Below are 72,089 nucleotides of genomic sequence, written 5' to 3' on the forward strand. Positions count from 1 at the left end.
CCAAGAGGGATCAAATCTCTTGAGGTGCAAACTACTTTTCGAGTGAACAAAGATTTGATCCCTCTCATTTCTTGGTAGATCCAGAGTTAAGAAGAATCTATGTATTTTCCATTTTAATTTTATTAAAACCTTGATTTAATCTCTGTGGAATCTTCACAAAATGTTTTTAGTAGGGAGTAGTCTAATTTATAGACGAAGTGACCTTTTTTTAAGAAGAATCTATGTATTTTCTATTTTAATTTTATTAAAACCTTGATTTAATCTCTATATGAAATCTTCACAAAATGTTTTTAGTAGAGAGTAGTCTAATTTATAGAAGAAATGATCTTTTTTTTAAGAAGAATCTATGTATTTTCCATTTTAATGTTATTAAAACCTTGATTTAATCTATATGGAATCTTCACAAAATGTTTTTAGTAGGGCTTAGTCTAATTTATAAACCAAATGACATTTTTTGTAGAGTATTTAATTTTAATTAAAATCCATAGAAAATTTTAAAACCTGAGTTTAAGTTGTTTAATATTAAAATTCCACTACGTCTTTTTAGTAGTAGTGAGGGTAGAGGGTTTAGATATATCTCAAAAGAATAACCTTATTAGCCCCCTCACTCTAGCAATTGATTTTTGTTGACCATTATTAGTTTAACATTGACCAATGTGACTTATAACGTCTAACTTTGAAATATAAATATTTATTGAAAACTATTTTTCAAACATTTGAATGGACCATGGTTTTATTGTAGCTTTTGTATAATATAATGTTATGTGGATAATTGCATCACATATTTTATGCCATAATTTATGGATATGGTTCCAATATTCATGCATAATTTTTAGATATTTGTGTAGTGAATTTTTAATCCAAAAACAAAATCCTTGAAAATAGCCTCATGTAAATCACATGTTTAACATAAGTTGCTACCCACCATGGTTTAAGGAGTCCTGGCAAGAAATAAGATGTAAATAAATATACTTATCAGGTTTCACTTCTTACCATTATGTATCTTCTTCTCAACACTTTTGTAGCGTGTAGTCTAAGGAGAAATGTTTTTGCTCAGAAAACAATGAAATTTCCGACACGACTTTATTCAAACATTTCCATAGTCAAAGTTTTTGAAAAAAAAATTGTCCATTGTGTGGGTGAAATTGTACCCACCAAAATTTATGGAAGTCCGCAATTAATTAATTTATCCACTTCACATCTCAATTTATTAGCTCATTCCAAAATAAATTGAATTTTATTATTTTAATTAGTTTCAACTTTTTATTATTAATTGAGATAATATTAAAATTCAAACATTTCCATAGTCAAAGTTTTTGAAAAAAAAATTGTCCATTGTGTGGGTGAAATTGTACCCACCAAAATTTACGGAAGTCCGCAATTAATTAATTTATCCACTTCACATCTCAATTTATTAGCTCATTCCAAAATAAATTGAATTTTATTATTTTAATTAGTTTTAACTTTTTATTATTAATTGAGCTAATATTAAAATGGTTATGATGTAACATCTGTACGAAATTGGACTTTATATTACTTTTAACTTTTCTTTTTTTTTCAACCTACATGTAAATGTTAAATGTTTACAAGCATTTAAACCACAATAACATCACAGCAAATAAAATTTTTTTTTCCAACATTTAAAAGATATTGACATACATACTCTCTCATACTGGACTTAGAAAGCGTACAATAATGAACAAATTTTTTTATTTAAAATTTTTTTATTATTATTTTAAAAGGCAAATATATACAAAGTGATTTTTTAATGTTATATAAGGTCTATTTTTATAACAATATCTTTCTATAAAAATCACATAAGAGATATTCAAGCGTTTCGAACCATTGCTAACTAGCCGTTAGGGAGTAATTTGACTAAAGGCAGAAATTAGTAATTAGATTTTGACCAAGAAGGGTAAAGGAATCTAACTAAAGAATTTCAATTTATAAAAATATTATTGAATTAAATTCTTATTAATATTATAAATCTTTTTATGTAATAATATTATTAATAATTAATATTTTAAAAAAATAATTTTATAAACCAAGTAGTTATAATATATTAACTTGAGGGAAAATTTGAGGGGTTAATATTGGCAAGTGGGCTAATTTTCCATATTTTTTTCCAAATACAGATTCGTAAATTTCTAGTTTTTTTGAAAAGTTATTTGCCCAAATTTTATAGTATAAAATTATTTTACCTAAAAAAACACCAAAAATTCATATAGAATATTATAAAAAGGTTACATATCTAACTATTTTTACAAAATTCTCAAACATTTTATAATTTGCATATTAGGGACTAGTAAAATTAGCTAATGTTTCTAAACTTTAAGATAATTTTTCATCCTTCCTTAGTTAACTTAATCTTTATTAATAAAATAATTATTTTTATTAAAACTTTTTATAACCCCTTATAATTATAACTGTATTATTAAATATTATTATATACAATATTCTAAAAATACTAATATTAATATATTTAAGCCTATTCATATCTCTAAATATTAACTAATATATAATTTTTATTTTTATTTAATTTTATGTAAAATTTGATTAAATTTTCCAAAATAAATATATATTTTTAAATTCTTAAATTTATATAAATTAAACTTTGGTAAATTTCACAAAAACTTTTTTATATTAAAAATTCAATTTAAATAATAAAATTTTATCATCTTACCTCGAAAAAAAAATATTAAAAATTCAATTTAAATAATAAAATTTTATCATCTTACCTCAAAAAAAAAATTATCTCCTTTTAAATGCGAGTATCTTACTTTTGATGAGCCTTATCCACCCTGTTGAACAGTGTATAATGCTGCAACCAGTCATATAGAGTTCACCAATTTAAATTCATTTAAAATCTGATGGCCTATCTGCTACCCACCCAGTATTAAATTATTAGCTGGATGTATAAATGTGAATATGAACAACACCTTATTTTGCGGTAATGAAGGATGACTGATATCATGATAATAAAGCTACTTTCTGCGTCAAATTTAATTTATATAAAAATGTTTAGTTTAAAGGGGTCACAATTTTGTTGGGAAAACAATAGAATTAAGGTTTGATAGTGAAAGTATGGAAAATAATGGAATTCAAAGTTTGATATTGAGAATCTATAAGAATTTTTGAAAATTTTAATTGCAGTTGTCAAGTTTTATGATGATTTTAAGTGTTTTTAGAAAAATTGCAGTTGTCAAGTTTTATGATGATTTTAAGTGTTTTAGAAATTTTTAATAGTATTGAATTTATTTCTATCTTAAAAAACCAATTTGAACACTACTACATTAAAATTAAAATTTGTTGAAAATGTTTTTCCCAGTTTCCAGGCAGAAATTCTCCCTTTCAAATTCTCCCTTTCAGCCAAATTGTGGCCTCTGTAAACAACGCCATATAAAAATCACTTCACGGCTTTCCATTCGACAAATCTACCATTTTCTTCGTGTGGCCCCGTTCCTTCCTCGCTTTCTTACAAGGGCCCGAACGTTTTCAAAAGTGTAATCATGCTTGGTGGGGTGAGGTGGTGTGGGGTACACACTCATCAGTTGTATGGCACACAGCGAATACAAATTATTAGTGCACACAGGATGGCCTACTGTACCGGAATTAGGCATACTCAAACCGGCTGCTGCTTCTTGCAATTCATATTTGCTGTATGAACAGCGGCCGCCGACTATATGTAAGATACTGTATCTTCTGAATGCGCTGTCCATTTACTGCTTTTTTCTATCAATTCCATCAGCCTGCAGATATAGAAAACGTTACATCAATGAAAACTGTGCAGCACGTAAAGTTTATCAAATTGCAACCAATAATCAAGTTACAAACTTGAAACAAGTACCACTGAAGAATTTCTATTTAAACTGGCTTTCTCCTCTTGCTATTCCAGCTCCTTGCAGTGTTACTACTGCAATTAGATGTGGGGAACCAGCTTAGATGAGTTACTGCAATTGCCAACCTTGCTGGTTGGTGTGCCATTCTTTCAGCCCTCAGTGTTGCCTAGCCACTGTAGAGCTTGATGACTATTGCTATAAAAGTTAAGGCCTCATCATTCTCTTAAGTTTTCTAGTAATGGTCATCAAGCTCTTACAACGGCCAGACAACGTTGCAGACTCAAAGAATGGCAGGCTAACAAAAAAAACCCGGCTGATTACCGAAGCCCATCTAAGCCTGTTCTCCAGATCTTTATATTTAGAAGGGTTTTTGAGCTATTCATCTGCAACTGGAAACAGAAATCAGAGGGCAGGAATGGTAGCAATCAGGTTATTGTTGAGGTTTGTATTGAGCACAGTGAACAAATTATATTGATTCTGATTCTAGTTCTTGGTGCTAAATTATTACTAATTACTCTTCACATTTTCAGTGCAGATTCAATGTCGGGATAGTGGTTGTCAACGTCATACTGTGCCACGTAGCTGAAGTATATGAAATCGAAATTGAAAATGGAGGATCAAGAATATCGTTTGCTAAAAGCCAGAAGTAGCCCAAATTCCAATCTGGAAAGTCAAAATGTACACTCGGCTTCTGAGATTCCAATATAGGATACAGGTTTTGATATCTGAATTTCAAAATATTATATTTTCTCATATTTCTCATCAATTTAATGATGAAGCCGAACATATCCACGAATGTATTTGAATAGAGGAACGAATATTATGTTCTGTGAAGAATATCAGAATCAAGATATAACAACTGAAAGATCATTAGAGATTTACTAATTTTTATTAATTTTTAAAAATTAACAAGTTTAAGAGTTTTTGGTACGAAGTTAACTCTTATGAATAACTGTTTTTTTGAAGGAAACCGTTGAGAGTTAATTTTTCTTTGTTACATTGTAATGGCTATTTTTGGAATGGTAAAAATTATGCCTTTGACATATGATCGGTTATAGTTTACAGCGGGTATAGCGTTTATATCTGATGTGCAGATAATTATTTGCATGTGTAAAAAATCATTTTGATTCAATATCAATATTGAATAATAATAAGGAGCTAGAATTTTTTTGGCGGAAAAAAGAAGATTGCACTTTCAAATGAGAAGAGATTTCGAGTTTGGTTGTATCTGAGTTGGGATCAATTTCAATATTAAATGGCAGATAATTTAACTGCTTATTTAAGTACTACAACCAAAATTGTACGAGGATTTAATGTTGAGCAGAATATTAATCTGCTTATTTAGAATACAATTCTCTAACCAAAATTGTATTGTATGAGGTTGCCAAAGAAACATTATAAAAAAATAATTTATAAACTTTCTGTTTGTTTCCAGAAACAAAGCCTGTTTCTTCATTTTTTTACTTTTTTTTTTAAATTCAATGGCTCTGTCGCTTTTTCCATAGTATATTCTTGACGGTTGTTCAGGTTCTCTACCACTGAAAGTACAGGAGAATCTAAGCACATGGATGTCAATAAAATAATAATGGTTTTATATTTCTTAAGCTTTTATTTTCGTTTTGAGTACAATATTAATTTTCATGTGTATTCGCTTTGTATTATTTCAGTTTTATTCGTGAGAATACTTCAGTTCCTTTCTTTCGTCTTAGGTCTAATTGTCATTTCATATTAAAGTGTATTGATTTTGTATAATTGTCATTTCATATTAAAGTCTTTTGATTTTGTATTATTTTATAGTGTATTGATTTTGTATTATTTTAATTTTATTAGAAATTTTAGTAAAAATATATATATTTTTAAATAATTTTATAAAATTAAAATTAAAATTTGTAATGATAATATAGCAACACATGTAGTTGTTGTTTACGATGATTTTTAACTTTTGAAGTTTTGCAAATTTTATTTTGAGAAATTGAATTGTTTAAACTAAAATAAATAATAAAATGTTTAAACCATTTAAAAAGGATTGGAATTTGGTCATTTTTTCCCTTACAATAACTTTCACAAAGTATATTTATTGGTTATTTATTATTAAGTATATTTTATATTTTATTAAATATATTCGTTATCCTAAATAAAAAGGTTAGGTAACATCATAATATTTGATTAGCGTTAATTTTTTTAAAGCTTTGAATTTTTATTTATTTAATGGTATATTGTGAATCATTCTACACAAGTTTAAGTTCATCACAAATGTTTTTCAGCGTTGTATTTTTAGCAGGCTATATATATGTTGTTGGCATTGTAAAGGGACAATCGATGGATCTGAAGGCTTTGCTTATCGACATGGATTTGTTTGTAGGCCTCACACAAGGTCTCATAACTTCAACGTGTGGAAGGCGAGGTTGGATCCTCCCTAGAGTCTACGCCAAGCCCATGGTAGGTAATCCATGCAGGAGCGCCTACGCTTCCCAGGGGGGCATTTCCTCCTCATGGAGTGGGTAGACTAGCAACCCAAGAAATCGCTAGAGAACCAATCACAAAATCTCAAGAGGGACAACGTTAAAAATCACCTTAGGAAACTAAGAGCATCAAAGTTAACCCATAAGTCTCATCTCGAGGTCTACTAGACTAATGAGGGAAAGTCACAGCCTGCAAGGCTAGTTCAGGGAATCCCACACAACAACGGAGTTGGCCCTCCTTCTAATGCACCACGTTGTGTGGATTTGGAAGCCTTCAATTTAGTAATTATGGGAAGGAGTAGGAAATCCTTGTTGCATATTAAGAGTAGGAGGCCATGAACTTAGGGGAAAAGTTGGGCTAACCTTTTCCTCATAATGGTCAAAACCTTAGTCAAAGGACACTCCTAATTGGTGGAAGGAGATTCCGTTCACGGGGGTGTTTTGAATGATAGCGCAGAAGCCAGAAGGTAAATTGAATTACAAACCGGGGACCCAACAACGGGAGAGCACCATGGTTATATCAAGAGACGATGATGGAATTTCTTCTCATACTTGGACCATTGGGTGAGGGAAGGCTTCCATGAGGAGGGGCCACCCCGGGAACCCGGAAGGTCAGAACCCTAGGGAGCTACGTAAACAATTCCTTATTGTATCCCAAGTTTGAGGTTCCGACCACTCATGGGGACCCAGTATGAAATCAATTGCCAATGGATTCCTTTTTCCTTTCACGTGGAGACCATACTGGCACAATGTCTTGGGTGCACGTGGTCAGCAGAGGGGCATCTCGAGTGTCCATTGGGCATGGTTGACGTCATATGGGTAAGGTCAGACCCTGGAGGTCAGAACCCTATAACGACGGAAAGTTCTGAGGAAGTACCCGCAGACTGCAGTGGATAACGCGAAGAAATAATTTGGAAGTTGTCGTCAAGGTGGCGATCCATCATCTGACAGGTCAAGTTTCGGTGAGGAGGCCCAACTCGGTAACGTGACGTACCATGAGGTCCCGGAGACGTGACACGTCATTCGAGTGGATCGTTTCCCGAGGGGGCATACATTGGGAGTTGGGGCGTCGAGGGGCCCTAGAGCCTCTGCAATATATATATATATATGCATGCAAAAATGTATATACATATATGCATAAAAGAAAAAATATTTATATAATAATATCATATGACATAATCAAAGAAAAGAAATTTCGCCTAAAATCTTTACCCCATTACATTGAAGGGGTTATGTTATGTTACATTAATCCTTAATATATATATATAGACACTATGTGTAAATTTCTATTGCTTAAATTTTATTTTTAATACATAAATGGATTGAAGGCCTTGAAAAGCCGTGCATTTGGATTTTGTAGATTATCTAGTTTAAATATTTGTTGGATTTAAACAAAATTCACTAAAAATATATACCTAGAAAAGAGTCAATATGTGGAATAGTAAGATGACTTGAAAGGTTCTAACCATAAGAATTCATTTGTTTTACTCACTTTATATCACATATACATTTGTCTTAACTATATATATATATATATATATATATATATATATATGACATTGAAATATTTTATATATAGACAACACTATCCATTTAAAATGTTTCTTGGTTATTATGCCATGAGGTGCTCTACAACCTAGCATAGAAGAAATGTGTAAGCAGAATGTAAGAAAGTGTGTATGTCAATGATTTTTAAATGTCAGGAATATATATATATATATATATATATATATATATATATATATATATATATATATCAATTGTTAGCTTCATATGTTTTAATTAATATATATATATATATATATATATATATATATATATATCAATTGTTAGCTTCATATGTTTTAATTAATACTCAAATTAAAACATATATAAACGTAAAATGTAAAATACAAAATATGAAATGCAATGTAAAATGTAAGGCACAAGGCTACCAATTTGATCAGAAGAAATTGGTCTTTCTATAATGTAAAGTTAACATACTATTGTTTTTTCTTTATATATTATTATTGGTATAACGAATCTAAATCCATCTTAACCTCGTATCTATCACCCATCAAGAATGATCAAATCTAACCTCTTTTTTGAGTGCAAAATTATAGGAAAGACTCTCTCTCTCTCACATATTCAAATAAGTTGTTTAATTTGTATATTAGAATATTTTTAAAAAGTATAAGAATTATACATCTTCCTCACATTCAAAAATGATTTTTTTTTTTTTTTTACTTTTAATTACTTAATCTCTCTCTAAAGTTGATAAATAGTTATGTTAATATGGACATCAAAATATTTTATTTATGGCTAAAAGTGAGAGTGAAGTATTTTATCATATCTCCTTTATACTGAGTTGTAATATAAACAATGAAGATGAAAGTGGCATTATTGATGTGTTATAATGTTTTTAATTAAAACTAACCAAATATGTATATTCATGCTTGTTTTTTATAACCAACCTAGATCCATCTTAACTTTGGATTTACCAAGCCCCAAGAGAGATCAAATCTCTTGAAGTGCAAACCACTTTTGGAGTGAACAAAGATTTGATCCCTCCCATTTCTTGGTAGATCCAAAGTTAATAAGAATCTAGGTATTTTCCACTTTAATTTTATTAAAACCTTGATTTAATCTCTATGGAATCTTCATAAAATTTAAAAAGAATCTATGTATTTTCCATTTTAATTTTATTAAAACCTTGATTTAATTTCTATGGAATCTTTGTCAAAATGTTTTTAGTAGGGTGTAGTCTAATTTAATGACGAAATGACTTTTTTTAGAGTATTTAATTTTAATTAAAATCGGGTAGAAAATTTTAAACCTGAGTTTAAAATTTTAACATTTTATTTTTTTTAATTCAACCTACATGTAAATGTTAAATGTTTTCAAACATTTAAACCACTCTAACATCACTTCATAAGATCAACATTTTTTTCCAACATTTAAAAGATATCCACATACATACTCTCTTACTAGGCTAGAGAAAGGACACAATAACAAACATTTTTTTTATTTAAAATTTTTTATTATTATTTTAAAAGAGAAAAGTGTATACACAGTAATTTTTTAATGCTATATTAATTTATTTTTATTTTTATTTAATTTTATGTAAAGTTTGATTAAATTTTCTAAAATAAATATATATCTTTAAATTATTAAATTTATATAAATTAAACTTTCATAAATTTCACAAAATGAAATTTACTAATATATTAAAAATTCAATCTAAATAATAAAATTTTATCATCTTACCTCCCCCAAAAAAAACTATCAGAAAAAAAGAAAGAAGATTATCTCCTTATAAAAGCAAGTGTCATACTTTGATGAGCGTTACCCACCCTGTTGAACAGTGTGTAATGCTGCAACCAGTGATATCGAGTTCATCCAATTTAAATTCATTTCAAATCTGACGACCTATCTGCTATCCACCCAGCATTAAAGTATTAGCCAACCCAGCATTAAATTATTAGTTGGATGATAAAGGATTAGCTGGATGTTGAATATGAACAACACCTTATTTTGCGGTAATGAAGGATCACTGATACCATGATAATAAAACTACTTTCTGCATCAAATTTAATTTAATTTATATAAAAATGTTTAGTTTAAAGGGGTGAAAACAGTAGAATTAGGGTTTGATATTGAAAGTTCGGAAAACAATGGGAAAACTTGCTAGAGAGAAGAGAGGAGGTGGTAGAAAATCGTAGAGCTAGGGTTTATAATAGAAGTTCATTGGTGGGCACCATGGAGAGGCAAGAGGGGGGGAGTTCCACTCCCTCCTACAGTCAGGTAGTCTCTAATAGATTCAAGAAACCACTGGGGACTGGGGTTCTAGGAGGAGGGAAACAAGAAAACAGAAGCTCAAAGGGGAAGGAAGATACGCAGGAAGAAGTCAGAAGGGAGAAGCAAATAGAAGAAGGAAATTAGAATGCTGACACAAGAAATCGGACTGGACCATGTAAGCCAAGGGCAACCATCACACCCCGAGTGGTGTTAAGTGATCCAGCGCTACAGGCACATAGGGAACACATGGCGACTTATGCAGTCATCTGTAAATTCATGGGGTTATGGCCTATGGAGAAAGCTTTACATGTTTGGATAAAGAATCATTGGAAACCTAAGGGGGATATAGATCTGCACCTTGGATCCAAGGGTTTCTTCACTGTAGTTTTTACAAACATAGAGGATAAAGACAGGGTGTTTGAAGGAGGGCCGTACTTCTATGCTGCTGCAGGCCTCTATATGCGGCCTTGGGTGATGAATTTTGTCTCGGAGCGTGAGACGTTTACTTCGGTCCCGGTTTGGGTAAGGCTCTATTCCCTACCTCTAGATTATTAGCAGCCATAATCATTAAAGGCAATAGGAAATAAACTAGGGCATTTTGTAAAAATATCAGAGGCCACAATGCGGGGAAAGTATACCTCCTTTGCCCGTATATGTGTAGAGATGGACCTCTCTGGAGCTCTACCAGATGAAATAATTCTAGAAGTTTTTTATGAAGAATGGGTGCAAGCAGTAGACTATGAGCACATTCCTTTCAGATGCCGTAAATGTCATGAACGTGGACATCTATTCAGAGACTGCTCCCTAAGCAAAGTGGAAAGCAGAACTAAAGAAACATTAGGAAAGGAAACTGAAAGCTACAACAAAGTGGGGAGCAGAGGTAGAGGAGGGAGAAAGTACCAAAAAAAAGTCAACGAGGTAAAGCAGTTAAGTCAGAATAGGTTCAAGATATTAGAAGAAGAAGAGGAACATGATAAAGAGAACCAGATACTGGAGGAAAGCCCTGTAGAGAAGGAAAAGGAAGAGAGCATGGAGGATATGCCTGAAAACAACCAACAAAAGGAGGATTTGATGAACACTATGGAACTCGATAGGGACCAAGAGATGACCCCGAGCGAGGTGGGAACAGAGGATCATGAACTGCAGGACATTCTTGATAGGGAGCATCTAGATCTGGAAAAGTTCCTGGAGCAAGGAACTACCAAAGGAATGGATTCGCTACCTCAAGAGGAGTTTAATAGAGTGCAATAGTTATTCCTATGGAGAACCCAAGCAAAAGGTTCGGGTTTCAAAAGAAACCATGATAGTCAGGACAACGAAGGGGTGAAAACAATGAAGGCAACATCAGGACTAGCTCCTAGGAACCCAGGCAGGAAAAGAGGTAGGAAAAAACAGAATGAGCTACTGATAGAATGTGGAAAACTCATGATAGATTCAGGTAAGATGAAAGACCTAACTAGTTACTCATTTACAAATCTTTCCTAATGAAGCTCACAACATGGAATATTAGAGGTCTAGGAAGTAAAAGGAAGCAAAGAAATCTTAGCCATAGAATGAAAGAAGAAAAACCAGATATTATTTTCATCCAAGAAACAAAATGTTCAGTAGAAAAAATAAGAGAGATACATAGCAAATGGCTTATCAAATATGAATATCTAGAAGTTAAAGCAGACAAAGTAGCAGGAGGGATTCTCACACTCTGGAACCCTCAGAAACTTGGCATCCTAGATGCTAAAGCATCCAAGAACTATTTATCAGTGGTTATCCAACCTTTGGGGGACAAGGAAGTTTATTTACTCACAAATGTTTATGGTCCACAAAAGCCGGACGATAAACTTAGACTACTAACTTCATTGGAGGAGTTAAAAGCAAGACATCCAGATATCCCCTAGATTCTGGGAGGGGACTTCAATATGATCAAGTCTCTATCGGAAAAAAAAGGGGGAACCAGATCACTAGGTAGAGATTCTATAGCATTTCAGAATTTCATACACAACATGAAACTGGTTGATACAGAGACAAGTAATGGCATTTTCACATGGAATAATAAGAGGGGAGGAGCAGCTCAAGTGGCCTCTAAACTTGATAGATTCATTATCTCGGAGGACCTCATCCTCACAGGCCATAACCTGGTATCTATGATACTTCCTTTTGGAGGCTCAGACCACTGGCCTATTCAACTTGAAGCGTCCTTTATAGGAACTCCAAGAAACAGACCATTCAGATTTGAAAACATTTGGCTTAGCCATCCTGACTTCATCAACAATATTAAAAGATGGTGGACAGAAAATACGCAAGTTCAGGGTACTAAAATGTTCCTTCTGCAACAAAGATTGAAACACGTTAAACAAAGGCTTAAAGATTGGAATAAGAATGTATTTGGTAATATATTCGAAGCCAAAAAAGTAGTAGAACAGAAACTACAGGAAATTAACCAAACCATTATTACAGAGGGATTCACAAAGGAGAGTAAGGAATAGGCTGATCATGTTCAACAAGAATGGGAAGGCTTATGCAAGCAAGAGGAGATTTTCTGGAAACAGAAATCGAGGGTACAATGGTTAAAAGAAGGAGAAAGAAATACAAGGTTTTTTCACAAATCTACCATGGATCATAGGTTGCAAAACAGGATTTTAAAAATCAAAGATACTCACGGAAAACAGCTCACCACACACCAAGAAATAGAAATAGTTCTGGTTCAGCATTTCCAAGACATAGCCAAGGAGCCTCTCATAGACAGATCTCAATTTATCAAGGACTTCTCAAAGCATATTCCTAAGCTAGTGACAAGAGAAGACAATTATAATCTTAACAGGCCAGTGAATGAAGAGGAAATCAGCGAAGTCATCAAAGAAATGCAAAATGGGAAAGCTCCAGGTCCGGATGGTTTCAACGTTGACTTTTTCAAAGCATGCTGGGAAATAGTCAAGCATGATATCCTCGATGTGGTGGAGGACTCAAGGAAGAACAAAACTGTTCTGAAAGCGCTCAACACCTCTTTCATAGCCCTGATTCCAAAGCAGGAGAATGCTATCACTCCAAATAGATTTAGACCCATAGCATTGGTGTATAAAATTATTTCAAAAGTAATTGTGAATAGACTTAAACCCCTGCTCCCAACTCTAGTGTCTGAGGAGCAAACAGGATATGTGGAAGGTAGGCAAATTCTTAATAACATCATTCAGGCGCATGAAGTGGTACACTCACTTAAGAGCAATAAGCAGGCAGGTATGATCATTCAGCTTGACCTAGAAAAGGCTTATGATAAACTGAGTTGGGCTTACATCAAGGAAGTATTGATAGCATATGGCTTTGACCATAACTGGATAAGATGGGTAATGGCCCTTGTAACCACACCAAGTTTTTCAATCCTGCTAAATGGATCACCATCAAAGACCTTTAAGCCCTTGAGAGGACTCAGACAAGGAGATCCACTCTCACCCTTCCTATTTATTCTCATGATGGAAGGGTTAGGCAATGCGATTAAACATGCCAAAGGAGAGGGCAAAATCCAGGGTCTTAAACTCACTTTAAATGGGGATGCCCTGACCCATCAACAATTTGTGGACGACACCATGCTGCAGGGCATACCCACAGTCAAGGAAGCTCAAGCCTTCAAACAAATCCTAAACGACTTTGCTATGGCTGCGGGGACAGAGGTAAGCCTAAGCAAATCTAAGATTTTCTTTTTTAATACTAACATTGCTATTCAGAGAAACCTCACCAGAATTCTAGGCTTCCAACGAGATATGCTACCCTCCAGATATTTGGGAGTACCTCTAACAGACAAACCTCTGAGCAAGGCAGTTTGGGAGCCGGTCACTAATAAGCTTCAGGACAAAATCAGGAAATGGACTATCAAGTCTTTGAATATAGCAAGACGGCTAGTACTTACAAAAGCTATCCTTCAAACTGTCCCCATCTTCATGCTCTCAGTCCTTCCAGCTCCTAAAGGAGTAATGCAACACATCAGAAATATCCAAAGGGATTTTCTTTGGGGCAAGGGGGAAGAGAAGAAGAAATGGGCTTTGGTAGCCTGGGATAAATTATGTAAGCCAAATATACATGGTGGTTTGAGACTTGATGATCCTGAAACCCTAAATAAAGTCTCAGGGGCAAAACTATGGTGGAGATGGCTAAAAGAATCGGTTTCCCCTTAGGCCAAAATATGGAAACAAAAATATGCAGGAAATTGACATGAAAGGGATTGCATTAGGATGACGAGACTCATCAATGGCTCCCACATTTGGAACAAAGCCTGGGAAAACAAAGCCATAGTTCAGAAACACAGTTTTTGGGAGATCAGAGATGGAAACCTTGCTTGGTTTTGGGAGGATAATTGGCAACAGAAACCTAAACTGTTAAAAAAAGAATTTGTCAATCTCAAGAATGAAACTGATGATAAAGGGTTATGCAAAGTAAATGAATTTTGGGATTAGGAAAGAAGTGACGGAAAATGGAGAAAATGGAAGAACCTAGTTTACGGTGATGATTCAGCATTGAAAGCCCAGGCAGAAGCTCTTTCAGTCATCTTGGAACAGAAAAAGATTCTAATATCAACATCCTCAGATCAACTAAGATGACGTAAAAACAATGAAGGCAACTTTAACCTCAAAGAGGCCAATCGAATAGCCCTGGGGCTTGACTTCCCAAACCCTGATAAGGTATGGAAGGACCTATGGCAAAGCCAAAACTGGATGAAAATTAAACTATTCATGTGGTTTGTGCAACATAAAAAATTTCTGACTTGGGAAAATATGAGGGAAAGAGGGGTAGCTGGACCATTCAGATGTAAGCTATGTGAATTATAGGAGGAAACTATAGAACACCTTTTTAACCTATGCCCATTCACCTCCACCTTATGGAATTGGGTGGCTTCAATCTTTAAACAAACAGATAAGGACATTGGCAGCATTACTAGTACTTTGAGGAACTGGAGGAAAAATTTCTCAGCAAATGAAGTAATCAACAAGGCATGGGCTTTGGCTCCAGGCTTTATAATCTGGGATGTCTGGAAAGAACGCAACAATAGAATCTTCAAGAACAAGATTGGATCACCTCAAAGCATCATGACTCAGATTATAAGACAGCTCAGAGAGACTATAGGAACCCTTTTAAAAAACCTCCCTGATAACCAACCTCAGGTTCAGGATGAGCAGATACTACTAAATTTGGGACTGCAGGGGCTCTCCCCCAAGGGCACAAACAAGACAGTAAGTTATATATCAGCTGATAAGGAATTTTGGCAACCTCCACCTCAGGGTTTTATGAAATGCAATATAGATGGAGCCTCAAAAGGAAACCCTGGTATGGCCAGGTATGGAGGGGTCATAAGAGATGAAAAAGGTTTCATAAAAACCATCTTTCACTGTCATTTGGGGAAGGCCACCAATAATATGGCAGAGCTCATGGCCATGGAACATTGTCTAGAGATCCTAAGGGACTCTAATCTACATAACATCATAATTGAAGCAGATTCTGAATTGATAATTAATTTGGTCAAGAAAATTGGTAATGGATCAGCACCAGACAGAGTATCGAGACACTGGAGGTTACTGCAAGTCTATCAACGCATTCAATCACACCTGCAAAACATGAGAACCCTTAGTTTTATCCATGTGCGCAGATCAGCCAACAGATTAGCGGATATTTTGGCAAACGAAGGTGTGCTCTGTTCAAAAACCAATATTAGATATGACTGGATAGGGATTCCCCAAGGACATTTGAGGGAAGAGTGTGCCAGACAGGCGACCTTAGACAAAGAGCTCTATCAGAGCAAGGGGAATAAGTAGGATGAAGATTGTGGGAGACAAAGAAATTTTGGTCCACAGGGGAAAGCAATAGATGGAAAAGCGAGAGCAGGAGGTTAGGTATCCCTCTAAAGTCTACATTTGACCTTCAGGTGGGAATTGCTTCTGGTACTGTACACATTTATGGTACTCAGGCCAGAGAATACAAATAGGTTTAGATGGGCCAAAGATACACTTAGGACCATAATTCCAGCAAAATTAGGACAGGGACCCTGAGTCATTGGAACATGGTTGCCGATAATAAGGAAGCAGGTCGGCGAAATCGCAGCAATCCCATGCATTTCGCGTGGAGAACAGCAAGAAAGATAACGAGGAACCGGACCCGAAATTGTTTAGGCGGGAGGTTAAGTACCGGGCTAGTTGCACGACCTCATCGGGATCGCGCGCAAATGGTAGATTTCGGGCGGGTAAAGTGATCGGAAGTTAATGCCCAAATCGGACCCGATATGCTTATTAAACATGGTCTATTGGGCTCATCGGGTCTGATTTGAAGGTTAAAGGGTGTGCTTGTTAGCCACCCGATATGATTCTCGACCGCTTGATCTTTGGCGGAGGATCGAACGGTCATTGATGGACTATTCGTTCGGTTTGGTGGGCCCTCGGCCCATGGTGTGAAATGATGTCTCGGGACCATAGGCGGTGGTGGGCCTCACCTCCTTGGTCTCCTTTGTACACTATGTCTCTTTTTTTTTTAAATTAATGAATAGAAAGACCCGCTCTTGCCTTAGCAAAAAAAAAATCTGGAAAACAATAAAATTTGGCAAGAGCTAACCAGCCTGCCATAGGGCATTAAATGCCTCTACGATGGCTGGTTAAATGCATACTCTTTATTTGATCACAATACCATGCGCTATGGAAGTATGGGCATGCCATTTCCTTTACGTCAAATCGCAATATCGAGTATGCACATAACCAGCCACCGTAGAAGCATTTAATGCCCTATGGCAGGCTGGTTAGCTCTTGCCATAAAATTTAGGCTTGATATTGAGAATTGAAAAGAATTTTTGAAAATTTTAAATACAATTTTCGGTATTTTTAACTGTTGCTGAATCTAATTCTGTCATAAAAAGCAATTTAAACATTACCACATTAAAATTTCTTGAAAACAATTTTTCCGAATTCCAAACAGAAATTCCCCCTCCCCACCAAATTGTGGGCTATGTAAACAACGCCGTATAAAAATCACTTCACGGCTTTCCATTCGACAATCCTACCATTTTCTTCGTGTGGCCCCGTTCCTTCCTCGCTTTGTTTCAAGGGCCCGAACTTTTTCAAAAGAATAGGCATCCTTGGTGGCGTGATGTGAGGGCGACGCCTATTTCCAACATTATAGAAAATTTATTGTGCCTGGCATGCGTCGGAGATAGCCCCTTATAACGTGTCGTTTTTTTTCCTATAGTCATCCGCGCGCATGTTATATCTGTTTATCTCCGGCGCATATCAAGGCGTAATAAATTTTCTATAGTGTTGGAAATAGGCATCGCCGTGAGGTGAGGTGGGGTACACACTCATCAGTTGTGTGGCACACAGGATATATACATAATAGAAGTGTCATATTCTGGTATGGCACACTGGAAATACAAATTATTAGTGCACACAGGATCGCCTAGTGTACCGGAATTAGGCATACTCAAACCAGCTGCTGCAATTCATATTTACTGTATGAACAGCGGCCGCCGACTATATGTAAGATGCTGTATCTTCTGAATGCGCTGTCCATTTACTGCTTTTTCCTATCAATTCCATCACCCTGCAGATATAAAAAACGTTACATCAACGAAAACTGTGCAGCACGTAAAGTTTATCAAATTGCAAACAATAATCGAGTTACAAACTTGAAACAAGTGCCACTGAAGAATTTCTATTTAAACTGGCTTTCTCCTCTTGCTATTCCAGCTCCTTGCAGTGTTACTACTGCAATTAGATGTGGGGAACCAGCGTAGATGAGTTACTGCAATCGCCAACCTTGCTGGTTGGTGTGCCATTCTTTCAGCCCTCAATGTTGCCTAGCCACAGTAGAGCTTGATGACTATTGCTATAAAAGTTAAGGCCTCATCATTGCCTTAAGTTTTCTAGTAGTGGTCATCAAGCTGTTACAATGGCCAGACAACGTTGCAGACTCAAAGAATGGCAGGCTAAAAAAAACCCGGCTGATTACCGAAACGCATCTAAGCCTGTTCTCCAGATCTTTATATTTAGAAGGGTGTTTGAGCTATTCATCTGCAATTGGAAACAGAAATCAGAGGGCAGGAATGGTAGCAATCAGGTTATTGTTGAGGTTTGTATTGAGCACAGTGAACAAATTATATTGATTCTGATTCTAGTTCTTGGTGCTAAATTATTACTAATTACTCTTCACATTTTCAGCGCAGATTCAATGTCGGGATAGTGGTTGTCAACGTCATACTGTGCACTGTGCCAAGTAGCTGAAGTATATGAAATCGAAATTGAAAATGGAGGATCAAGAATATCGTTTGCTAAAAGCCAAAAGTAGCACAAATTCCAATCTGGAAAGTCAAAATGTACACTCGGCTTCTGAGATTCCAATACAGAATACAGGTTTTGATATCTGAATTTCAAAATATTATATTTTCTCATATTTCTCGTCAATTTAATGATGAACGATAACATATCCACAAAGGTATTTGAATTGAGGAAGGAATTATGTTCTATGAAGAATATCAGAAACAAGATATTACAACTAAAAGATCATTACAGATTTACTAATTTTTATTAATTTTTAAAAATTAACGAGTTTAACAGTTTTGATTCAATATCAATTTTGAATAATAATAAATACCTAGAATGTTTTTGTGAAAAAAAAAGATTGCACTTTGAGAAATTATTTCGAGTTTAGTTGTATCTGAATTGGAATCAATTTCAATGTTAAGTGGATGACTAAACTGTTTATTTAGGATACTGCAATCAAAGTTGAGAAGACATTTCGACTTAGACTGAGTCTGAATTGGGATCAATTTCAATGTTAAATGGAAAACTAATAGGATACTGTACAAAATTAGTAAGTTTTTTTGGAATTAAGCTGACTTTGAGTTTGAGCCTGAGTTGGGATCGATTTCAATGTTAAATAGGAAATTTAATTGTTTATTAAGATAAGCAACCAAAATTGTATGAGGATTTAATGTCGAGCAGAATATTAATCTGCCTATTTAGAACACAATTCTCGTAACCAAAATTGTATTGTATGAGGTTGCCAAAAAAACCATTATTCACTTTTTCAATTTTTTGAAAAATCAATGGTTGTGTCGCTTTTTCCCTGGCATATTCTTGACAGTTGTTCAGGTTCTCTACCACTGAAAGTACAGGAGAATGTAAGCACATGGATGTCAATAAAATAATTGATGGTTTTATAGTTCTTTAGCTTTTTATGTTCGTTTTGGGTGCAATATTAATTTTCATGTCGATTGGCTTTGTATTATTAGTCCCTGCCCCTGCGGGGCTGCAGGGAATATAGTAATCGTTTTTTCGAGTGTGGCTACTAATTGACACACAAACTAATCAAAGTTTTAGTTTTATATTTGAATGAATATTCTTTCTTATCCAATGAAAGACTTAATTAGACTTTGCTATCTTATTTGGCCTCATATCCAGGCCAAACTCAAAATAATTTAAGATATATTTCTTAAATGCCCAACAACTCTATAACATAACCCTTCTATGTCAAAACTCAAAATAACTTAAGATATATTTCTTAAATTGCCCAACAATTCTATAACATAACGCTTCTATGTTTTAATGCTAGCATTAGTTTTCTAGCGTTTAATGTTAGAGACTAATATTGTTTTTATCAGTGATTTGAAAAAAAAACAAGTGGCATGGCGATGCATGAGGATACAAGTGGCAAACTGATATGAAAACAAAACAAGTTGCATAGCTATGCACAAAGATACAAGTGGCATGGCGATGCATGAGGATACAAGTGGAAAACTGATATGAAAACAAAACAAGTGGCATGGCGATGCATGAAGATACAAGTGGAAAACTGAGGTCTTTTGGCTTCAGCCAATATTTATCGGAACTGTTCATCAGACCTGTTTCAACTACCTTTACCTCTGAGAGACTTGTTTCCACTGACTATGTCTGAGTCATAATCTAAGGCGTTTATGTATGTCTGTGAGGGAGGACCATGTCATGTCGCACTGTGAGGGAGGAGATTAACCCATGGCGCGCAAGATGCATGTCTGCTCACAGATTAACCCATGGCCCGCAAGATGCAATTCTGCTTCTTAACCACTAGACCAATATGTAGGTCAAAAACCTTCTACCTGTGATATCTCTCTTTTTTTCCGGATATTAATTCACAACATTTTGATTTCTAATTTTCTGTGGAATGATCAATTTCCATTTGTAAGTTTACATAATTGTTCACAGCTTCAAAGCTAACAAGGGTAAGTATTCTAGTTGGCATTAAAAAACTATACTACCACTAGACAGCGAACAAGCCATAAAACCATTACTAAGCCAAGCCAGCTACCCACCGCAGCAATAGTTTAAGTGACATATACAGAGTCAGATCCATACCTTAGTGAGCGAGCTGAAGATAAAGACAAAGCCAGAAAGCCAAAGCCATAATCAAGCCAAAGCCAGAAAGCCAAAGCCATAATCAAGCCAGAAAGCCAGCCATCTAAGCCAAGCCACCTAAGGTAGCACCAGTTTTGATTCTGTTGGGTATTTTTGAATGGGGAAAAATACCAAAAACCAAACAAGCAAACACCACAGAGCCAATGCTCTGTTTTCTTTGTTCCAGGATCTTTGCACAGGGAAGCTTTAAATCAAATATACTCATAACAGCCCATTACACAGCCATAAAAATATTTCTATTGATTAAAATATAAAGCCTGAAATAACATTCATCCTCTTTGCTGAGAGGGATTCACCAAAATTACTTTCATCCATCAAAACTCTGTTTTCACCTGAGAAATTACTGTGCTGGGTTTACTGCAGTAAAACCCATTTTTACATTTGCTGGTGTAAAACTATTTTTACACATACTGCTGTAAAAATATTTTACACATACAGTAATCTTTACATTACATTCACAATCTCAAAAAATACCTGAGCGCTCTTTTCATTTGCATTTCAATGCAAATCCAACCTATAAAAAAAAACTTATTCAAAACACATGCGCTCCACTTCGTTTCTTTTCTTCATGCACTACTGTGCAAAACCACACATGGTTTTTGCTACACCTCTGTTTTTACAATACCACACAAAGACATTACAATCTGTTCCTTGTAATTTCTTCGCACTGCTGTGCATACATTTCTGGTTCTCATTCGCTGCTGCGAACACACTCCTCTTTTTCATTGCCTCCCGTGTGCCATACAAAAACAATGGTCAACACAATAAAAAACAAAAAAATGAGCACATTTCACGTGACTCATTCACATATCAAAAAAAACTTAATACGAAAACACATACGTATTAAATCCTACAACTAACACTTATATGAAAAACTTCACATGCCGTATGTAAACAAATATAAAAAGAAACGTATGGGACGTATGCCCATCACCATATTAAAAGAGCCACACCTAAATCTGCATATCAACATTAAATCTCATGTCCTTTCTTCCACGGCGGTCAACCCATAAGACAAACACTCCACGCAACGCATTGAATTGACGCAGGCCCGTGCACCTTCAAGGATCGACGGCTGACAACACGCGAGGAGATCGGACGGCGGAGGTTGATATCGGAAACCATACAACTGCTGAGGTTTACCTCCCGAGAACGTGACGTTGCGTTACGTCAGTGGTAAACCACGTGTCAGCTCATTATGTTCTCGGGTTCGATCGCCGGTTTATTCCTTTCGCCTGAAATCAACCCGAGAGAATCCGGTGCCGTTTTCTGTTCAATCCACGCCGGAAAACTCACGATCACTGCGCTGCCATTGCTGTCACGGTCCGCCTGTAACCTGTAACCTGCGGCAGTTGGAATTAACATTCCAACAGATTGGTCTAGTCGAAGAAGCAGTTCTGGAAGCATAAGAAGCAAAGGCGTAGAAGGCAGCACCTGAGGCGGAGAGAAAGATCCAGACACAGCATAAGTGAATTCTGTTGATCCAGTAGTAGATTCTTCGTTCGAGCATATCCAGTACCACCTGTACATCCTATAGACCCATATACATTAGTTCCATATCCTTCAGCCTCATATCGAGATCAGGATCATGGGCTATAATGGGTGGAAATAAGTAGGCGAGCAAGCTAAGCTACCTTGAATTTCGTTAGGCCAGCCAGCTACCTTGTTTCTGTATATGAAGCAGTCGGTTAAGCCTTTGATGCCGCAGATGATTTAACTTTGGAGTTCCGCGACCCCCATTGCGATCTCCACGACCGCGAGGGGTGCCTTGACCATCACCACGACCTCGTCCTTCAGAGAATCGTCCTCCAAAGAATCTACCGTCTCCATCCCCAAAGCCTCTGCCACCGCCCCCATCCCAAAAGCCTCTGCCTCCTCTTCTACCTCCATCACGTCCCCCACTTCTTGCCATTGCTTCGACAGACAACTCATCAGTACCCAACTCCAGTGCCTTTGATAGTGAAGCACTATCCTTGAATTCAACATAAGCGAACCCCTTGAAGGTTCTTGACTCAAAATTTCAAAACTAAAAATCAAAATTTCAAAACAGAAAACACAACATCTTAAATTTTTTGGGGGTTATTGGTACTTACTAAATTTTACAGCTCCATCAGGTTAGGCTTAGGCCTATTCTCCACAGAGGCTGGCCCTTTAATCAATCTGAGACTATTCTCAACGAAACCAGCCTAATCATTCTCCAGAAACGTAAGCTTATCTTTTAGTTGATGCTGCGTTCCGCTTCACCCATTTCTTCTTCTGCTTCTTAACAGCACCAAATCAGAACATTTCTTAAGAACGTCATTAACTATTATGATTTCAGTAATCCTACATGTTTTTCAACGTGGATGAATGATATGGCTGGAGAGGATGAATGAGATGACTGGTCTTACTCGCTTATATGGCTATCTGGGCTACACAATCGTGTTTCTTTAGCGAGCAAACAAGAAGCACGTAAGTAATGCAATTTCCAGTCTTTATGCCAGCCCACCGCACGTGTTTACCAGGTTATCCGTCATGCTGTTAAAATTGTAATCAATATTGTGATAGAGCATTTACGAGGAAGGTGTCATCTTATTTGCCCTCATCGGTTTTCCTCCTTTCGACCGTTTACCTTCACAAATTACTCTCCACAATTTAACTGGTAATGATGTCGCCATCTCAGACGGTTGTATCCTTACTACAGGAATTGCAACCGCCACTTTTCCCTCTTAAAGTTGCCTAAATTAACGTATACGATAAGCTGCTGGACATGATAAGTGATCCCAGAAACTATGGTAATATTTCTCTTTCCTTTTGATTCGTCCATGCTTTAATAGCAGAGATGCAGTGGTTGCTAACTCTGGGTAACTTACATATAGTGATATGGGGTTTAACGGTGATGAGGGTTCAAATCTCATTGAATATATATATGACCTGTTGTGTCTCGGCTAGAAGAGTAGGCGACCCCATAGCGGACCTCTCGCTTCCTGCTGAGGCATAAGTTTCCTGCTATTGTGCGGCACCTCTCGCTTCTTGTTGAGGCATAACCTGCTATTGTGCAGCACCTCTCGCCTCTTGTTGAGGCATAACCTGCTATTGTGCGACACCTCCCGCTTCTTGTTGAGGCATAAGTTTTAGGTTTCCTGCTGAGGCATAAGTTCCCTGCTAGCATAAGTTTCCTGCTATTGTGCGGCTTGCAGGCGGTTGCACGTAGCCTAGGTTTATAGTGGCAGCCAATTAGATTTGATCCTAACTCTCACCAGTTACCGATTATCCTAGATTAAAAAAAAAAAACTCTAAGTAACTTACAAATTAACGAACGTGTTACCCTGACTTCCCTCGCCCCTAGTGATCAAATTTGAAGTTTCACTTATTAGCCCTTTCATAATAAAAGGTTGAAAAAAAATCACATTTGAGCTGACAACTCTATATTTTCTCTTCATTTCATTTTCAATCAAATTTTATTTTCACAATTGTTATTAAACCATTTATCTTGAATCTATAGGATGTAATAACTTTGTCCCAAGAACTTAAATGACCACGTAATCAAGACCTTAATCAAGACCACGTAATCAATCACTTGATTTCTACCTTGTCTTTGTTTTTTAATCAAGTTTATAGGACCTTTTTCTCACATAATCAATTGAACATCCAATTTAATTAATAATAATTTTTAGTTCAATTTAATCAATAATAAGTTACTTGAAAGCCCCTAAAACATTATATTAATAAATTCTAAAATTCAATCATTTTTTTAATTAAATTCCATCACAAATATATAAAAATCTTTCCTTTCAACTATAAAATTAAATAAATAAATAAATAAATTTAAAAACAAAAATTACATATATTGAATAGAAAAAACAAAATGATTTCACATTAAAATCAAACTCCATAATCTAATTAATAATATACTCGAGGGCGGATACAAACTCCATAATCTAATTAATAATATACTCGAGGGCGGATACAAATAGAAAAAACAAAAACCTATTGAAATAATTAAACAAAATTATAGATTTCACATTAAAATCAAACTCCATAATCTAAATAATAATATACTCTAGGGCGGATACTCTCGAATCCGCCTCAGCCAACTTTTCACTAACTCTCCTATATTTGTGTGCATGTGTGTTTCAACAAAATTCTCAATAACTCTCCCATATTTGTGTGCATGTGAGTGGAGGGCATTCTCCATGCTCAAGTTGGGGGGCTTCGGCATAATTAGCTAGAATATTTCCCAATTCAAAACTCTCCTCTTTGTCGAGATATAAAGTAAGTCAAAATTTTTATTTTATTAATTTTTTAATCTTTTAAGAAATTAAGGCATCGGAAAATTTAAAAACTTGAATTGATTTAGATTACTAAATTGAGAAAAGAAAATTCACAGCATAAATGGCAATGTTCAAGAGTCACATAGTAGTCCTTGCTCCATTCGTTACTGAGGGCTAGGATCCATGTCGTACTGAATAGTGTATGCACATTGTTGTTGTTTTTTTTTTAACTGTAACGGATATAAGTTTTATTTATTTGAAAAAGATAGGAGGAGTCTTTTGCCGAGGCAGCCCCAATTACAAAGTGAACATCCAACAAATTCAGCTTTTAAGTTGCATCATTTTCAAGCAATTTTATAAGTAAACTAAAGGTTGGTGTTGAGTCTACATGTGTGGCTTGTTTGTTGAACACCAATTCAAAAGATATGACAGGCCCCTCTAGCATATTAAGACTATTCATTGTGGTGATCAATCGTAGGCTACTCTTCCACATTTTTGTGGTGCAATCTAATCCATAAAGGCTTATCTTTATAAGTAAGAGTTTCATTGGATGATTTGAATGTGTTTTTTATGCTTTTTAGGAAAATGGAATAGTGGAATTCAGACCACGTCCTCACCATAATAATTTTTTTTATCTCGGAAACAACGATGCCAGTGAATGTTGCCAGTGTAATCTTGTTTTTAGTCTTGTTTTTAGAAGTTCTTTGTTGTGGTTTATAATATTTTATCTGTCCTTCTTTTAACATAGTTGTCATATGAATTGCAGAAATATTATTATAGGTCCCTTTAATATAGTTATAATAGGAATGGCAACATTGTTAATATATTTTTTTCATAATAATTGGTTTGGGAAGTTGAGAAGTGCTTTATAATATTTTTATCTGTCTTTCTTTTAACATAGTTTTCATATGAATTCCAGAAATTTTATTATAGGTCTCTTTAATATAAATGTCATAGGAATGGCAAAACTGCTAATATATTTTCTTCATAGTAATTGGTTTGGCAAGTTGAGGAGACTCGAGACTGAAACTTGAAAAAAAGCCTTAAAATAATATACAAAAACATGTTCACATGAACAACAATTAAATGGATAATGGGGATAACGGATAACCTGTGACATGACATTAACTATAACTCATTATCATCCACCCTTGCTTTCAACAATGTTGATTCACATGCTTCTATTATTCTACACACTATTATTATTTACAAAATATCCATATTCAAAATACAGAACTAATACTTTCAATGGTAACTCATTATCATCCACCCCTGCTCTCAACAATGTCCATTTAGTTATTTTTCTACACACTACTATTATTTACAAAATATCCTTACTCAGAATACAAATAACTAAAAATATCAATTGTAAATCATTATCATCCACCCTTACTTTCAACAATGTCCATTCACATGTCGTTATTCTTCCACACTTTATGGCATACACACTTTATCGTTATTCTTCCACACTTCCACACTTTATGCCTTACGGCGTTTCCTTTGCAACATCAGATACAAATGCTAGTTAATAATATACTCGAGGGCGGATACAAACTCCATAATCTAATTAATAATATACTCGAGGGTGTATCTATACTCGAGGGTGGATACAAATAGAAAAAACAAAAACCTATTGAAATAATTAAACAAAATTATAGATTTCACATTAAAATCAAACTCCATAATCTAAATAATAATATACTCTAGGGCGGATACTCTCGAATCCGCAGCCAACTTTTCACTAACTCTCCTATATTTGTGTGCATGTGTGTTTCAACAAAATTCTCAATAACTCTCCCATATTTGTGTGCATGTGAGTGGAGGGCATTCTCCATGCTCAAGTTGGGGGGCTTCGGCATAATTAGCTAGAATATTTCCCAATTCAAAACTCTCCTCTTTGTCGAGATATAAAGTAAGTCAAAATTTTTATTTTATTAATTTTTTAATTTTTTAAGAAATTAAGGCATCGGGAAATGATTTTAATAAAAAAAAAATTTAAAAACTTGAATTGATTTAGATTACTAAATTTTATTAAAAAAAAAATTATTGAAATAAATTAACGGGTTTTATTTAAAATGATTTCAACGAACCTAAATTAGATTAATGATTTTCATCTTAAAAGCTTGAACCAACCTAGGAAATTAACCTACACCTCTTAAAAGTGACTTTAACCAAAACGAATTAACCAATCTGTTCACTTTCAAATTGCCATTATTTTCCCTTATTTTATGTTGTTGTTGAGAGGCGCAGATTCTGCTGGCCTGTTGAAAGGTAATGTTTGAGTTTAACCAATCTGTTCACTTTCAAATTTCCATTATTTTCCCTTATTTTATTAGTCCCTGCCCTCAGGCATGGACTATAGTAATCGTTCGCGAGCTATTTAGCATTAATTGACCTGCTTTTGATGCCCGCTCATCAACTATATACCAAGTTTCTTGAAGACATATTTATAAATCACCTTATTTGGCCTCCTCCCGAGGACCTAACGTAATCCGAAGGTAATCCGAACCTAAACCATATGTTAAAGCAATTAAGTGCGGTGCATTTTCAGCTAACCGTCAGGGGTGTATGGTTTTAATGCTAGCATTACTTCTGGCGGGTATGCTGGCGGGTATGCAAAGGTGGTGTTCCCTGTTACAATGTACGCGCTCTGTGGAGAGGTCCTGCCCTACACCCGTGTCTTTGTGCATGCCCTGCACCCGTGTCTTTCTGACGTCGGCCCACTGCATCTCATTAAATACACTGCTACCCTCCTTTGTCACCTTGCATTGTGATTGTGACTCCGGGGATTTTCGGTTTTTCTTTACAATCTGCGAGCAGCAGGGTTTAAACTGTGTACAGACGCCGCCGTATTAATATTGCTGGTATTTGCAGAATAACGTTTTCTGGTAAGTTTGTGTTTTCTTGAACCTAAATTCATTGCAAATTTGATGTATGTGTACAGACGCCGCCGTATTAATATTGCCGGTATTTGCAGAATAACGTTCCAAACTTGCTGTATTTGAGCTACATTCTTGTTTACTCCTAATCTATTGATACAGTGACAAACTTTTCTCTGGCTCGCTAATATTCCTGGTCCTTGCGATTTTAATAATTTATGTTTATTATTCAAGCTTTACATGGTCTATTGTTCAAGCTTTTCATAACAGTATGCTTAGTAACCCCAAACTTTATAGGAACTGTACTTATCTACATTCTTGTTTACATTCTTGTGTGTATGGAAAGCAAGTTGCAGTACAGATGGACGAGAGCTCAGATTACACTTTACCTGGACTGTGGCAAACTGTAACATTTGGGATCTGTGGCTTAAGCTTGCACTACCTCGGCACTGTGGCAACAGACCTACTCGACACTGTGGAGGATTGTGAAAGGTCTATCAACTTCAGACTGTTGCAGACTTAAAGAGGAGCTCCATTTTGGACTATAGCAGACCTGTGGCACCTCAGACTCCAGAATTCGGACCTGCGCTTAAACATGAGAGGACTGTCCATTTTCGCTCTTTGGAGACTAGCCTGTGGTAGCTCAGACAAACCTGAGGAGTCACCTGTAGCAGCTCGGATCTACCTCTAGTGTATGATCTTGACCTTGGAGCATACCTTTCAAGCTTTTCCAGTTCTTCTGCCAACATTGACGGGTTGCGAGCTTGCTTCAAGATTGTGGGTGATCCCGCAGAGCCTCGGAAAGGCATGAAGAAGCTTACCTGGTACACAGCGTCGGACTACGGCGTCAAGAATTCTTGGAAGAGAGTGGTTCAAGGCAGGAAGGCAGTTTATGAAGACAACATCCAAGGGAGGCAAAGAAGAGGGCATGCCCACAATGTCCCCTTGCCTGCATTTCACACTGTCATGCTTCTCCTTTATATTAGCCAACTCCAGCAAGGAATAGTGCATCACTGGTAGAACACAGGGAGTGGTCATGCAGAGGTAATCCACAAACTTTTGGGTTCCCAAGCAGACCACTACTCTGGAGTCCTGCTCAACCTGTGCTGCATCCACTACCCTCTTCATCTTTCCATTGGAGCTGTTTTTCTCCAGAAATGACCAGTCTCTTTCCATGATTTCGAAGTCAGCAGAATCTGAGAGAGTGGCCCTCGGTGTTGTTTTTGAATGAGTTACATATGTTAGCTTGATGCAACATTTAAGTGGCGCTGTTACAGATTGCATGCTATGTAATGGTGATAGAGGATAGAGTGGCAAGGCATGTGGCTCTCATGCGAAGGCCCACATAGTCCACTAACTTTTTTTCATTTTTTTTTTATTCCATGCGCCTTTACATGCCAATGATAATACAATTACATGATTCTGCCTTTATTTTCCGTTTGCATTTTCATTTTCCCCATTGTTAAGAATGCCGCGTTTTATAACAATGCCGCGTTTTAAATGAGATTGTGTAATGCCGCGCTTCGTTTACATATTTTTCTGTATACTTTTGTACCCAGCTTTCTGAAAAACATATTAATTTTTTTTAAATGTTTTTGAAAACTGGTTTGAATTTTATATATATAGATTGGATATTACAAATATAATATAAATTCTTAAAAACGTTGAATCTATTTTACTTTTAAAACTACAAGTCCAAAATAAGAGCGTTGGCCACATTCTAATTAGCAAAAAGCGCATTATCAATATGTTTTAAATGTGTGATATGTGTTATCTGACTTGTAACAGCACGTCAACTGCTAAAATGTCAACGAAGACAGATAGCTGATCGAGTACATGTGGCGCAAGTTGAAATTAGAATATATAATTAGCAAAATCACATTTTTAATATGGTTTAAATGTCTGATATGTGTTATCTTTCAATTTTTTATAATATAGTACAGGCAATCGGTGACAAACCATATTGTGCCTTCGATTATGATTGAATTTGATGTAAACCAACGGCACCCAGGGTCCCATAGATCAAAAGCTAGTGTGTGTTTTAATTAATAAACATTTAAAGTATGAAAAAACAATCTGTATACTACCATGATCTTGGGTTTTGTGATTTATTTCTAGCAAGTACAAGTTATCACTATCCAGTTTCAAATATGCTAGTGTGTGTTTTAATTAATAAACATTTAAAGTATGAAAAAACAATCTGTATACTACCATGATCTTGGGTTTTGTGATTTATTTCTAGCAAGTACAAGTTATCACTATCCAGTTTCAATAAAAATATACAGAAGCACATTCAAATCACAACACGCATTGTAAAACTTTGAGTCCAATTGACATTCTATGGTTTACCAATAAATGCCTACGAAAATAATGTGGTACATGTATCATATATTCTAAAATGCCTATCAAAGAAGTGCACTATAGTTACAAGCTACTTAGTGTAAGTGAACCATAGGACTTCCCGGTAAGACTTGGCTAGCAATGCCCTTCAATGACTGTCTGGCAATGACCCGGCTGGTAATGAGGCAATTGGCTGGCAATGGCCCTTCTGTCAAAGACTTTTGACTGCCATGACTGGTGAATGTATGAATTCTTTTCACCAAATCTTTCGACTAAACTAAAAAGGGGCCAACCCAAAGATGAGGGTAACGCTTAGTCATATGCCTACAAGCTTGATTTCATATCATGACTGAATCTTCATAGGTCTGCCTTATCCTGCTTGAATCTTCATAGGTGAATGGTTTCAATACAAACTGACAGTTACATATATCAGGCTTATAAGCGCCTATATTACTAGAATAGTTCCAGACCCTTGTTAATAGATTATTCCAGCTTGTTGAATGCCAAAGCATTTCTGCTATCGTCCATAAACTTTGAAAATAGAGAGCATAACCCCGGGTCAGGCAGGCCCAACTTCACAAAGCATTTCTGCTACCGTCCATAAACTTTGAAAATAGAGAGCATAACCCCGGGTCAGGCAGGCCCAACTTCACGCAGGGACTCGCTGCGTCGCAGCTTTCCTTGTTTTATATTGTTGTTGAGAGGCGTAGATTCTGCTTGCCTGTTGAAAGGTAATGTTTTTCTTGTATGTTATATTTAGTGTATACAACTCTTGAAAAGAGATGCCCTGCCCATACAGAAACTCCACTTAGGGTTTTAGTAAAATATATTATATCAAAATATATAATAATGGTGATTCATTCTCCTTCAAGGAGTGCTTGGCTTATCATATCATAGTTCTGTACCAACTCCACTTAGGTTTTTAGTAAAATATATTATATCAAAATATATAATAATGGTGATTCATTCTTCTTCAAGGAGTGCTTGGCTTATCATATCATAGTTCTGTACCAACTCCACTTAGCTTTTTAGTAAAATATATTATATCAAAATATATAATAATGGTGATTCATTCTCCTTCAAGGAGTGCTGGCTTATCATATCATAGTTCTGTACCAATTTCTCTATAAAGTAAGTGCTTTTAGGCATGATGTCTTGAAACGCCCAAAAAGCAAGATTTCACGTTACTCAATTTAAAAAAGGGAACGAAAACTCGCTTGCAGCACCTCTCTGACCAATAGAATAGCAGCACTACCCTCCTGGACATCACACACCTTCACCGATGCCTGCACAGAATTGATATAACCCCTGGCTGGAAGAAGATACCGGCTTGCTGCTTGCTGACTTAGCGATCCATTTAGTGTCAGTGGTTTTCACTAACTAGCCAGCCAGGTTAACAGATGAGAATTTACCCCATCTTTATATTTTAATGTTTTATAGATGCTTCCTCTCATCTGAAACTATGGTTTACGCTGATAGGCGTCCCCTTATCAGAATCAGCGAGTTAATCATTTTCTTAATTTGGCAAGTTAATCATTTTTTAATTATTTTTTTTGATTGGATGGCCTGAACGGAAAGATCCTAGTATATTCTCGTAGTCCTCACTAAATCAATGAATGAAATTCGCTACAATAACTTTTTTGCATATCTAAGACACATACATACTTAGACCATACTTCAATTAATTTTTTACAAAGCATAATTAAAAATTCACTGTGCCTCTCTCGTTGATAACCACATATTTTGATTACTAAAAAAAATGTATTTAAAAAAATTATAAAATATTACCCTAAAAGACATGGATCAAGAGGAACGACACTTATGCCTCTTCATATTCTGAAATGTAAGTGTCCTCTTCATATTCTGAAACGTATACTCAGGCCACATGTCAATTGTAGTTTATAATTAAGCAATTATATTGTAACGTTTCCCACTCCTGCACGTAAAGCTTTGTAGCGTTTTCAACTCGCGTCCAGGTAAACCTTATACTATTTCCAGTTCACATCTTTTGTAACGTTTCCAACTCACGACCAAATAAAATTTAAACTGTTGCGCGTTCACATTCTGAAGAGAAATTGTTGACCCTGTTGGGTATTTTTGATGGGAAAATACCAAAACCAACAATAGACATCACAGAGCCAATGCTCTGTTTCATTTCTTCCAGGACCTTTGCACAGCGAAGCTATTAAAAACAAATGTACTCATAACAGTCCATTACAACAGCATAAAAAACACTTTCTATTGCTTAAAAAAAATGTTACAAACTTCATCCTCTGCGCAGAGAGGGATTCACTGGAGAGACTCTGTCTCTCTCTCACTTCTGGTCTTCCACTGCTGTGGGTATTTACAAAACAGCTTCAAGCTGTTCCTGTGTTTTCTTTATGGTCAACAATACATAACAGTTTGCCTCTGTTATGTTTTCAGCACTGCTGTGCTTCCATTTCCCGTTTCATGAGGAAAACTCCCCGCGCGCAACACTTCACTGTGTCTTACAGTGGCGGACAAACATTTCTGCCCTGTTCTATTTAACTTCCCGCACTGCAGTGCGTTCTTTTTCTTGTTCTCTATTCAACCCCAGCGCGCAGGCTTCATTCTACTCTTTTCTTGTTCTCTGGTCAATACAACAGCGCGCAGGCCCTCCTCAATGTTTTTCATTCAACACACATACAAAAAACACGCATACATCGTGCGCAGTCACACTGCCCATAAAACTACTACACGTAGTCTTTACCCTACTACCTATATCACAATACATAAAAAAATATATGCCCATAACATATTAAAAGTCCTCCACCAAAAAACTACGACAAACATTAAACTCCATTGAATTCATCACCTACGGTGGTCAACGCAAAAAGACTTCCACGCAAAATCTGATTTGATGCGGGCGGAGGGCAACTTCGGAAATCGACGACTGAGATCGGGCGCCCTGATCACTTGGCTGATCCAACGAGGTTCGCACACCAACCTCGGGAAAAACAAACGGACTTTAGCGTCCGGGGAGAGCGGTTTTGGTGTTTGTACAAGGGACGCGTGGCACCGTTTGATTGTGTCGGGGCCCCTCCTGCTCGTATAGTCTTTGGAGAATGGCGGTGCGGGGAGACCGGGGTGGTTTTCAAAACCGCTGTGCAGTTGGAATTAATATTCCAACACTCCCCTTTAATTTCAACTGCTGGGCATTAGGACATACCCAAACACTTCCTCTCGTAGAGGGATTCCTCAGTACTGCTGTTACAAAGATATCTTCCTCACATAGAGGGATTCACCAACTGCTTCTGATGCAGTTCACAAACAAACAAAGTTGTCTTCCTCTTAATAGAGGGATTAACCTGAAACTGTGCTTAAGAGCACCTTCCTCATGACAGAGAGATTCACCATTACAATGTGCTGAAGAGCACCTTCCTCATGACAGAAGGATTCACCTGTTATAAAAAAACATCTTCCTCTTAACAGAGGGATTTACCAAACTATGCTAAAGAGCATCTTCCTCTCAACAGAGGGATTCACCAAATGACTGCTTCAAATGCAGTTCCAAAACAAACAATCATTGCACTGCTGTGTGTGCAAACTCATTACAATGTTCTTTTATGCTGCTGCATATTCTCTGATGCACTGTTGTGCCATCTTCTTTGCTGCGTCTACCCCACACTGCTGTGTCTACGCTTGCACTGCTTGTGCACTTTTCAAAGACAAAATACTCTGTCTTTTTTGGAACAATTACTCTGTCCCACCTTACAAATTTACACTGCTGTGTGTAAATATTTCTTATATTCACTGCTGTTGCATATTTTGCATTTCAATTCAATGAACAACACATTCATTACACTTACATTTACTGCTGTAAACAAAATTTTCTTTTAAATGTGCTGCTGTCCATTACCTTTCATTTCTTCAACAAAACTTCATGCTGCTGCATTTTCTTATTTGCATTGCTGTGTGCTTCTCCTTCTTGCCATCATGCTGCTGTCCATAACTTCTTGCTGCTGCATTTTTCATATTCACTGCTGTCCATACCCATAACCATAGACTGTCATCCCTGGGTTTTTATTTCCTGGTGCGTTGCCTCTGCAATTTGCACTGTGGCTGCCTTTTGTTTCATCATACTGCTGTGTGCCCATACACTAACTCTTTACTCTCCATTACTTGCACATAGAGAGAAATCACCCTCACGCTGTTTTGCGCTGCATTCTCCACACAACAAAAAAAATTAACACGGGCTGCTGCCTGTTCTTTTTACACCCTTGCTTCACACAATCTTAGTCTTCATTCAATTTTTTTTACACAATGCACTGCTGTGCTGTTCCTTTCATTTTTCTGCTGCCACACATTATCATTCACCATTGTGCATTAAAAATCTGCTGTCCCTGTTTTTCTTTATGCATTTCTTTGCATGTGCTCCATAAAAAAATTTCAAACTGCTGTTTTATGTTTTGTCCTCCCACTGCTGTGAGGGTCTCCATGCTCTGCATACTTTTCTTCTTGCGCTGCTGCTCTTTACATTTGAGCGCTGCCCCCATTTCTTTTCTACTGTTATAGCAAATTTAACTTCATGTCCTTCCTTTATAAAAAGAAGTCTTCATTAAAGAATGACTGTTAAGACAGTTCAGCAAAAAAAAATTACAAGCTCCCCTTTAATGTATGCTTGTCTTCTTTTGGCAGACTCTTCTCAAAACAAACTTAGATCAGCTGCGTTGCTTAAGGGGCTTTCACACTGTATTTCTTTTCTTCTCCATACTTGTGTAACTTTCTTCTTTTGCATGGGTCTAGCTTGTGTAAGAGCCCATGTCAAGTTACAGTCACGTGCCATATGCCCAATGTTATGACACTTGAAACATTCAACATTATTCATGAATAAGAATTCATGATTTCTTCTTGTGAAATTGTTTCTTGGAGGTTTTCGGGGACCACAACATTTATCTTTATTAAATGCTCTACAGTCTTTTGCCATATGACCAAAGTTTGAACATGAATAACAATAACCAAAAAATGAACTTTGGTACCTGGGGGATGAAGGTTTTCTTGATGCACTTCTGAACCCTTGCTGCCTTGAGATTCTTTGATGATCACCATTGCCTCTTGCCTTTTTGACATCAGCTACCTTTCTTCTTGGAGCTGGTTTTCTGCTTGGAGCAGGATTTCTTCTATTGCTGCCTTCATTTTTCTCCTTGCCTTTGCTGGAACTAGGAGCATCACACCTTCTTTGTGGCTTTTTCACATCTCCTTTGTTTAAAGCATTTTCATGCTTGTTTGAGGGTTCACCTACATACCCAAGTCCTGATTTATCAGATGGAGCTCTGTGATAGCTGAGCATGTCATCCAATGCTTGAGAGCTCTTCATGATCTTGTTCATCCCTTCAACCTTCTTCTTGAGGAGGACAATCTCTTCTTCTAACTTTTCACATTCATTATTTTTCTTTGCTAGTTGTCCCTCAGTTTCTTCCTTGCTACGAGTAGCTTCAGCTGCTACTATTTTGAAGGAGATAATATCTGTCTTCATTTTGGAGATTTCTTCATATTTTGCTTGACTGCTCTTCATTTTCTTTTCAGCTCCTTGTGCCTGCTTCTTGGCTTCTTGTAGTTCGGACTTAAGGGAGGAGACCTCTACCTTGTACTGTCCAATCTCTTCCACAAGCTTATTCACTCTCTTGTGTCTTTGTTCAAGTTCACTTGTCAAGACATCTGCCTGCTTCTTTGCTCCATTCAGCTGATTTGCCATGGATATGACTTCTTCATGATGTTTCTTCTTGCATTGGTCAAGCTCCTTCTTAAGCTTGGCAAGCTCTTCATCCCTTTCTTTTACCTGAAGCTTGATGAGGTCAAGCTTTTCATTCTCAGCTTCTATGATGGGTTCTTCTTAACTCATTGTCATGGTCAGTGCTCCCTTTGCATGAAGGTCATGCAGTCTGTCCCATATCTCCTTTGCTGATGTGTATTTTCCTAGATTCCTCTTCACAGAATCAGGGAGTCCATCCAAGATAGTCTTTGTTGCTTGTGCATCATACTCCATGGATTCTTTATCCATCTTGCTGTCATCAATCACTGACTCCCAGACTTCAATCCCCTCAGACATTAGGAAAGCCCTCATCTTTATTTCCCATACATCAAAGTTTCCATCAAACTTTGGGGTTTCAAATAAAATGTATTCAAATAAATTGTCTTCTATTTTAATAGAGGAGGGAGACACATTTTTAACAGGCCTGGAGGCTTTCTTCTTTGACCTTGCCATTCTTATCTAGGCTTTAAATACTTGACTGTGTTTTTTTAATCACTCACTGTTCTTTTAACAGTAACAGAAAGGAAAGCTTTGAAAAATACCTTAACTCTTTTGGCTGAGTCTTCACACTGCTGGAGAAGTTTGACTGCTGCAACCACACCTTCCTTCAGCTTCTTTGAGTCTTCAAAGAGCCTGGACTAGCTCTGATACCACTGTTGGGTATTTTTGATGGGAAAATACCAAAACCAACAATAGACATCACAGAGCCAATGCTCTGTTTCATTTCTTCCAGGACCTTTGCACAGCGAAGCTATTAAAAACAAATGTACTCATAACAGTCCATTACAACAGCATAAAAAACACTTTCTATTGCTTAAAAAAAATGTTACAAACTTCATCCTCTGCGCAGAGAGGGATTCACTGGAGAGACTCTGTCTCTCTCTCACTTCTGGTCTTCCACTGCTGTGGGTATTACAAAACAGCTTCAAGCTGTTCCTGTGTTTTCTTTATGGTCAACAATACATAACAGTTTGCCTCTGTTATGTTTTCAGCACTGCTGTGCTTCCATTTCCCGTTTCATGAGGAAAACTCCCCGCGCGCAACACTTCACTGTGTCTTACAGTGGCAGACAAACATTTTTGCCCTGTTCTATTTAACTTCCCGCACTGCAGTGCGTTCTTTTTCTTGTTCTCTATTCAACCCCAGCGCGCAGGCTTCATTCTACTCTTTTCTTGTTCTCTGGTCAATACAACAGCGCGCAGGCCCTCCTCAATGTTTTTCATTCAACACACATACAAAAAACACGCATACATCGTGCGCAGTCACACTGCCCATAAAACTACTACACGTAGTCTTTACCCTACTACCTATATCACAATACATAAAAAAATATATGCCCATAACATATTAAAAGTCCTCCACCAAAAAACTACGACAAACATTAAACTCCATTGAATTCATCACCTACGGCGGTCAACGCAAAAAGACTTCCACGCAAAATCTGATTTGATGCGGGCGGAGGGCAACTTCGGAAATCGACGGCTGAGATCGGACGCCCTGATCACTTGGCTGATCCAATGAGGTTCGCACACCAACCTCGGGAAAAACAAACGGACTTTAGCGTCCGGGGAGAGCGGTTTTGGTGTTTGTACAAGGGACGCGTGGCGCCGTTTGATTGTGTCGGGGCCCCTCCTGCTCGTACAGTCTTTGGAGAATGGCGGTGCGGGGAGACCGGGGTGGTTTTCAAAACCGCTGTGCAGTTGGAATTAATATTCCAACATTCGTATGAAGATGTATATAGATACCTCGGCCGGCATGCTACTCCCAGCCGTTCTCCAAATGCTTTCTCAAGTTGCAGGGACGGATCGTCGGCATTTACTCAACCTGCGCAGCTCAACGCCATGAACGAATCGTTGCGGAGCTACAGGTAAATAGCTAGGGTTTAGTTTTAGCCGCTTTTTCCATTATTGTTTTGACCTAATGGGTTATCATTTCTGATCAACACAGGATGTGATTCTCCCCAGACTCTGTGCTCCCCATATATCAAAAACTCATAGCAGGAGGCCTTCGCATAGGGTATATACGTATGCAAGCATTGCCATACTAAACTCAGCTGACCCGCACTGTCCAACACCTTGAGTTTTTTACTGCAAGAAATCGTTGCAAGTAAAAGTTTGATTATACGATGATTCTTGGTGTATTGAAAATGTTGCAGTGGAGATACGGATGCACGAGTCTCAGTCATATCGACCATATTGTTTCGATCAACTTAAGCTTCCTATTAAAAAAACATGGCAACCTTGGTTTCATGAGCAACAGGGAACAATCTTTTATACATTTTTCACTTTAACTTTTTCTAAAATCTGATAATACCTCATATAAGTTCGTTGTCAAGAAATAGTGAAGCTATTACTTACTTTTATTTGTTGAAAGATTTACTTGCGGTATTAATTAGCACTATTTGTTTCTGGCTATGTTGTCTTAACTCATGCAGGTGGCTGGATGGACTCAATACTATGAAGATCTGAAATTTTCAACGTTTTATGGCGCCGGGCATGCTGTACCTATTTTCGATGGTGCTCGTGTTTTTCAGGGCATTTCTTTCAGGGTAAAGCAGTGCTTGGTCTTAGTGATAACCAGAGAGGTTTTTACATTGTTATTATTCAGAATAAGTACTTAAATTTTGACCAGTAGTCATGAGCGGAGCGGAGACATGTCAAACCTCATTTTGGTTGTCAGGGTAAAATGAATTTATTTTATTTTTTGATATATTTATTTCTTTCATTTAGATTGGATATTTTGCTGGGAACCAAAACTGTCACAATCATTTACATGAAGCAGAGACATTATTCTGTATCATCGGGACCAAAATTTGTAATCATCATAAGGTGTTACAGTTACAGATGGAAAGTTTTGATATCAAGAAAAATTATTTCATATAATTATTATAAAAACCATATAAAAGAAGGCCTCACCGTCTGAGATGGAAAGTTTTGATTATTAAAAGGGAACCTACCAGAAGGTGTTACAGTTTCAGATAAAAAGTTTTGATGCTGCAATTTTTTTTTAATACATAATTATCTAAAACCTATGTAAAGAAGTGCTATAATGAGTTAATTAAAGAAATGCTATTGTCTTCATTACTGAATTATTTTGCTAATATGAAATATTATTTTATATTAAAATATAATATTTAGATAAAATGTTATAAAACTTATTTTAATATTTATAGTTAAAAAAATATGGAATGAGTACCACAAATCAATTTGTTGATTAACAGAATGTTATTTCTTTGAATTATTTGATTATTTAGTTAATAATAATGATGGGTGATGACAAATTTAAAAGAAATAGTCTATAACGCGATTTTTTGAAAGCCTTTCCGGTGGGTTTTTTCGGTCGAAATCCGGCAGGAATTTATTGGAATCGCAAGTTTGATAGTTAGTTTCTGCACAAGGAAAGCGTACTAGTGGTTTTCGAGGGTGCTGAATCCAAATATGCAGTTAAAAAACCATTTTAACGGCAACAAATCAATATTTAACCTCAATTTCTTCCGCGGGATTTCGTCACCGGAATCTCCAAAAAGTCGCATTATAGACAACTCCAATTTAAAATGTTTAAATAAAATATATTTATATTATAAAATAATTTTATTATAATAAATATTTAAAATCTTAAAATAAAATATCAGTATTAGATCAACCGCGTGGATCAAGTCACAGCGGAGCGGAGAGTCCACATCGCATCGGCGGAATCATTGAAACGATAGTGAAACTGGCAGTTGAAGCATTGTGATTGCAATGGCCGATTAATCGGCAACCGCTTCAAGATCGAAGGTCGTGATCTCGGAGAAGATAGAGAGCGGCGCTGCGGAATGGCGCGAAGGAGCGGACCCACCGATATTTATAAAGGCCGGTCTATAATATTTGAGGTCCGGCCATAGGTTCTGGCGGGGCAGAGGGTCTAAACCCTAGAGATTTTTAGTATAGCAAATCATTTCTGAGTGAGGGTTTCCAAAGGGTATCCATTATGATAGAAGAATTTGGCTGGGTAATCCCGAATCCATTATGCTAGAATCTTTTTTGTTCGACATAACGGTTCTGCGGATTTCTAAAAAATGTAACAGCTTATATGGTTCTTTTAATGGATGTTGTTTCTTCCTCTCAAAAAAATGTTCAATGGTTCGAGGAGGAGGAGCGGATTATTTCTGGAATGATGGGGTTCGACAGTTTATAGCCAAAGTTTGAAAGATTGCTGAGCTTAAACTCTTTCGTGGGATGCCAAAAATCATTTTAGTTTTGAGATTCTCATCTGCAATTTCGAGTGCCCCTCTAATCATTTTAGAGGTACGTCACCGCTCCTCCTCCTCCGTTGTAATAATGTACTGGAGGAGTGAGTTGAAGTCGTGTTGCCTGTCATCGATGCAGGTAGGCAGTGATCAAACTTCCATATAAATGTAGATGAATTATGTGATGATATTTACAGTCAAGCCTCACAAAAGCTTGATGGTTTGCTTTTGCATGCTTTCTATTTCTCCCAAATAAAAACGATATGAATTCTAAACCGCTGTTCTGGGACGTATCATGTATTTGTATGAAACACCACCATAACTTCAACCGCTGTAAATATCTTATCAAGTATCATATAACTTAAATAAATTCCATAAACAATCCAATCAAATTATTAAACAGAAAAACTTTGATGTCAAACCTCATTTTGGTTGTCAGGGCAAAATGAATTTATTTTATTTTTTGATATATTTATTTCTTTCATTTAGATTGGATGTTTTGCTGAGAACCAAAACTGTCACAATCGTTTACATGAAGCAGAGACATTATTCTGTATCATTGGGACCAAAATTTTTAATCATCATAAGGTGTTACAGTTACAGATGGAAAGTTTTGATATCAAGAAAAATTATTTCAATATATATATAATTATTATAAAAACCATATAAAAAAAGGCCTGACCGTCTGAGATGGAAAGTTTTGATTATTAAAAGGGAACCTACCAAAAGTTGTTACAGTTTCAGATAAAAAGATTTGATACTGCAAATTTTTTTTTAATACATAATTATCTAAAACCTATGTAAAGAAGTGCTATAATGAGTTAATTAAAGAAATGCTGTTGTCTTCATTACTGAATTATTTTGCTAACACGAAATATCATTTTATATTAAAATGACAAATTCTCGGATAAAATGTTATAAAATTTATTTTAATATTAGTTTAAAAAAATGGAAATTTCATATTAAAATGACAAATTTTCTTATAATATTTAAATAAAATGTTATAAAACTTATTTTAATATTTATAAAATGGGTCACAAATTGGGCTTCTATTCGTACTTCTCCGTGTCCACAGCATATCACTGCTCAAACTAAAAGATAATGGCCTTGTTCAAACTCGTTTCTTTCCCCTCCGTGTCCACAGCCTATCACAAAGCTCAAACTAAAAGATAATGGCCTTGTTCAAACTCGTTTTTTTTCCCAATCAAAGTATGCACACTCTGAGCATGGTGGACCTCCTCTTCTTGTTCTACAAAACCTTGTAAAAACTGAAGTCACAATAAAACCACAAATGTCCTCTCCTGCATCTATTCGTGAAGGACCACCAAGTCCTTCATATGATCTTACTTCTGATCCAAACTTCATGCATATGTTATCAAATATGATTGCACAAACTCTTCAGTCTCTGCATTCAAATATTGTTCCTTCTAGAACAATTAATATGCAATCAGCATTCCAAATTCCACAATTTCCAAAACCATCTGTATGTAATCATCCTCATTGTTCTCTTAGCTTTTGTCAGCAAACTCCTAGTCTTCCAAAACCCCATGAAAAGGAAGAACAAGATAAAGATAGAAGAAGAATAAACATGATTCATTTTGTTCCAAGTTTTGGAAATCAAACACAGGAATATACAAAGTGTACTCCTTGAAATCCAAAACCCCATGAAAAGGAAGAACAAGATAAAGATAGAAGAAGAATAAACATGATTCATTTTGTTCCAAGTTTTGGAAATCAAATACAGGAATATACAAAGTGTACTCCTTTTTCAACTCATGAAGAAATTTTGCTTCTTAGGATATCCAGAAGAAATCCCTAGCTACAAATTGGATCCTAGGAATAAGATTCCTAGTAAAATACAGCTTCCTTCTAATGAAGAAATCATTCAATTTCTTAAGATATACAAAGGAATAAGTGCTTATGATCCCTCAAATGAATGGTATAAGAAAATGTTTAACTGGGATCTGTATACTCATCAACAAGAGTATAGATACTATGAAGAAATGAAAACCTATTCAATGAAAGATAGGTCAATAATCAACAAAGTCAACAATAAAAATTGGAAAGCTTGGATGGAACAGAATAACCAATGGATTTCTTTTTATGAATTTTATTATCCAAGTACAAATGAAGTAGAAATGGCTTTGGTCAAAAAGTTTAAGAATCTATCTTGTGAAGATATAAAACCAAATATTAAGGAAAATCCAGTTGAAATTCGTGGACCTCTTATCATCCCTCGCATAGATGATAAATATAAAAATATGTTGCAAAAATCAAATGTTTCGAAACATTTACAGTCTGTTAAGATGAAAGGGCAGCTTTTGTTAGAACACATCTGTCAAACCCTTAGAGTGAATATGATGCAAGGGTCAGCCTTACAGACAGAAGTGCCACAACACAAATGGGAATTAATAGATGGCACTATTCTTAGCACTGAGACAACAATTCATCCTTGGAAAAGTCTTGTTATTAGACAAGATGATAAGATTTTTAAGTTACTTCCACTTCAGTTTTACCAGTCTCATCTTTCAAACAAGGAATCAGTTGCAACAACAAACTGGACAAATCTTGCTCTAGATAGTTTGATTAAACATCTAGAAAGAAATCATCAATATGCAGCCAGAGAAAATAAAATGCTCCAAGAAATAATTGATAAAATTCTTCAAAAGGTAGATTTTACCAGAGATCAATTACTAGATGGAATAAAAACTCTTGGATCAAATGATTTGCATATTGCTAAAACTATTGATGTTTTAGAAAAAGGGATTAATGATAATTCCAAATGGATTGGCAAAGTACATTCAGTAGCAGATAAGAATCAGGATATGATGACAAGCTTAAAAACGTCACTTGAAGTAGTAAAGAAACAAGTTTGGGTTGTCTCTACTTCTGTTGAAAGTCTGAAAAAGAAAAACACTCCTGATCCTACTTTTAAAGCTACTACTTATTTCTCAGATTCTCAAGATCAATTGCCTTTCCATGTTGTTCCTACTACTCTTCAATCAAAAATGAAGAATCCTGGTGATATCATTTTTCCTAAACCATAAACTACCTTTGTCTATGCTCCTATGGCTAATCCTGGCATGTTTTCCAGTCTAAACTCTTCAAGCCCTGGACATAAAATGACAGTTTCTGAGTGGTTGAAATCAGGAGATGGTCTTGATAAGCCTTCCAGTTCTGATACAGTACTCAACAAATTTGAAGCAGTACCCTCTGCTCCTCCTACTCTAGAAGATTTAGATTTTCTTGTGAATAATTTTTCTCCTCCTGATAAAGAAACTTTTCAAATAGCAAAAGACATTCCTGATCTGGTTTCATTTTCTGATGAAGAAGAACCCAAAGATGATGAGATGTCATGAAATTAGATTATCATAAAGATTGTTCTACTTCTTCCACATATTCATGGAATATTGACAATTGTTCTGAAGCGGAAATATTGTCTACATTAAGTTCCATGTTGGTTTGCTACCACACATATTTAACAGATGACATTTCTCTAATAAATGCAACCAGGAAAATCATCAGTGGATTCGAAGGACTCCTTGATTCTTGGCTTAAAGCAGAAATTCATTATGATCCTGTCCTCATTCCTTCTTGAGAAACATCTGTGGTAATGAACCCAGATAATACTACATATATGGATCCACAGACTTCATTACCTGTGAATAACATGATTGGTTGCTTAATGCATGGCATTCTTGTCAATTTTTGTGGTTATCCTCAGATCAATAATGAACTTGCTGCAGTCACACTTACATCCATGAAGCTTACTAATATGCATCATTTTGATGAATACTTTATGGAATATCTCCATCGTCTGCATACACTTTCTTCTGACATGATTCTAGATCCCAAATGGAAAGAAATCTTCATTACTTATTTACCAAATTGGGTAACTACTGCCATTTTGAATAAGCTTCCTGGAAAGATTGGTGCCTATAAATTTGGTGTTATAAGACAAGCTATTAAGGTTGTCATTGTTGAACTCTGCTCTCAGACGAAAGTTGCTCGAGCTGCCACCAGCTCCATTAAACCACATGGCTATCAAAAACTATGTAGACAATGGCATTTACATGGCTCTAAATGTTTAAGGGGATATGATCATCGTCGCTCTAAAAAGAAAGCTTACTCTAAGCAAACTTTTAGATCCGCAGAAAACAAAAAAAATCATTCATAGAAGGCCTCCCAGAGAATACAAGAAAACGCACCAGTTTCATCAAAGGCCAAAACAGAAGCAAATATTTTGCTTCCATTGCAATGAAAAAGGACATATTGCTCCAAATTGTCCAAAACTGAAAAAAGACAAACAACAATCTGGGAAGAAGAAACAATTTAGCTATAAGAATAAATCTGGCAAGGTAAATATTATTGATCTCCCTTCTAGCTGTGAAGAATTAACAGATTCAGAAAATTATTATGATCTAAATGACTAGATACATGTTGTTTATGATGAAGAAGATTTTGAAGTTGAATATTGCAAAGATCCGCACTGTAATGAATGTTTTCAAGAACTCTGTTAATGTAGTGATCCTGACATTTGCAAATGTAATGCAGTCAAGATGTTCAGACCACTATCAAATGAAAGCTTAGATCATGATGAGCTTTCTAGAAATTATTTTACACAAATGGTTAACGTTGATGATCCAAAACTAAAAGAAATGTATAAAGGATTACTGATGACCCATCTTCAACATTCCAATTCACAGCAATATCAAGAACAACAAAAGTCACAAATAAATCATCAACATAGCTATATTCCTTCTGCAGCCTTATTTTCAGTTGATGGTCTAACAAGACAATTCAGACAACAAATAATTGAAGATGATCTTCCTCAAACACTTTTTGCAATCAGTTAAGCTATCAAATATCTCAGAAAATAAGTCAGAGAGAATAGAAGGCTATGCATTGAAGCACATCAGGGGCACAATATACATTCTTTACATGCACAACCCACAAAAGGAGCATCTTCACAGATAGAATAGAAAGAACCAGAAATACAAGCCGATCCATATCATGATCCAATGAAAGTGATTTTCAAATCTGAAGACTTTGAAATTCCAGATGAAGAATTTGAAGATCCTAGATCTGGATTAGGAATGAATGCAATGAACGCAGATGTAATGTACTGTGTAAAAATGAAAATCAAAATTGGCTCTTCCATAGAATGGTGGAAGGTTTTAATTGATACAGGTTCAAGATTGAACATAGTAAGCGGCACTGTAATTCCCTATCCTCAAAGACAAAAGACAAAGTGTCCAAGAGTTGTTACTGCAAGTGGAGAAATCAAGACAACGGAAGAAGCTATAATAGATGTCTTCGTTTCTCAATCTGAAGGAATTCAAGTTCATGCTCCATTAGTCACAGGGCTTGATTGTGCTATGTACTTAGGAACTCCTTTCCTGAGCAATTTCAGAAGACATGGAAGCACTTATGATGAAAAATCACAGAAATGGGGATATTTTCTTCTCTTCAAAGGTATAGATTATTTCTATCCTTTTATTCATTCCAATTCTCCTAATAGATTGAGCAGAATTGACAGGTTACAGAATACCTTGGCAAAAATGGAGAAGAAGAAAGAAATGCTCAAGATTGATGAAAATCTTTTGAAAGGAAAATTTGAAAAAGAAATAAGTGAGATCTCTCAGAAACTAAAATCTTGTTGTTCTGAAGATCCAAATGCCTTTTGGCATATTCATAAACATGAAGTAGAATTGCCTTTGAAAAAGGAATTTCATGGAAAATTCAGAAGATCAAAAGCAATATCGATGAATTCTGAACAACTCAGGTATTGTAAAGAAGAAATAAAATCCTTACTGCAAAAAGGTTTGATCAGAAAATCTCATAGCCCTATTGCTTGTTTTGGATTTTATGTCAACAAACATTCAGAGATTATCAGAGGAAAACCAAGATTGGTAGTAAACTACAAGCCTCTGAATAATATTCTTGATTATGATGCTTATCCCTTGCCAAAGCCCTCAGTGCTTTTGTCTTAGATATCACAGTCAAAAATCTTTTCCAAGTTTGATTTAAAGTCTGGTTTCTGGCAAGTAGGGATAAAAGAAGAAGATAAGTGGAAAACAACTTTTTCAGTACTAGAAGGACATTTTGAATGGAATATTATGCCCTTTGGACTAGTAAATGCTCCATCCGCCTTCTAGAGGATTATGGATGAAACTTTTGAAGGTATGGATGATTTCTTGAAGAAATATATTGATGATGTTCTAATTCATTCTGCAGATATTCCCTCTCATATAAAGCATCTTAATATATTCTACAATAAAGTCAAATAAAAAGGTATAGTTTTATCAGATTCAAAAATGAAGTTATTTCAGACTATGATAGATTTTTTGGGATTAGTTAAAAAAATATGAAATGAGTACAACAAATTGATGTTGATTATCAAAATGTTATTTCTTTGAATTATTTGATCATTTAGTTAATAATAATGATGGGCGATGACAAATTTAAAATGTTAAATAAAATATATTTATATTATAAAATAATTATATATATATATATATATATATATATATATATATATATATATATATATATATAATAGGGGAAAAAAAGAATATTAATATATAAATACAAAATTGTTTATTCCCATATTTATGAAATTATAAATGTTGAAAATGTATTTTTATAATAAAATTATCATATCAGGCCATAGAATATAGAATTAATTAAAGATTTTGTGTATCTATTAAATTATACATGTCCATATTTGTGAAATAATAATTTTGAAGCTTACTTTTAAAAATTTATAGTTTCACTAAACATAAATTTTAGAATGTAAAGTGGGAAAGAACAATACAACATTATAAATATAAATGGTTTTGAAAGAGTAGAAAAACATTAAAAGATTCGATGTAAATCGGAAAATAACAACACATCATAAATATATGGATTCCAAGTTGTAATTATAACACATAAAATTTTTGTCTTTATTAAAGATAGAAATGTTAAAATATGAAGTGTATATTAAAATTAATCAGAAAAAGATGGATATGTATCAAATTATCCATGTTCATTGTAAGACAACAAATTTTGAAATGTAATTGTAAAACTTATTTTTATTAAACATAGAAAATTTAAAATGTCAAGTGGAAAATAACAACAAAACATCAATTAATAAATGATAAGTATCTATTTTAAAAAAATATTAAATATTGAAATATAATTCTAAAATTTATCTTTGTTGAACATTAAATTCTTAAATTGTAAAGTAGATTAAATTTAATTTGAAAAATTATAGATATCAATAATAGTGAATGAGTAAGCTTTGAAATATATTTGTTAAATAATAATTTTTGAAATACAATTCTAAAAAAAAATCAAAATATGAAATAGACTAAAAGAATAAATTGAAATAGATGATGAATATAATTAGAAGAATAAAGCATTCAATTATAGATCTCCAATATTAATATTCATAACATTTAGTTAACAATATTAAAATTATTAATGACATTAACATTATTATTATAAATAATATCATCAACATTTAATATTAAAAATAATATTAATTTTTTTTAATTTACAATCTTATCTATTATTATTATTATTATTTTAATTTATTAATATTATTGGTATTATATTAATTAATTAATTAATATAATATACCATCAACATTAATAACATTAAATATTAATAAAATTTTAATATTAAGTTTTAATATTATTTATAAATGTTAGATATTAGGCTTTTGTGATCCATATTGTAAATGAGAGTGTCTTTCGGATTAATCACATTATTAGGATTTGGTCGACATTTTGAACCAACTAATGTGGATGAACCACATCTAATATGGATGAACCACATTAGTTGGTTCGAAATGTCAACCAAATCCTAATAATGTGATTAATCTGAAAGGTACTCTCATTTATTTATAAATATTAATTTTAATATTAATTATTAATATTAATATTAATTGATATGAATACGAATATTAATATTACTTTTAATATTATTAATATTTATAAATATTAATTTTAATGTTAATTATTAATATTAATAGCATTAAATAATATTATCATGGCCAACCATGGTCAATAATCATGGTGACATTGTCATGAACATTGTCTTTCGCTCCAATGTCACATTATGAAAACAATGGTCATTCATGGTCAACCATGGTCCAATGTTGCATTGTGACAAAGATTGTCTCTATATGAAAATCAACCATGGTCCTACGTCACATTGTGACAAATATTGTCTCAATATGAAAATAAATCATGGCCAACCATGGTCCAATATCGCATTGTGACAAAGATTATGGGAATATGAAAATCAATCATTCTTAATCATGGTCAACCATGCTCAATAATCATGGTCACATTGTGACGAAGATGGTCTCTTGGTCCAATGTCACATTATGAAAACCATGGGTTTAATATTATTCCTTCGGTTCATAATCCCTTGGGGTTTTAGTATTAATCCCTTCATTTTATTATTGCTTTGCGTTTAGAATATCAATCATGGCCAACCATTATCAATCATAGCAAACCATGGTCAACCATGTTTGAATGTCGCATTGTGACAATGATTGTCTCACCATCAAAATAAGCCATGTTTATTTTATTGTTTGTAGTGTTTATATTTGGGTTTAACAATGTTGGGTTTATAATATTAGTCCAATGGGTTTAATATTATTTCCTTGGGTTCATAATCCCTTGGGGTTTTAGTATTGATCCCTTAGTTTTATTATTCCATTAGGTTTATAATATCAATCCCTTGGGTTTATTATTCCCTTAGGTTTATAATATTAGTCCCTTGGATTTAATATTATTGACTTGGGTTCACAATCCCTTGGGGTTTTAGTATTAATCCCTTGGGTTTATTATTCATTTGGGTTTATAATATCAATCCCTTGGGTTTATTATTCCCTTAGGTTTATATTATCAACAAGGGATTGTGACAACGATTGTCTCACCATCAAAATAAACCATGTTTATTTTAGTGTTTGTAGTGTTTATATTTGGGTTTAACAATGTTGGGTTTATAATATTAGTCCAATGGGTTTAATATTATTTCCTTGGGTTCATAATCCCTTGGGGTTTTAGTATTGATCCCTTAGTTTTATTATTCCTTTAGGTTTATAATATCAATCCCTTGGGTTTATTATTCCCTTAGGTTTATAATATTAGTCCCTTGGGTTTAATATTATTCCCTTGGGTTCACAATCCCTTGGGGTTTTAGTATTAATCCCTTGGGTTTATTATTCATTTGGGTTTATAATATCAATCCCTTGGGTTTATTATTCCCTTAGGTTTATATTATCAATCATGGTCAACCATGGTTGAATGTCGCATTGTGACAAGGATTGTCTCACCATCAAACTAAATCATGTTTAATTTAGTGTTTGTAGTATTTATATTTGGGTATACCAATGTTGGGTTTATAATATTAGTCCAATGGTTGAATGTCGCATTTTGACAAAGATTGTCTCACCATGAAAATAAACCATGTTTATTTTAGTGTTTGTAATATTTATATTTGGGTTTACCATATTAGTCAAATGGTTGGATGTCCCATTTTGACAAATATTGTCTCACCATGAAAATAAATGATGTTTATTTTGGTCAATGTAATATTTACATTTGGGTTTATGAATGTTGGGTATATAATATTAGTCCCTTGGGTTTAATATTATTCCCTTGGGTTCATAGTCCCTTGGGGTTTTAGTATTACTCCCTCGGGTTTATTATTCATTTGGGTTTTAATACCAATCCGTTGGGTTTATTATTCCCTTACGTTTATAATAACAATCACGGTCAACCATGGTTGAATGTCACATTATGACAAGGATTGTCTCACCATGAAAATAAATCATGTTTATTTTAGTCTTTGTAATATTTATATTTGGGTTTACGAATGTTGGGTTTATAATATTAGTCCCTGGGTTTAACATTATTCCCTTTGGTTCATAATCCCTTGGGGTTTTAGTATTAATCCCTTTGTTTTTATTATTGCTTTGCATTTAGAATATCAATCATGGTCAACCATTGTCAATCATAGCAAACCATGGTCAACCATGTTTGAATGTCACATTGTGACAACGATTGTCTCACCATCAAAATAAACCATGTTTATTTTAGTGTTTGTAGTGTTTATATTTGGGTTTATAATATTAGTCGGGCCATGGGTTTAATATTATTTCCTTGGGTTCATAATCCCTTAGGCTTTTAGCATTGATCCCTTAGTTTTATTATTCCTTTAGGTTTATAATATCAATCCCTTGGGTTTATTATTCCCTTAGGTTTATAATATTAGTCCCTTGGATTTAATATTATTCCCTTGGGTTCACAATCCCTTGGGGTTTTAGTATTAATCCCTTGGGTTTATTATTCATTTGGGTTTATAATATCAATCCCTTGGGTTTATTATCCTCTTAGGTTTATATTATCAATCATGGTCAACCATGGTTGAATGTCGCATTGTGACAAGGATTGTCTCACCATCAAAATAAATCATGTTTAATTTAGTGTTTGTAGTATTTATATTTGGCTATACCAATGTTGGGTTTATAATATTAGTCCAACGGTTGAATGATGCATTTTGGCAAAGATTGTCTCACTATGAAAATAAACCATGTTTATTTTAGTGTTTGTAATATTTATATTTGGGTTTACCATATTTGTCCAATGGTTCAATGTCCCATTTTGACAAATATTGTCTCACCATGAAAATAAATGATGTTTATTTTGGTCTTTGTAATATTTACATTTGGGTTTACAAATGTTGGGTCTATAATATTAGTCCCTTGGGTTTAATATTATTCCCTTGGGTTCATAGTCCCTTGGGGTTTTAGTATTACTCCCTTGGGTTTATTATTCTTTTGGGTTTTAATATCAATCCGTTGGGTTTATTATTCCCTTAGGTTTATAATATCAATCATGGTCAACCATGGTCAACTGTGGTTGAATGTCACATTGTGACAAGGATTGTCTCACCATGAAAATAAATCATGTTTATTTTAGTCTTTGTAATATTTATATTTGGGTTTATGAATGTTGGGTTTATAATATTAGTCCCTTGGGTTTAATATTATTCCCTTCGGTTCATAATCCCTTGGGGTTTTAGTATTAATCCCTTCGTTTTATTATTGCTTTGCGTTTAGAATATCAATCATGGTCAACCATGGTTGAATGTCACATTGTGACAAGGATTGTCTCACCATCAAAATAAATCATGTTTAATTTAGTGTTTGTAGTATTTATATTTGGGTATACCAATGTTGGGTTTATAATATTAGTCCAATGGTTGAATGTCGCATTTTGACAAAGATTGTCTCACCATGAAAATAAACCATGTTTATTTTAGTGTTTGTAATATTTATATTTGGGTTTACCATATTAGTCCAATGGTTGGATGTCCCATTTTGACAAATATTGTCTCACCATGAAAATAAATCATGTTTATTTTGGTCTTTGTAATATTTACATTTGGGTTTACGAATGTTGGGTCTATAATATTAGTCCCTTGGGTTTAATATTATTCCCTTGGGTTCATAGTCCCTTGGGGTTTTAGTATTACTCCCTTGGGTTTATTATTCATTTGGGTTTTAATATCAATCCGTTGGGTTTATTATTCCCTTAGGTTTATAATATCAATCATGGTCAACCATGGTCAACTGTGGTTGAATGTCATATTGTGACAAGAATTATCTCACCATGAAAATAAATCATGTTTATTTTAGTCTTTGTAATATTTATATTTGGGTTTACGAATGTTGGGTTTATAATATTAGTTCCTTGAGTTTAATAGTATTCCCTTTGGTTCATAATCCCTTGGGGTTTTAGTATTAATCCCTTCCTTTTTTTCTTTCTTTGCGTTTAGAATACCAATCATGGACAACCATTGTCAATCATAGCAAACCATGGTCAACCATGTTTAAATGTCGCATTGTGACAATGATTGTCTCACCATCAAAATAAACCATGTTTATTTTAGTGTTTGTAATGTTTATATTTGGGTTTAACAATGTTGGGTTTATAATATTAGTCCCATGGGTTTAATATTATTTCCTTGGGTTCATAATCCCTTGGGGTTTTGGTATTGATCCCTTAGTTTTATTATTCCTTTAGGTTTATAATATCAATCCCTTATTATTCCCTTAGGTTTATAATATTAGTCCCTTGGATTTAATATTATTTCCTTTGGTTCACAATCCCTTTAGGTTTTCGTATTAATCCCTTGGGTTTATAATATCAATCCCTTGGGTTTATTATCCCCTTAGGTTTATATTATCAATCATGGTCAACCATGGTTGAATGTTGCATTGTGACAAGGATTGTCTCGCCATCAAAATAAATCATGTTTAATTCAGTGTTTGTAGTATTTGTATTTGGGTATACCGATTTTGGGTTTGTAATATTAGTCCAATGGTTGAATGTCGTATTTTGACAAAGATTGTCTCACCATGAAAATAAACCATGTTTATTTTAGTGTCTTGTAATATTTATATTTGGGTTTACCATATTAGTCAAATGGTTGGATGTCCCATTTTGACAAATATTGTCTCACCATGAAAATAAATCATGTTTATTTTGGTCTTTGTAATATTCACATTTGGGTTTACGAATGTTGGGTCTATAATATTAGTCCCTTGGGGTTAATATTATTCCCTTCGGTTTATAATCCCTTGGGGTTTTAGTATTACTCCCTTGAGTTTATTATTCATTTGGGTTTTAATATCAATCCATTGGGTTTATTATTCCCTTAGGTTTATAATATCAACCATGGTCAACCATGGTCAACCGTGGTTGAATGTCACATTGTCACAAGGATTGTCTCACCATGAAAATAAATCATGTTTATTTTAGTCTTTGTAATATTTATATTTGGGTTTACGAATATTTGGTTTATAATATTAGTCCCTTGGGTTTAATATTATTCCCTTGGGTCCATAATCCTTCGGGTTTTAGTATTAATCCCTTGGGTTTATTATTCATTTGGGTTTATAATATCAATCCCTTAGGTTTATTATTTCCTTAGATTTATAATATCAATCATGGTAAACCATTGTCAATCATAGCCAAACATGGTCAACCATGGGTTTATTATTAACTTGGGTTTATAATATCAATCATGGTCATCTTTATTAATCTCTTGTATTTGTAATATCAATCCCTTGCGCTTCTTGATCCCTTAGGTTTTTAATATTTATCCGTTGGGTTCACAAATTTCTTGGTTTTATAATATTAAACCATTGGTTTTATTAGTTCCTTGGGTTTATAATATTAGTCCCATGGGTTTAATATTATTCCCTTTGGTTCATAATCCCTTGGGGTTTTAGTATTAATCCCTTCGTTTTATTATTGCTTTTTGGGTTTATAATATCAATCCCTTGGGTTTATTATTCCCTTAGGTTTATAATATCAATCATGGTAAACCATTGTCAATCATAGGCAAACATGGTCAACCATGGTTTTATTATTAACTTGGGTTTATAATATCAATCATGGTCATCTTTATTAATCTCTTGTATTTGTAATATCAATCCCTTGCACTTCTTGATCCCTTAGGTTTTTAATATTTATCCGTTGGGTTCACTAATTCCTTGGGTTTATAATATTATTCCCTTTGGTTCATAATCCCTTGGGTTTTTAGTATTAATCCCTTGGGTAATGATAAACAAAAGGGACTAATATTATAAACCCAATGTATACAAACCCTAAGATAAATATTAAAAATACTAAAATAAACATGGTTGAATTAATAAAACCTCCTAATAATAATAATAATAATAATAATAATAATAATAATTATTAATATTAATATTATTATTATTATTAATTATTAATTACTAATATTATTATGAGTTTATATTATTGTAATAATATTAATATAATAATCATAAATATATAATATATAAGAATATCATTATTATTATTTATATATTTATTAATTATCATAAACAGTGGGTCTTTAAAAAATTACACATAATAATTCACTTATCACAATTCTAATTATTATTTGATCATGATTATTATTATGAGCTACTATTATTATAATAATAATAATTCAATATAATTGTGATTATTATTATTATTATTATTATTATTTTATATTATTGTTATAATAATATAATAATAATCATAATATATTATAATAATAATAAAATAATATAATAGTAATTATTATTATTATTATTATAGCTACTATATTATTATTATTATTATTATTATTATTATTATTATTATTATTATTATTATATTTGTATATTATTATAATTATATAATAATAATATAATATTATTATTATATTATTATCCGATATTATTATAATAATAATAATAATAATATAATGATAATTATATTATTTTATTTCTAGAATAATATAATAATAATCTAATTAATTAATATTAATAATATTATTATGAGTTTATATTATTATTATAATATTCATATAATAATATATATAAATAATATGGTTGTTAATATTTATATAGTTATTAATAATCAGTTGGCCTATCGGCGTATATCAACCACATTGGAAAATGTGGTTGATATATATGTTTGATATACGCCTATCTATCGGCGTATATCAACCATATTTACCTTGTTAAATATGGTTGTGCTAGTATTTTTATGTAGGATCGGTATTATGGGAAGTAGCAACCTGATATAATAGGTGACCCATTGAATCTCGTGGTCAATATAGGCACATAGGGCTATCTCGCGACTCTGATTACAGATTTTAAGAAGAATTTATCAGCAAAAATCACATTTAAACCGATTTTCTGCTGATTTGGGTTGGATTTGGCTAGCTGGAATAGAGAATACCTCATCAGGAAAAGGTGCATTTTATTCTCTATTTATCCAGCATGTAAAGCAAAAAAGAGACCACATTTAAGTTATTATTGTACACGATACAGAGTTTCATAGTTCCTCCATCTAGACAAAGGGCATTTCACTACCAGATTAAAAAAATGACATGGTGTGAGTGATTGAAGGACCTACCTGGTTAATCATACCTCTAACGGTGTATGTGTTAGTCTTGATGACAATGCCCTCCAACACACGAAGACCCAGAGCCTGGATAGTTCGTCTGTTGAGTTCCTGGTGCTAGGGATGCCCCTCACAAGAGTTATATACAGGTGTAAACTCCAAGCTAGCCCAGGGGGCGCCTTGGTGCCTCCATACACAAACATTCCCATGGGCGCCAGCGCCTTGATGCCTCTATACACAAATCCCTCTTCCGATCTTCTTCTCCTGATTCCTGCCCTCAACGATGTCTTCTCTTGTTCTCAACAATGGTGGAAACTTGTAACTTTGTAAGTCGCTACACAGTCATAGCAATTAATTACAAATCATGTGAAAACCACTCACTTTCAATGTAATGTCCACGGAATGACTTTACATTGTCTTCAAAGTAATGGTTGGAATCGACAGTTGAAACGATGGTTGGGTGCGATCTTATAAAGAACAAAGCAAAGTGCAATCAAGGGTCCAGCCTCCAGAGTCCAGAGAGATATCTGGTAATTTATCTAGCCGGTTGCTGCCCTTAGGGGGCATTTTCTAATATTATTATTATTATTATTTTTTTAAACCAGTAGAATTGAAAACTAACATTTTTTCTGACTGTTAATTTTAACTTCACCTTTCTGAGATGAGCTAGACCCCTCTAGACGCGTTGTGACATGTTCAATATTGAACGCTGCAGTCGCCCCTACCATTAATAAGTATTAATTTCCAATGCAATGACACTCACTACTCAAATTTCTTGTTGCAACATTAATTAGGCCGATAGATCTTTCTTTGAATCAGTTCAATCATCTACACTTTTGTTTTCCTTTTAACACCTGGCACACACTTTGTAAAACACTTGTATGGTTAAACTTTAGACACGTCATTTTTTTTGCTACATGTATCCACGCACTGCCCGAATTTTTCTAGTCACCAACTAAAATAACAATGAATTAGTTAGAGTAATAATGAAAGTAAGGCACTGTAACTAATTTTTTCTCATTGGTTTTGATGGCAAAGAGCCAAACAAGGGTGTAAACCCTGATGAGGCCATTGCATTTGGTGCAGCAGTGCAAGGTAGCATTCTTAGTGGAGAGGGTGGAGAAGAAACTAAAGGTAAAGTAGATCCACAATTTCTGCATGTTATATTGTTTAGTTCTAAACGAATTTTTGGTTTTTTATCTAGCGATTTGAAATCTTGTTGTTCTTATTTATGTGTAGAAATACTTTTACTGGATGTGGCTCCTCTAACCTATTTTTGGTTTTTTATCCAGTGATTTGAAATCTTGTTGCTCTTATTTATGTGTAGAAATACTTTTATTGGATGTGGCTCCTCTAACCTTGGGTATTGAGACTGTTGGTGGAGTGATGACAAAGCTAATTCCAAGGAACACTGTTATTCCTACAAAGAAGTCTCAGGTGTTTACAACCTATCAAGACCAACAAACAACTGTGTCAATTCAGGTTGGTCTAAAATCTTTTATATCATTCTTCTAAAAACTGCCTGATGGGTTATTTCAATTTTTACAATAGCACGGGCGTAGGGAGGATGATTGACTCAGTCATTTTCCTTTGCAGGTCTTCGAAGGTGAACGAAGTTTAACAAAAGATTGTAGAGAACTTGGGAGATTTGAGCTCTCTGGAATTCCTCCGGCTCCAAGGTTTGTTTCTATTCCTTTGTTCATGTTTCTGTTTTTGGTGAGTTGAGTCTAGTGGACCGGAGAATCAAACCTATAATATGTTGGCAGGGGAGTTCCTAAAATTGAAGTTACATTTGAAGTGGATGCCAATGGTATCTTGAATGTTAAAGCAGAGGACAAGGGCACTAGAAAATCTGAGAAAATCACCATCACAAATGACACAGGAAGACTAAGCCAAGAGGAAATTAAAAGAATGGTGAGAGAGGCCGAAGAGTTCTTAGAGGAGGACAAAAAGGTCAAGGAACATTTGATGCCCGTAACGGTTTGGAAACATACATGTTTATAACATGAAAAACACAATTAACGACAAGGACAAGCTTGCTGACAAAATCGACTCCGATGATAAGGAGAAAATAGATGCAGCATTGAAGGAGGCCCTCAAATGGCTGAACAAGAACCAGTTAGCTGAGAAGGAAGATTATGAGGAGAAGTTCAAGGAAGTGGAGTATGTTTGCAACCCTCTTGTGACCAAAGTTTATCAACAGTTTATCAACAATCAGGGGGATCCTCCTTTGAAGGAGACACTGATGATGATGATTCCAATGATGCACTTTAAATGGGTGTTTTTCTTGTTGGATTTTGGTTTTGAGCAATATAAAACACTGTAGCCTGTAGGATGAAATTTGTGGCTGCAGAAAGTGAAAATAGTGTAGGATGAAATTGCTTCTGCAGAAAACAAATATTATCGATTTATTTTATCTGTTAGGACTAATGTAATAGTTGAACATTCAGACCAGTAAATCACCTATTAAAGGATGAGAAATCTGGCATCAAGATAATGCCAACAATTTCACACCTATTGGTGTTGTGGTGTACTTGGTGGAAAGGAATTCACTTGAGCTCTTCTCTGGAAAGGAACTATTTTGATCTCTTCTTTATGTGAATACTCATTTTTGGTATAATGATATTTTGTTCAATTTGCTTTTGCAATTTTGGCCATTTGATTGTCTAATTTTATGTTTCTGAATTTCCATTCAAAAGAAAGCAACAATTTGTGTTAAATATATAGTTATCATATAAATCTTTATTAGTATTAAAAACAATAATTATTTTTCTTTATAACAAATATATATATATATATATATATATATATATATATATATATATATATATATATATATATATATATATATATGTAATTTCCTTAATGAGATAATCACTAATAATAGGGAATATAAATGGAAATAAGAATGCAACTTCTTTTTGAATGCCATCATATCATAGATTGAGAAAAATTAAAAATATTGAATGCTCTTCATGAAATGTCAGAGAATGCCTAAAATAAGGCAAAAGTAATAAGTATCTATGGTTTCCGCTATAACTAGAAAATCAATATTTCTTCACAATAATTCTAAATCCTTCATTGGTAAAATAAGTGGTAAATTATATATTGGTCAACTTTCATCATCTCAATATTTCAATTATTATTTTAATTGTGTATTACCAACTTAACACAAATACACTAAGCAACCTAAATCTAATACAATAATTACTATTTCAAACCAAAGTACAAATTTTCCAATTCAACAGCCTCTCCTTGCACTTTTTAAGGTAATTACTCATATATCTTGCACATATTTTCAATACAAATGCTCATACCACTAACGCACTATCGAATTTCCCCACGATTCTTGTGACCAATGCGTAGATTGTTCCAACGATTTCATGTTTCTCTCCATTCATCAGGACCTGAAAATTAGACTTGGGTTACCACAATCAATACTACCAAGAAAACATGTTGGACAATAGTATCTATGAAACATTCTAAAGTCTTACTTCACAAAAATACACCCCTTTGTAAATTGTTTCTACACTTCTTATTCATCTTTCAGCAATGCGATCCCATAGTTAACATATAACAAACCGTTAAACAAAAGATCCTTTGCGGTGCTTTCCACTCAATCGTAAATAACCAATGTAGACGCTACCCACAAACAAGTTATAGGGCACCCTTATTGAAGAAAACTAGATATAAGCTTACAAGTCTCAAGTTTCAACACAATAAAATTAAATTATAGACACATCTCGAAAGTTCTCGAAAGTTCAATAAAGAGTAAGATAACTATACACTTATGGTGAATAAACACCAAAACCTAAAACATAAAAAATTTTAATTAAACCATGCACCAACAAAAAAGAGCTCGCCACAATTAAAATGCTCTAAAAGTACATATAGACTTGGAAAATTCATAAATATTAAGACAACTACACCCTTATGTCACATAGACACCTGAAACTAGAACAGACCGAAAGTGAATTGCACAAAAGAAATAAGGAAACATTGATCTTCATAATGTTCACTAATAGACATACACCACACCATTTCCATTTATCGCGTAACATTGCCCATAACCCATACACTATGGTAACAATGGAAATTCATCATAAAGGAACGCACATTCGTAATGTTTTGGGTTTTTTTATGAGTATTTGGAGGAATTGGTAATTTCACTTTATAAGGATTTTCAAGGAGACCTCAAATATTATTTGAGGAGAGAATTTGAACTTTAAATTCAAAATTTTACAGAAACTTCAGATAACTTCATATCAGAACCATCGCAATATAACCACCTATAAAAACTACATTGTTTTCCAATAACATATTATTTTATTTTTCTTAACAAATCGTATTCAATCTACACTTTCGTCCACAATTATCCATCTCAGATTCCTTTAACCTGAAGTCACGGGATCCACAAATAACCATAACTAAAAAGATAACTATGATTGTATCAAGTAAAAGTCAGGCTTCATTTAGGAGATCCAGATTCCAAACTAAATATATTTCACAATATTTCCAATTACATAAGACTACTATGGGACATCATTTTTAAAATCCTATATTTCACGTTTAATATATACCTAGAAATAATTAAAGGGCATTTTTGACCAGTTTTATAGTAATATTTTGTATCATAATTTCTTAAATTTAATTAACTTTCATGGTCTTTTTAATTAGATTATTACAATGATGATATATTTTTTCAATTATTAATTATTATAATATTATGTTTTATATTTACCATAATTATTATCATATAATATAATATAATATAATATTTTATATTTATTTATTTCTGGTAACTACATTTATAGAATATTTGTGCTAGGTGTAGAGTAAGGAACCTTCACTATATACAGAATATGTGTACTAGGTATAGACTATGAAACTTAACTTAGAGAGTGTCGAGGGAATTGAAAATTGAACATGTGACCTCTCCATAGCAAAGACACTTTAATGATGGAACGCGATCAATTGAGCTAACCCTCGAGGATATTTTATAGTTATTGTAATTTTAATTTAAATAATTAATATTAAGTGTTTACTTATGGATAATTTTGTTGTACCAAAAATAGATGTGATACAAGGAGCTACATGGATTTTTCCCAAATTCCACTAGGCTAGGTATGAAGAAAGTGTAGTGAAACCAATTCCATGTATGTCCATACCATCATAGAAATTGCAACTCCAAGAAAATAGACTGTACATTATAATTGAAGAGGTTGTTATTTGTTGAAACTACCTTGAGGGATCCACTAGAAGGCTGCGCTACTTGCCTTGAAATGATGAGAACCTACACACATTCAAACAAAAAATATATAAAACCACATATTATGTAGGATCCATTAACATGAATATAACCGAAACCTAATGTATAACATAAAGGAGACCAGAGAAATCAATATGATCGGAAGGGAATCAACTTTTCGCTAATAACTCAAAATGATATAATATATTGATAGAATGAGAGCATCCTGAAATTGCAATCCTGGTCTCATCTTAGATTAGAGATAGTGTCTAAGTAACCAACAATATACCAAAACTCTCTCACTAGTTTTGAATAACTACATCTAACTAGATTTGGATGTAGGCCTATCTAAACTAGATCTAGCTCATTTCCTCTTGATATGGTCAGATTATATAGGTTTGTTCTATCCTCCAAGAGAAAGCATGTGGGCACTTGCGGGTTTGATATGTTTGGAAACTTCTATATAATTTAACCCTTATCCGACTTATACATAAGTAGGTCAAGATGATATCCTTAGGAATGATAAAGTCTATAACCTTTTTGTCAATTATGAAAAATTATGTTTTCATAATTATGAAATTGTGACAAAATCATTATGAAAAATTGCTTAATTATGTAATTTCACCCCTCTAACATGTAATAACTCCCTTGTAAGACACACATAAGTAAAATCAAGGGTGAAAGGGAATACATTTTGGGTAGAAATAGAGGTATGTTGAACTTGGGTCTCTCTCACTATAGTGGATTGGAAGATAGGGTTATAACAAATGCCATAAATCATAAAGCATACCAACTAGTTCCAAGCTAACAAAACTACACTAAGAAACGTGAAGTAGAGAGTTTGGCAAAGGAGACCACTCATCAAAGTGGCCCTTCGAAGAAAGGTAACAACACCAAGTGAATGAAAGCAATGGTCTAAGAATCATGTGACAACGATGGTGAAATGAGATTAAGGCTTATCAACGTCCATAAGAGAGGGTAAATTTATTAGCAATCACAATGTATAAAGTGGGAGGAATCATCTTGGTATAAATCTAGAAGATGATGAAAAAGAGTAAATGAAGATTAGATATGTCATGGCAAGACAAGAGGAGGGATTTCTAGAAATGAAAATCATGTTTCCTGGACACTAACATGGAAAATAGGTTCCAATTTATGGAAAACATGTTCATGAAATTTTTACTGCCAAGCTATGAGGTGAAACAGGGGATGGGTTAATATCACAACTTTACAGGGGTTAGACCAAAGGCACAATGATGATGGAAATGATGGTCAATAATGAAATATAAATTGTATGGAAAGACATACCACAACATGTCAAGTTCAAGGGAAATGCACTAGGCTCCAGTGGTCATTGAATTAAAGACACCACTATATCATGTAAAAATCATATGGAAAGGCTACACCCATGATTAAATCACATAATAAAAGAATTACAAAACAGATTAGGTCAAATTGTGACCATATAATTTTTATTTTTTGAATTTCATGATTTTTTTGGATAATTTGGAATATATGAGGTTTTAAGAATGTCCTCGCTTCACACATGATACTAAAATTAAAATACATATGTACAAAGTGCAACACAATCTAGTAGATCACGTCAAGTTGCACCCACTACTAGGCATATGGCAAGGATCCCCATACATGAATCCATCGGTTGTTGTGGCTACCATATGGTGCAATATGATGGAACCATGCCACAGAGAGTTAAATTGCTATATTCCTAAATGTTGATGATGTTACGGAAAGTTGAGAACCATATCTTTATCTAGAATGACCCGAGAACATAAAAAGTAAGTGGTCTCATGAGCTAATGTAACTCATTGACAATAACTATCAATACATAAAGGGGGTACAAGGCACTCATCAACAAGAGGATTTATGTTAGAAAATTTATTAGAAATTTCAGTATTAGAAACCTAAGACTCCACTAAATCCAAGGGTGGCACTTCCATGGATGGCCAAGAAAACCCCCCTTGGCCTGATTCAAGATTTACTTTGCTAATATCCACTAGTCCCTATTCATGGAGAAAAAGGGCATCAAGAGAAATTGTCTCCTTAGGATTAGAAAATTAATCCATGACATCCAATATGAATGTTAGAGATGGAGACTTGACATTGATAGATCTGCATGGAACAAGCAGAGTGACAACTCGTGTGGGAAACGTATCCTCGTAACACTCCATATTGGGATAGAATTTTTGAACAATGTGAGGAGTTAATGACAACAATACTTGAGAGGAAATAGCTTCCACTAAAGGTGGAATATGCTCACCATTCAAATCTAAATCCAAAGGAGAAGACATCATCCAAGGGTTAGGTCACCCATAGGGCCAACTAGTAATGGAGGAGATCATGTGCATAAGTGAAATCAAAGAAGAAGGAGAATTACGTGGGAGTAAAGGAAAAAAACTAATAAGTGATGGGATTTTAAATATTCCCACACCAATACTCTCACAAGTTCAATGGGTATCTCCAATAAATGGCATAGAAGTTCCCATAATGGTATAAATAGACAACAACATATAATATTCTAACTAATTGATTGTGAAAATATTGCCTTCATGAGATAAGAAAACCACATGAAAAAGTGAAGACATGATAGATGTCATAATTTATAACCAACTGTGACCAAGGAGTACATTTTAATCTATGGGAGAAATGGCAAACTCAACATCCACGTTTACAATTCTGCCCCCCCTAGCTCGATGGAACATGAAGAGAGAACACCCTGAGGCACAAAGGTATGATTATCAAAGTCTTGTAGTGCAATTCTCAACCTGAAAAGTGCTAGAGAACCAATATTTTTCTAATAGGAGGTAGACATAACACAATTAGAACATCCTGCATCCAAAAGAGCATAGAGTACGTAATATTTGAAAACATGGACCAAGATGTAGAAAGTGACCTAATTAGAGAGTCTAAAATGAGGGGTGTCAATGCCAAAAATATTGAAAATGGATTATGAAGGATCAACCCCTTTGATATTAGTCAACAATGATTTGTGTTGCATAGGGTAGCTATGCAAAACCTAAAAACCATACATGGCATAAGGTTCTTGTGCTAAATATTCAACAATATTTTACTACTTCAAAGCTCATGTACTATGGTTATCTGTTGACTTGCAAATACCACCCTTAGGTGGGTGATATATTGGCTTCAAAGGCTTATTTAGCGTGAGAGGTCCAAAGGGTTCGACAATGGTGATCATGTCCTTAGAAGTAGAGCTCTACTTAGTAGTTTCATAAGACCTAGCTCTTGTGTGAAAGTTAACTTGTTCAGTATAGACATGTATAAGTACATAGCCTTTGGGAAGTTTATGTTTCCCTCCATTTCCCCTAGGTGAAGCCTAAAGAGGTTTCTCTACCATTTTTTGTTGTGGTTGGGCGGGAAATAAATCAACCAATATGGTAGGCTTCTGGGTGGCTTCCTACGGTAGAAGAAGATAGTGTACTTCATACATACATGAGCACTCATGCATAAAATGACAACCTAACAAATTTTACAAGGGAATTTAACCTTACGATGTTCCTCATTTTCATCCTCACCCTAGCTAGGTTGTTTTTGAGTATTTTCCCGGGCAAGTTTGGAGTTATTCTATAGTTTGTTATTTTTATTTTTCTCGCGAGGTTGCTGAGGATTATTTGGTGTTGTGCAGTACAGTATGAGAACCTTGATGTTGTGCTTAGAAGACTATGCTTGTTGAAAAATGGATATGCTTGATGGGTCCTGGGATGTAACAATCAATTGCTCTAGCTGAGATGCTAACTAGCTCACAAAATCAGAGAAAATGGAAACAAGGAAACCATTAGAATGTTGTCCTAGTTTGGGTAATTGTGGGTCATTCAGAGGCTGAGGAGTGATAAAATTTACATCATATAAAGCTCTCGACTGAGAATAAATCAAATCAAGATGTTGGGCACGTAGAATCTCATGTTCCTTAGTAGCTACCCTGACCATGATGGCATCCTTGTCTATAGGTGGAGGCCAGTATCATGTAAAACAATACCAAGTAAATCCATACAATAATATAAATTGAAAAACATTGAAAATGGAGTGTACCTTCTAATTGAAGAGGTTGCTATTTGGTGTAGGTAGCTTGAGGGATCCACTAGAATTCATCACTCTTTGCCTTCAAATGCCAAGAACTTGCACACATTCAAACAATAGATCTACCAAACCACATATCCCACAAGATCCATTAGAATGAATACAATTGAAACCTATTGTATTGCATAAAAAAGACTTGAAACATATATGATTGGAAAGGAATTAGATTTTTATGAAAAAATCATAAGGATACAATATACTAACGACACTAGAGAACTCCTCCTTAGCTTGTAATCCTCATCTCATCATAGATAAAAGATAGTCTCTAGTAACGCAACTATATGTCAGAGCTTTCTCACTAATTATGAATAACATCATATAATTGGGTCTAAGATGGATGTAGCCCCTTTCCCTTCGAATGGGTCATATTATATAAGTTCATTCTATCCTTTGGGAGAATGTATATGGACACCCAGGGGATTGAGAAGTTATGAAAACTCTACATTAATGAACCCATATCCAACTCATACACAAGAAGTTCAAGTTGATCTCCTTTGGAATGAAAAACTCCAGAACGTTTTTCTCAATTATAAGTGTTTTCCCAATTATGAGATAATTATTATTTCATAGTTATGGAATTCTTACAAAATTTTTATGAGAAATTAATCAATTATGTAATTTCACCCCTTTTGCATGTAATAACTTGATTCGGAGATCAGATTTTAGCTCAAAAATGAAATTTCCTAGAATATTTCAAAACTTGCATCAAGTCATAGTGTTCATTTTTTCTAATTCCAATGACACTTGTTTTGCTACTTCAGGGAAAGTAGTGGAAGCTATTGTTTACATGCAGCACGTGGGTTCACTCATGTACTTGGTGAACACACGACCGGATATGTGCTATGTAGTTAACCAACTTAGTCAAGCGATGGTTAGGCTTACCAAGCTGTAATTGAAGGCAACAAAGCATGTGTTGAGATACCTCAAGGGCACTTCTTGTATGAAAGATCATATAGATGGACAGAGGGAGTGAAGCTTCAAGGCTTTACTGATGCAAATTGGGCAAGGTGACCATCCGACTAGAAAATCATATGAGGAGCGATCTTCAGTATTAGGTCAATGATAGTTTTGTTGAGTCCCAAAACTGCACTTCCTTATATACCCTTTCAGCCTTCTTTTTCCATTTACTTCATCCACAGAGCTGTCAAATCATTGCATAATAGTCTAAAAAGAGCTTATGAAATGGTTTCCTAACTATGTTTATGACTGTTGTTTGATTTAGATTTTTGTTCAAGCAGCTACGGAAACTTGTCACTTTCCGCAGCCAGCCCAAGTTTTCGCAGCCATTTTGTTAAAGGCTATGCTACAGGTGTCCAATGGAGAAACCAGCCACATGGGTACGCTGCAAGTGACGTGTACATGGAGTGTGTCCCCTCAGATCTGCCAAATCACTCATAAACAGTCGCAGTCAACGATGGTCAAAGGAAGGGCTAAATGAGGAGTTTTGCGGTGGCACGGCTCTGTTTTGCCCACGTGAAGGTTTGCGTGGCACGATCCTTAGTTTCCGGAGGTACTGGCACACCTGGAGAGCAGCCTGTGAACTGAACCAAGCAGCCACCACTCCATGAATTCATGACCATCACGCTAGATCTCGGGTCAAGGAGATTTACGTGTCTCTTGGCAGCATAAATCTAGGAATTAGTTGCAGCACCTTTTCTTATAAATAACGCGTTGATATACGCTGAATAGATTAGCTTTTGTATTGTAATCTTGACTGTTGTCGCCCACTGTACTGCATTTCACTTTGCTTTAAATACATGAGAAGACTGTTTTTCTGAATCTGATTTGTGACTAAGTGATTGACTGGCCGAGGTTGCAGAGGGCCCCTGTACACCAAAGCTTTGTATAGTTTCTTACTTGCTTTCATTTACTGTTTTTTTAAATCATTGCTTGTATATATATTGTGCTGTTCTGATGTTCATTTGCTGTCTATATTTCCTTTATGTTTCTTTTCTAACTGTTAGCTGATCAGTGCTTCTTTTACAGGTTTTGTTGTAGGTAACCCGGGCAGATTTACATATTCTTTTTGATAACTACTGACATGAGATCATCTTGTCATTTCTACTGATTTTCATTTCCTGAGTTTAATTCCAGCACTGTCATTTTTCAAATTGTGTTTTGTTTATTTACTTTTCTACTACTTAGACATCATATTACTCATCTGTTTATGATTCCCTTTCTATAGTCAAGTGACTCTATTAGTAAGGAATCAGAATATTACTTATTGTAGTATGATTTAGTTTAATTTCCTGCAATTTAGATATCATATTACTCAACTTGTTTATAATTACTTCCTATAGGCAGATTGAGTTGAAGGGTAAAGGATCAGAACAGGGGTTGAAGAAGTGTGACTAGTTAAATCTTAGTTTCCTTTTATGCAATTTAATTTCCTGCAATTTAGATATCATATTACTCAGCTTGTTTATGATTACTTCCTATAGGCAGATTGAGTTGAAGGGTAAAGGATCAGAACAGGGGTTGAAGTAGTGTGATTTAGTTGCTTTGCTTTTAGTCTTTGAGTTGCTTTAAGTTCAGTTTTTACTTTCTTTTTCATACAACAGTAAGGATACTGGGCCATTGTCACTAGTTCACTGTTTGGTACATTTACTTCCTCTTGAGAATTGATTTCATTACAGTCAGTTTAGAGCTTTCTTTTTGAAAACTTTTAAGTTTGGAAATCACTGAAGAAATCACCATTAACATCCATACTTAACTTTCAATTTCGCCATCACACACTAGGGAATCCATAAAAGATAAATCCAAAAACAAACTAAAAAACTCAAAAACGACAAAAGACTAAGAAAATGGTTATCTTGTACATATAGTACACCTCACTTCGTCAGTTTACGAATCCCGGATTGACATTTAAATTAGCAATTTAGAACACACTAAATTGACCAAACATTTTGGCGCCATTGCCGGGGAAGTGAAACTAGGTAGCCAATTTCTTAAAAAAAAATTAAAAAAAAAAAATTCAAGGAAGGAAAATTGATAACCTCTCAAAGTATGCTCTCCTCTTGCACTTAGCGTGATCTGGAGGATCAGAAAAGAGAAAGTTATTGGTTTAATAGTTTCTTGAGTATGCTCTCTTCTTGCACCTAGAGTGACCTGGAAGATCAGAAAGAGAATTATTAGCCTGACTTGAAGAAAAATAAAAATGATATGCATAGAGCAAGAGATTCTAGGGGAAGGTTTTTAGCTAGAGCCAAGAGTTCGATTTTCACAACTCCATCTACTTCAAGGAATAGACAAGAGACACCTCCATCATCTCCAACCCACACTCCTAGCCCTAGGATTCTTGGAATTCAAGAGGCGGTAGTTGAGTTAGGAGACTCTTCCACACCATCCATCAAATCTGAATTAGGAAAAGATCCTTTCTTTCCTTCTACAAGGAGACACATTGTAATTGAAGAAGTAGAATCACCTAAGAAAGAAGAGGGAGAAATTCCTCCTCGTTCGCCATTAGTAGAGGAACCAGAGGACTCTAAAATCTCTAAGGAAGCTACCATGACAGAGGAGGGAGTTAACGGATTTGGTAGAGGTAGAGGTAGAGGAGGGGGAGGAGGAAATCATGGAGGAGGTAGAGGTAAGAATGGGGGAAATAGGGATGGAGATAACTCATTTGGATTTCCTATAGTCGATGAGGATTCTCGAGCAACAATGAAAAATATTTCACCATATGTCCTCCAAAACTTTCATGGGTTAAGAAATGAGGATCCTGAAACATTTCTATTTGAGTTTGAGGTCGTGTGTCGAACTTATGATTATCTGGAAGACTCTCAAAAACTCAAACTGTTTCCTTCAACATTGAAAGGAGCTGCTTTGAAATGGTTCATGGGATTACTCACTCAATCCATTAGGACTTGGAATGATACGAAACAAACATTTTTGGATAGATACCTGGATTATTGTATGCCCACCAACCACAAGGATGAAGTATTTAAAATGGTACAAAGAGAAGATGAAAACTTGGAGGATTTACTTGAAAGATTCCAATACAATCTGAAAAGAGAAAAAATGAGTAACTTAGATGAGGAAACCTTGAAAGCCCTTCTATTAAAAGCCATTAGAGATGAATGGATAGATATTTTGAACATGATGGGAAAAGGAGACATATCTCAACTTCCACTTCATGATATAGCAGAGCTGTGTGTCCATCTCTCAAGAGGAAAATCTAAAACTGGAAAAGGGCCTAGAGATCCTTCTCTCATTAGAGCAAACAAATCTGCAACTGGATCAGTAAGTAGGGCTGAGATTGGCAATATGCTTGATGAATTCAAAACTGATATCTTAGGGAGTCTTAGTGAGCAACTAGACACTCTTAAGATCCACAATAAGCAGAAAGCAGAAGTTGAAGCTTTAGCCATCTTTTTCCCAAAATGTAGAAAGAAACATGCTCTCAGGGAATGTCCCTTAGATGCAAAATTTGTAGAAACATGTGCGATTTGCTCAGAGAATCATGAGACCAAGGATTGTCCTTCAATTCCTGGGCTCAAAGCTATCTTCCAAGAAGATCCAAATAAAATTGAGTCTCTCTGTTTTGTTGCAAGGAGACCTTGGCAAGGGCAACAAAACCAAGGGTTTAACAACTCTATGAACTTTCAAACCCCACCAAATTGGAATCCTTGGCAACAACCTTGGTCCCAACCTCAAAATCCTTTTCAATCATGGGTACAAGGCATGCAAAATCCTTATGGGAGATTTGCTCAATTTTATCAATATCCTCCATCTTTTCAAAACCAACAAGCTCCACAGCTTCCAAATCAAAATCCACAACTATCATTGCCATTTCAACAACAACAACAACCCTCTCAACAGAACCTAAATTCTCAACTCTTACTTCCATTCCAACAGAAGTCAAATCAACTTCCTTCCCAGCCATTGCCGAACCCCAATAATAAAAACCCTCAAAATGCTTACATGGTAGAAGGTCAAAAATTTCATACCTATATGATTGTTCCTCTCAATGGTGTACAACTCAGATCTGGTAGATTTTTAGATAAACCTTCTATAGATGCCCAAAAGCAAAGCATTTCTGAGGAAGATTCTCTTGAAGCCAATAAGGGTTCTGAAGCATCTCTTCAAAACCCAAGCACTCAGAAAGAAAAAGAAAAATAGCTAACCCCCACAACTCCTATAGTTGAGCAACCTGCATCTCCATCCACACCTCCTTTTCCTGAAAGATTACAAATTGACAAAGGGGTGGAAAAAAAAAATCTTGTTGCCTGACTATGATTTTCTAGATGAATTGAAGAATGTCTGTATCAAGATTCCCTTGTTACAAGCCATTCGAGAGATTCCTATTCTAGCAAAAACAATAAAGGAGTTGAGTCTTAAAAGACCAGGAAGGAAAGATACCAAACGCTGAAAGTATAATTAATGATAGACAATTTTACGAATTTGGAGCTCTGCAACGGCGATGGCAGAACCCTAGCTCGGGATCTACAGGCCCCGTTCTGCTGGCGCGCTAGTCGACAATGGATGCTGACAGTTGGGCCCTCCAAGGTTTTACAGATGGGGCCACTGCCATAGGGCAGGGCTGACCGCCTGCCGCTCGACAGTTTAACTTTGCTCGTGATTTGCGGCTTGGGTTTTGGCGTTTTACTGCCTTCTCCCCCGTGGTTTCCTCCCTGCTCGCCAACACCTGCCGCCGACCTCCGATTTCTGTTGCCGCTGACCCGGTATCGAACCCACCAAGCGCCGACTTCCGTTTCCCGCATCCGACGGCCCCGGTCTCGAACCCTTCTGTGCTCCCACCGACAGTTAATATGGTTGAGGAGGACCTGTTAGATTATGGGGAGGACCCCATGCCCAACCAAGAAATATGGGCACATTCCTCCAGACAGTTGATGATACCGCGAAGCGTTGCTCTTGGGGTAACGGCTGGCACTTCCTCACGACCTCAGCAACAGCTGCCGACTGGGAAAGGCAAGGGACCGGAATATCCTCCCCTGGACGTCGCTCTTGATTGCCCACCCCTCTCTCCGGCGACTCTTCAGCTCTTGGGTTCATGTTTCCCAGCTTCGCCATCTCTGGACGCTCCTCTCCATCAACCCATACGACCTCCCCTCCCTCCACCCCCGACCCCTCCCCCTCCATCTAGCTCTCACTCACTCTCGGTCTCATTTATGCCGCTGAATCAGCGTATGCCCCCCCTTACTTCCGGCCCGAACCTGCAGGGTATCGGTTCCTCGACCCCTCGCTCCCCTATTCGTTCTGGATGCTTTACTACGCCTACCCCTGCACAGTCGGTACATTCAGCTCAGCAAAGTTCCTCGGACCCGTGCCGCAAGTTACTCCGAGAGACCCTCTCGGGTAAACGCTCGGAGAAGTTTACAAAAGGAAGATGCCTTAAAGCTAATAATTCTGGTTTCAAGGTAAACTTGGGGCCTGAAGCTCCGCTGCCGGACATTATGGATGCCGCGCGAAAGGTTCTTGTTGGCCGTGTACGTGGACGAAATTACACGGCAGAGAGGCTTAAGTCGTGGGTGGAGGAGATATGGGGACCGCTGCTTAAAGAGTTACCGGAGGTGATGGTTCTTACCAAAGGATGGTTCGCCCTGCACTTCTGCCACCATCAATTCGCGGAATGGATTCTGGGCAAATATTGGCACATTGAGCTTATGCCTGTATTCCTTAAACGCTGGGATCCCTTATTTGATCCTCAGCGCGAACAACTTGGAGCTGGCCCTATCTGGGTGCGCTTACCAGGCTTGCCATGGCAATTTTGGAGTCCCTATGTATTCAAGAAGATAGGCGACACCCTAGGCACCTACCTGGAGCATGATCGCTCATACGAGAAGTCGGGTAAACGCTCCATGGCTCGAATTTTGGTTCACATGGATACTAGACCGGGACTGGAGGAGATTATCGAAATCTATCACAACCATGTCACCAGGAAGCAGATACTGGACTATGAAGGAGTACCCTTTCGTTGCCGCAGATGCCACAAGACTGGACATCTCTATAAGGACTGCCCAATGGTTACAGGGGGGGTCAAGGAGAGCATGCATGGTCCCAGAAATCAACCTCCTGTCACTCCAAAGGTAGATGTCAATTCTACAGAGAATGACCTGAGGCAACAGGAGACGCCAACAAAGGGGCCGGGCGAAGGGGGGAAAAAGAGAACATCCAGGAAATTTACTGTGCCTTCAACTGAGCCGCCGCGTACTAGATCCAAGACAGCTGAAGTCGCTGCAAAGCCGATGGAGACGGCATCTTCACATTCAGGTGATAACTCCACTCCTATTGGTCAACCTTCTATTTTGAATGAATTGCAATCCATTATGCACTCTGCATTCAGAACCTCCCTTTCTGAAAGTGTCTCCTTACCCACCATCCATTGCCCCATCGATCCCCCCCTCCCTACTTTCTCAACTACCCCCCCTTCCTATATCCCGGAGACTGGTGACCCGGATTCCCCTCCCTCCCCGATGGTATCTGGTGGGCACCATTATCTTTTGCCTTCCAGAACTCGGCCTAAAATACTAGGACTGGGATCCTCCCCAGGTAGGCATCGTAAACAAAAGCGAGGCCGGCCATCCCAAATTTCTTCTGCAAAATTATCTGCGGTGGCAGATGTGGCTTCGGGTCGACAGATCACTATTGAAAGGGCACTTAGAGCGAATGAGCCCCAGAACTGGGTGACCCCATGATTTGCCTCTCCTTCAACTGTAGGGGTTTAGCCAGCCCTAAAAAACGATTGGCTCTCAAGAGACTGGTACTTGAATCCAGATGTGATATCATTTTTCTTCAGGAAACCCTATGCTCCTCTGAACTAGCAGTTCGATGTCTACACTCTTTTCTCCCTGGAT

General features: G+C 35.4%; 3 protein-coding genes, 1 long non-coding RNA gene and 1 pseudogene across 9 annotated transcripts; 3 read left to right on the top strand and 2 right to left on the bottom strand.

Annotated features, from left to right (window-relative positions):
• The first annotated feature begins 3,910 nt into the window (after positions 1-3,910).
• On the top strand, positions 3,911-4,762 carry LOC149180015 (uncharacterized). Of its 2 annotated transcripts, none has more exons than XM_089418096.1 (2): positions 3,911-4,280; positions 4,370-4,762. In XM_089418096.1, exons 1-2 carry the CDS (start codon positions 4,078-4,080, stop codon positions 4,389-4,391), a joined length of 225 nt encoding a protein of 74 aa, XP_089274222.1. In that variant the 5' UTR covers positions 3,911-4,077; the 3' UTR covers positions 4,392-4,762. The 2 variants fall into 2 exon arrangements, with proteins under 2 accessions (XP_089274222.1, XP_089274221.1); XM_089418095.1 differs by having other exon boundaries at positions 4,375-4,762.
• A 12,616-nt stretch (positions 4,763-17,378) lies between these two features.
• LOC149180016 (uncharacterized) lies at positions 17,379-22,992 on the bottom strand. The gene is made up of 3 exons (XM_089418098.1): positions 22,150-22,992; positions 21,922-22,018; positions 17,379-17,638 (listed from the first exon to the last, which is right to left on the bottom strand). The coding sequence occupies exons 1-3, from the start codon at positions 22,397-22,399 to the stop codon at positions 17,569-17,571; spliced, it is 417 nt and encodes a 138-aa protein (XP_089274224.1). The 5' UTR covers positions 22,400-22,992; the 3' UTR covers positions 17,379-17,568.
• LOC149180017 (uncharacterized) lies at positions 17,678-18,518 on the top strand. Of its 4 annotated transcripts, none has more exons than XR_016257431.1 (2): positions 17,678-18,154; positions 18,256-18,518. It is a non-coding gene; the product is annotated as an uncharacterized LOC149180017 (long non-coding RNA). The 4 variants fall into 4 exon arrangements; XR_016257432.1 differs by having other exon boundaries at positions 17,683-18,154; positions 18,261-18,518; XR_016257429.1 differs by having other exon boundaries at positions 17,688-18,166.
• Positions 22,993-28,286: 5,294 nt separating the features above from the next.
• LOC149180018 (uncharacterized) lies at positions 28,287-28,830 on the bottom strand. The gene has a single exon (XM_089418099.1). The coding sequence runs from the start codon at positions 28,793-28,795 to the stop codon at positions 28,340-28,342; it is 456 nt and encodes a 151-aa protein (XP_089274225.1). The 5' UTR covers positions 28,796-28,830; the 3' UTR covers positions 28,287-28,339.
• A 27,109-nt stretch (positions 28,831-55,939) lies between these two features.
• On the top strand, positions 55,940-57,188 carry LOC149180019 (luminal-binding protein 2-like; annotated as a pseudogene). The gene is made up of 4 exons (XR_016256689.1): positions 55,940-56,048; positions 56,242-56,396; positions 56,511-56,593; positions 56,681-57,188. The product of XR_016256689.1 is annotated as a luminal-binding protein 2-like (transcript).
• Positions 57,189-72,089: the final 14,901 nt, after the last annotated feature.

Source organism: Pinus tabuliformis, chromosome 3_2 (assembly GCF_031772625.1).
Source record: "Pinus tabuliformis cultivar Carrire ecotype Pingquan chromosome 3_2, CPIR1, whole genome shotgun sequence".
Taxonomy (NCBI): Eukaryota; Viridiplantae; Streptophyta; class Pinopsida; order Pinales; family Pinaceae; genus Pinus; species Pinus tabuliformis.

What these genes read in the sequence shown, in the direction of transcription:
- LOC149180015 (XM_089418095.1), top strand. Translation starts at nt 4,078, where the DNA reads ATGGTCATCAAGCTCTTACAACGGCCAGACAACGTTGCAGACTCAAAG. An exon ending in GCAATCAGGTTATTGTTGAG is followed by an intron (nt 4,281 to 4,374) that starts GTTTGTATTGAG and finishes TTTTCAGTGCAG; the next exon opens with ATTCAATGTCGGGATAGTGG.
- LOC149180016 (XM_089418098.1), bottom strand. Translation starts at nt 22,399, where the DNA reads ATGGCAAGAAGTGGGGGACGTGATGGAGGTAGAAGAGGAGGCAGAGGC. An exon ending in GCTTCATATACAGAAACAAG is followed by an intron (nt 22,019 to 22,149) that starts GTAGCTGGCTGG and finishes ATGGGTCTATAG; the next exon opens with GATGTACAGGTGGTACTGGA. An exon ending in GATCTTTCTCTCCGCCTCAG is followed by an intron (nt 17,639 to 21,921) that starts GTGCTGCCTTCT and finishes TTATATCTGCAG; the next exon opens with GGTGATGGAATTGATAGGAA.
- LOC149180018 (XM_089418099.1), bottom strand. Translation starts at nt 28,795, where the DNA reads ATGGAAAGAGACTGGTCATTTCTGGAGAAAAACAGCTCCAATGGAAAG.